The sequence below is a fragment of the Miscanthus floridulus genome, chromosome 14 (assembly GCF_019320115.1).
Source record: "Miscanthus floridulus cultivar M001 chromosome 14, ASM1932011v1, whole genome shotgun sequence".
NCBI classification, from domain to species: Eukaryota; Viridiplantae; Streptophyta; class Magnoliopsida; order Poales; family Poaceae; genus Miscanthus; species Miscanthus floridulus.
In genome coordinates, this window is record NC_089593.1 from 29,574,457 (window position 1) to 29,646,545 (window position 72,089).

Below are 72,089 nucleotides of genomic sequence, written 5' to 3' on the forward strand. Positions count from 1 at the left end.
TAGCTAGATCCATTGGATCGATTGCCTTCTGAGAAATTGCATTGAGGAATGCACATAGCTTCACGGTGGCTAGACGTACATTTAGAGGTAGAATTCCTCTTAATGCAACTGGAAGCAATTGCGTCATGAACATGTGGCGGTCATGGGACTTTAAGTTTAGGAATTTCTTCTTTGGCTCATTTATTATACCCTTTATATTTGAGGAGAATCCAGATGGTACCTTGATGCTTGCTAGGCATTCAAACATGCTTTCCTTCTCTTCTTTGCTAAGAGTGTAGCTGGTAGGATTTAAGTAATGGCATCCATCATCTATCTTCTCTGGATATAGGTTGTCTCGTTCTTTCAAACATCGTAGGTCCTGTCGTGCTTCAAGTGTGTCCTTAGGCTTCCCATACATACCCATGAAGCCTAGCAGGTTCACACAAAGATTCTTCGTTAGGTGCATCACGTCGATCGCGCTACGGACCTCTAGAACTTGCCAATAGGGTAGCTCCTAAAATATGGACTTCTTCTTCCACATGGGTGCGTGACTATCGGCGTCGTTTAGAACAGGTTCGCTGCCATATGCCTTTCCAAATACTACTTTCACATCCTTGACCATATTGAGTACATCCTCACCAGTTCGGTTGCTCGGCTTGGTCTGGTGGTCTGCCTTACCTTTAAAATGCTTGCCTTTCTTTCTTAGGGGGTGATTCGCAGGAAGAAATCGACGATGGCCAAGGTACACGACCTTTCAACATTTTTCAAGAATATACCTTTAATGTCATCGAAACAATGTGTGCATGCATTATATCCCTTGTTTGATTGTCCTAAAAGATTTTTAGAGCAGGCCAATCATTGATTGTTACGAACAACAATGCTCGTAGGTCAAAGTGCTCCTGTTTGTGCTCATCCCACACACGTACACCTGGTCTGTTCCACAAAAGTAGAAGTTCTTCAACTAGTGGCCTCAGGTACACATCGATGTCGTTGCCAGGTTGCCTTGGGCCTTGGATGAGCACTGACATCATAATAAACTTATGCTTCATGCATAACCAGGGAGGAAGGTTGTAGATACTTAGAGTAACAGGCCAAGTGCTATGACTACTGCTTTGCTCCCCGAAAGGATTCATACCATCCGTACTTAAAGCAAACCTTAAGTTTCTTGCGTCATTTGCAAACTTCGGGAATTCTCTATCAATTGCTCTCCACTGGGACCCATCAGCAGGGTGTCTCAACATATTGTCTACCTTACGGTCTTCTTTGTGCCATCGCAATAACTTTGCATGGTCTTTGTTTCTGAACAGACGTTTCAAGCGTGGTATTATAGGAGCATACCACATAATCTTGGCAGGGATTTTCTTCGTGGGACGTTCGCCCTCAACATCACCAGGGTCATCTCGCCTGATCTTACACCGCGATGCATGACATACCGAGCATGCATCTAACTTCTTGTACTCCTCGCCACGGTAGAGGATGCAGTCATTAGGACATGCATGTATCTTCTGGATTTCTAATCCCAAAGGGCAGACTACCTGTTTTGCTTTGTACGTAGTGACGGGCAATTTGTTATCCTTCGGAAGCATCTTCTTTTGGATTTTCAATAACTCCCCAAATCCCTTATCAGATACACCATTCTTTGCCTTCCATTGCAGCAATTCCAGTGTGGTACCCAACTTTTTCTGTCCCACATCACAAGTTGGGTATAGCAATTTCTTGTGATCCTCTAGCAGGCGCTCGAACTTGATCTTCTCCTTTTCACTTTCGCATTCTCTTTGTGTGTCACGAATGGCCTAACCAAGATCATCAGCGGACTCATCTTCTGCCACTACCTCTTCTTCAGCTTCCCCCATTGCAGTATCATTGAAGGCACCATATTCAGCAATAATGTCATCATCGTCCCATTGTTCTTCTTCACCTTCTTCCATTACAACCCCGGTTTCTCCGTGCTTCGTCCAACAAATATAGTTTGGCATGAAACCCGACTTCAACAAGTGTGAATGAAGACTCCTTGAGCTAGCATATTCCTTCAAATTCTTACATATGGCACATGGGCAGCACATGAAACCATCGCGTTTGTTTGCCTCGGCCACACGTAAGAAAGAATGCACGCCCTCAATGAACTCTTGGGAGCGGCGATCAGCATTGTACATCCAATGCCTGCTCATCTGCATTACATGACATACATACCATATTAAAACCTAGAACATAATTAGTTAATTATACGACATGCATGCCACCACACAAGGTATTAATTTATGAAAGTCTCGCTACAATGTAGACAATCCCAACTACCACTAAAAAACTAAAGCTAAAATGCACTTCAGCAGCATAAGGATTTCACGACCAATCCCAACTAAAACAGACAGATCATGCGTTTGTTCAACATCTATGGGCTTATTCCGCAGGATCACTGCCTCATCAACCGCCGTAGCCGCCTGTGCAAGAGAGTTTTGCACGTGTTCAACATACTCTTCCTCCCAGTACCAGCCTAAACATCCAGTGCCATCCCACTGAAATTAAAACAAAAAATTAGAACTTTAATCACAATCATCATGAAAATAAGTATATATTGACCATAATCATCAAATGCGACAAAATAACTCACACTTGCCGCATGCAATGAGAGGGAGGTCTGGCCTTAGTCGCTTTGCAACCTGATGAGAGGCTGAGGACCCGGAAGTAGTTGACATCTACTCTCTATACTCATTTTTAATATAATATAAATTTCTCATTTTATAAACAAATAAAATTAAAAAAACTCTAAAATTCTCTATATCTCTAAACCATGAAGTGTGCTATGCATGCTAGAAATGAAAGTTGAATACTAGTTTTGAATAACTACTTTAACCTTCCTTCATCCAAATATGCAAACTTTAAAGTGATTTTGAGCTTAAATGACTTACAAATAAAAAAATCCACCATAAAAAACCACATATATCTAGTCCACAAAATGAGATATGCTACTAATGAAACATGAGAGTATAAAGTTGGTAACCTTTAGAACCAGAGAATCGATGGAGGAATCGAAGAAATCTTGTGATTACCGGCGATGACGAAGAAGAGAGGCCGGCGATGAAGCAAGAACACTGAGCTCAAAGTGGCTCAGGCTCAGGGAGGAAGAAGGCCTATATAGGAGGGGACCTTTAGTCCTCATTGGAGACAGAAACCAGGACTAAAGGTCCCTTTCTAGTCCCGGACGGAGCCTCCAGCCGGGAGTAGACTTTTACTCCCGGTTTGAGGTACCAACCGGGAGTAAAAGTTAACCTTTAGTCCTGGTTGGTAGCTCCAACCGGAACTAAAGGTCCCCTGCAGCAAAAGCCTGCCGCAGTAGCCGTTGGGCAGGGACCTTTAGTCCCGGTTGGAGCTACAAACCGAGACTAAAGGTCTCTCTAGTCCCGGGCATGAAAAATACCGGGACTAAAGCCAAATTTTGAGCTGGATCAAAGGTCATTTCTCTACTAGTGCATCTCATATTTTTATAAAATACTACACTTCATAAGGAACACAACAAAATTTGGTTCACCAAATTTGGACATCTATAGCTCCACTTATGATTTTTCAAAGTTGGTACAAAAATCTGTGAAAGAAATAATAGAAACCCTAATTAGTTGTCGCTGACCGAGAGGTCCCACACGTCAATGGGGTCCACTCGTCAGCAAGCCGAAGCAGAGTGCGGTGGTCGTCCGGCGATATCTTGCTGACGGTCTTTGTCTCCGGCGAAACTAAGCACACCATCGTGATCTACAGACCAAACCACGTCGGGTGACCTACATGGTGGAGGTGCGGACGCACAGGAGACACCTCGTCACCGGCCATAGCGGCACGGTGGCGCGGCGCTGTGGTACGCCGGCCGTTATGGGCCATGACGAGGCCAGGCGAGAAGCGCACAAGCACCATGGTGTCCAAATGAGTCTACCGAGCTACTACGACTATGTGAGATGCTCCGACGAGCTATGCCCACGTGCGCGGTGGCGTGGCGGTGAGAGCGCGGCGGCGCTGTGCGTCATGTTCCGCGCGACGAGGCGACCAAACATAGTAACGTCATGCGACCAACTACACTACACCCTGTCCAAGATCTAACGCAAAGAATCGAAGGCAATGCACGCGTGAGCCAAGCAGCGGCGAGCTCACCGTGGAGGCGACCATGGAGCCGAGATCTCCGGTGAGGACGGAAACGACGAATTCGCCCTCACCGTAGCTCGTCAGCTGCTGCAATCAAGTCGAAGAGGTAGAGGGGAATGCGGTGAAGCTATGGGCAAGATGGAGGCGGCAATGGCGCGGTGGAGCAAGCGCTAAGCAATGGCGAAGCCGCTTGGTGCTCGGCGGCGCTGCGTTTTTCCGCAGCGAGAGCGAGAGAGAGAGCTGGAGAGTGAGTGAGTGAGCACGTGTGCGTGGAAATGGTAGGGCAGCGCCTCTGGTATTGAGCGCCAGCGCGCCACGGTGAGGGCCTGGCATCGGCCATGTGGTGGCCATGCGGCGCCAAGTCTCTGCCCGCGGTCGGCGCGACGCGGCGTTCGTTAGGGTTCAATCAGGTGACTGGCCGAGCAAATTGAAGGTGTTAATTCACTCGATCCACAGCGAGTTAGTGCACGGTGTTAAAACCAAACTTGTAGAGCTATGTACCAGCTACAAATTTGCTGTAGAAATCAAAGTCTAAATCTCAATGGTTAGGAAGATATAACAGCCGAAAGTTGAGCTCGTCACACTGTCAATACACAAGGACTTAGACAAATTTTCTGTGCTTAAATCAGTGAAATGTTGATCTTTGTGAGACAAATTCAAGTATGTTAGGAGCTTAACTAGCCTATGACCCAAAAATAAAAGTTTTTGCTCTCATCAAATACTACAACTTTGTTTTAGTGAACACATCCATGCAAAGTCTCTATGACATAGTTCAAAGTAGGTCAAACATACTACTTTCAAATGATGGCTTACACTAGAACTGTGACTTAGTGACCAAACTAACCTTAGTCAGGAATACCAAAGTTGTTCATAATGACATTCTAAACATGTTTAAGCTATCCCTAAGGTCACATAATCATTTCATACATTGGTTACATGTTTTACTTCCCAGGTTAACATGCATATCACCACTTAGCAGCTTAATTATGCGAAGTGATCTACATGAATATTGTTCCATTATTCATCCTAAGTGTAGCTAAGGTGTTTTAGTGACTAACATTACCCACTTGCACTCATTCATACATGATCATATGCATACATACAAGGAAACATGAAATAACAAGCATGTTTCATATGTTTCACATGTAAAAGCTTATATATGAATGCTTGATGAGTATGCTCATGCAATGCAAGTCAAATTATGCAAGCCTAACACCTAGGGTGTTACAAGCACAGTCTCCATTCTCAACATCTGAAGCGACCTGATTTCCGCGAAGGAAAATCCACAGAGTCAAAGTGTAATAAGACCGTTGTAGATCATATTACCCAAATTCCAGTCGAATATCACATCCATACAACGATAAAATCAGAGTACAAATAGTGCGGAATTACATAAATTATTACATCGTAGCATTGGCGGAATCAAAAGTAGCATTCATTCAGAACAGCTTGAAGATAAGATCGCCAAACTCGAGCGTATGCACGAATCCCTCAACCATCAAACTCCTCGGAGCTATACTCCTCAGCAGAACCTGTGTGCCAAAATTTATCAGTACGATTTGTACTGGCCACTCCCACCCTATGAGCATTGCTTTGTGGAAATTGGATGCAAGTTGGATATAATAAAAAGGAATCTATAAGGCTAGGGTTTCCTAAGCAATAGCATATCAAGTATATAATAATAGTTGGTCAAGTTTTAACACCATTCCCACACACATTCCACCCCATTCCCTTTCCAGAGCCAGGTTATGATCCTGGGATCGATTTACCACCATCCACACCATCACCATACCATCTCTCAGTCGACAGGCCAACTCCCTCTCGGCACTATCTCATGGCCCGTAGCCCCTGGCTACGTCCGACACTTTCTCACGGGGGAAGAAGAGAAGGACTCATCTCATTATCTAGTTTAAGCGAAACCCAGGAAAGGTCCATAGCCGACAAGTCGGCACATGTATCGATCGATCAACCATACACTCTGTAGAGGTTTTACATAACCACAAGATCCGCCTTCCTTGCTGACCGTCGTCAACTAGGCTGATTCCGGCCGCTTGCTAGCCTAGGATAATGCCACTCTACCATTCAGCCCTGGTACACCCCAAGTCTAGTCTGGGCTAGCTGAAACTGTGAGTCATTAGCCGGGTCCACAAGGTCTCCATGAAGCCTCGGAAGGGTGTGGGGGAAATCCTCCATGCCCCGTACCTCCTTACACTGTCCGCTATCAACCTAGCAGTAGTGGCAATATCCTACCAAGTAGTCCGGCCGTCCCGCACCATATAGGGCGAGTAATACGTAAAGCTTCCCGGTGAATCTGAGTACTAGTAAGTCCTTAGGGATGACCAAGCTAGAATGTCTTCATCAGGTTTTCCATTTACCGTGCCACCACAGCACCTCCACCCCAGGCCCCTCCCATCACAGGTTCACACCTAGGGCCACCTCATATACCATTTACCAACCACAGGTATCCATTTTTCTAGGGGTGCCTAGGTAGCACCACATGGCAAGACTTGCCCCAGGCTCGTCGTATACTCCAACTTGGTCGACACAACCCTCACCCTCCACACACCCAAGTCACACACGCAGCACTCTCCCCAAAGTCCAGATAACACCACACATTAATGTTGTATAAGCGTAGTAGAAGTACAAGCAATGAAATATAGCAGTAGGCGTGTGTCTAGCCTAATAGCAGGGTATGCAGGGGTAAGGTTGCGTCAAGGTAGAGGCCATCAAGTAAACATACTACCATGCAAGTCCTATCATAGTATGATTATAACAGTAAAGTAAAGCAATAGCAGTTCTATATTAGCCATGCGTAATAGGTGCTACGAGGTTGGGTGGGATGTGGCACCTTTAGTGTAGTCGTCTCCGTAATCCTCACGGTACTCACGATCCTCGTCCGTCTGGTTCTCCTCCGAGTCTACATCGATCGCATTATAGTCGCGTTAGCGACGTCTATAGGATAGCACAAAGAAGCAATGAAAATTCAAATGAGCCAAATGCACTCAAATATGAGTTCATTGCGTAGAGCTTGATTTTAGATGAATTTTGGTTCTGGTCTTGCATTTTTCTGAGTTCGTATGAATTAGTTATGAATTTCCGAAGTTTAAATCATTTCTGAAAATGGAAAAGACTGAATTAATCCTGGGCTGACATGTGTCACGCTGTGACTGGTCCGCGTGGCATGCTGACGTCAGCATGACACCATTGGCTCGGCTCTGAGCTGACAAGTGGGGTCCTGCTGACGTCAGCATGACGTCATCAACGTCATTAGTTCCGACAGGTGGGACCAGGGGCTCTTGGGTCACTGACATGTGGGTCCGGTCAAACTCAACATCAAGTCAACGGGTGAGTCAACAGTCAACGGATCAGGGTCACTAACGTGTGGGGTCAGTGCTGCTGATGTCAGCAGCTGACGTCATCGTGACGTCGCATGACGTCACCTTGGCTGTGTTGTTACTGACAGGTGGGACCCGCGTGACGTCGACATGACGTCAGCATGACGTCACTTACCGACATGTGGGTCCCAAGTCTTTGTGACACTGACATGTGGGGCCAGGTCAACTGTCAACATTGACCAGTCAACGGTCAACTCGGACTGGGTCTCAAAAGGGCTCTGGCGGGCTCGGGTTGGGCCGGTCTGGGCCGGGCCGACCCAAACACGTGGCATGCTATGGCGCTGCCACGTCGTTGCCATGGGCCTCCATTGGGCTTCGTCTACCGTGCGGCCCGCACTGTGTGGTTCATGGTAGATTGGCGTTCACGGTCCATGGACCGCAGACACAGTCTGTGGTGGACTGTGTCCACGCTACTGTCTCCTTCGCTTGGTTCACGGTGGACTGAGCGCAGGGCTACGCTGCCCATCTCACTCCCTTTCCTCTGCTTTTCCCACGGCGGCTTACACGCCGGCGGTGAGCGCCCGGTGAGCCTCGCCAGCGACGCTGGTGCGCGATTGATGCGGGTGAAAGCTCCGCCGAGCCTCGGCGTCCTCATTGGTGGGGTTAACGTGGCGTGTGGGGTCCCGTAGTGTGCCGGCCACGGCGGCGGTCTTACGGGCACGATGGCGGCGTCGGTAAGGTGGCTATGGCCTCGGAGAGGTGACTCGGTGGTGCGTGTGAGCTTCATGAGGCTATTGCGGGCACAGCAGTGCTCTAGTGCTGCCCTGGCGGCCTCCGGTGGTGGCTGGCCGCGTGCACAGAGGCATCGGCAGGGTCTCAAACGGCGGCGAGCTCGTGCCGGTTGGCTGGGGAGAGGTCTCAACAAGGTGCTCACCGCGCAGTGCTTGGCGAGGCTAGGCGATGCAGCGGAGGGTTGTGGCCGTGTCGAGACGAGGCCGTGCCGTGCCGAGCAGCAACGTCGACGTGGTTGATCGGGGCGACGTCCTCCGCTCCGGCGACACCGGCAAGGTCGGGCGCTCCTTCTTCTTCCTCTATCCCTCTTCTCTCTTGGCTCGGGTGCGCAGTGGACGGCCACAAAGTGGCTGCGGGGCGATGGGAGAGCTCTAGGGCACCCGGGGCCGGGGCTTTTATAGCCGAAGCTCGGCCATGGAGCTCGGTGAACGGCGGATGGTGATCGAGGGGCGATCGGAGGCGCGTGCATTGCATCCAACGGCCCGCGCGTGGTTGCGTGGGCGCGGCGCCAAGGGGACAAGGCCAGGAGATTCGCGTGACCCCCTGGCCCGCACCTGCCACGCCGGTCGGGGCTTGGTCGGAGGAGTGATCGGCATGGGGGAGGAAGACGACACTGTGGCTAGGGGGTGGCTGACGTGTGGGGCCCGTGTGGCAGCGGCTGCAGGCGAGGTGAAAGGGGTGTGCGGGCGTGAGCGGCGTGCGGGCTGGCTGCGTGGGCCGCGCGTGGGCCAACGGAGGGGGAGAAGTGGAGGGCTGGGCCGGTAGTTTGGTCGTGCGGATTGGGCCGACCTGCGCGTGAAGCTGGGCTGTGAGGCTTTTTCTTCTTTTCTTTTTCTTTCTGTTTTGTTTTTCTTTTCCATTGTTTGAATTCAAATTTGGTTTGAAATTTGAATTCCAAGTTGGTGCAACTAATTCATTGGAGTTTTAGATATGAGGCCCACAACATTCTTTTATATATATATTAGGAATTTATTTAGCTATTTTGTATAACAAAAATAGGTGTAGTTTTGTTATACACAAATAGAAATAGTTTTCTTTTTAAACATTTATTCTTTGGTTTGAGTAATAATTACTTTATGGTGTGTTTCTTTTAAAGGAGTTTTTAGGCATTACATAAAACAGATGAAAATCCAAATCATCATTTTAGTTAACAATGTATGCTATGTTTCTTTTGTCAACATTTAAATAAACATGATTTAACATATGGCATGCCATGCTTATGTGTTGACTTGGGTTGGGGTTAGACCTAATGCATCTCTTTGGTTGGGTTTCTATACATGACACTTATCAACACATGGGAGTTTTTTAAGAAAATTTTGTAGTTGGTATTTTTAGTGTATGGATTTTTGGGTTGTTACAACATCAGCCTCCATGAAACTCCCCACCTCATTTCCAATCGTAACCGCCACCGATTTGTTCATCAGTCCCATAGGGAGGCGGGACACACGGAGCCAAATTGGGATAAAGGAAAAATTGATCTCATCAATAGATTTTGTACCATCAAACTCCGACACCACCAGAAGCTCCTTAGAAATCATCCACGGACCCTCCTCGAGCTCCCTTGTTTTGCCCGATGCCTGACTGAAGATGAACAGGAAGGTGTTGTCTCCCAGATCCTTGCATTCGATCCCTTTTGCCGGACACCAGATCCAGCCCACTGCCTGTTCAACCACCTCCGGTCTTGCCCAACGATCCGACAGAAGCTTCCCCACAGCCTGTGGTGGCAGTTCCTCCTTCTGCTTGCCTGGATTAAGATCAATCCAGACGCTTCTCTTCTCTGCCGCCGAGAGTTGCAACTTCTCCATCAATCCCTCCACATTCTCCATCACGAACTCCTCGATGAGACCGGGATCCCCTAGATGAGGCCCTGACGATCGTGCACACTACGCGCTAGCAACTGGATGTGGGGTTTAGGGAATTTTGTGGACACTGGGTGCAACACAATCAGCAGGAAGGACCCAGGGAGGATCGAACAAGATCATGAGAAGGAAATTAGGAGGGAGATCGATGGAAAGAGAGCACGAAGAAATCCTACAGTGCACTATCGTCACGAGATGCTCTCGAGTCGCCTAGGAGGCCTAGGCGCTGAGACAACCGCCGACGACGTTGCGAACCCTCGCTCATCTGGACATCTACCGAAGAGAAAATCTAAAAATTTATTTACGGAAAATAGCTGCGAAAATAGATGGTAGGGCGGGCATCGTTCCTCTGTTCGGTGGGGCCACTCACTATCATTTAGTGCTCCTCTTCCGTTGAAGCTGCCTGTAGCTACCGTGGGATGGCGGATCGACGCTGCTTCGTTGTCGGAGCCGATTCCGCTGGCTCCAGGCACCAGGCTGCAGCTCAGCTCGCCTCGCCTCCTTCCCCGCGCTCCGCTGCCACCCGGCATCCGCTGACCCGCTAGCTGCTGCTGCTGCTGCTGCTGCTTCCATTTCCCCTTTCCCTTCCCCGTCTTTCCACTGTGAAAAAGAACGGTTGCAGCCAGGCCAGCCGCTGGTGATTCCACCGCAGGAGAAGAAGGGAAGACAGCCAGAGCCAGTTCAAGTTGGCACTACCACTGTCGACCAAAGTTTAGCTAGGCGCTAGGCGGAATTTAGGCGCTGACCCATTGCCTAGCGCCTAGTCGGGAGTACTCGGTCCTACGCGCTCTTAGGCGTTTTTCTAGACGTTTTGGCAATATAGCCATAAATTATATATATATTATGTATATAACTATATATATATATGTATATAACTACTATATATGAGTCACAGTAAGTATAAAAAGAGGGCCTGTAGACATATCTTATTCCTAGCTGGCTTACTCTTGCATGTTCCTACTTCCTAGCTCCTGCAACACATTTTGACAGCTAGTAGTTAGTAAATTAGTCAATAGACAGCTACATGTTCATAAAAAAAATAGAAAACACTAAGTTGTGACTTATCTGGATGATTTCAGCAGCCTCCCATCCATGAGCACACCATATCAGCAGCTGGTAATTACAATACAAGTAGATATGACAGTAATACAAGTGCACAACATAATTTATAAATAAAGGACAGCACAAGCACATAGTTCTTAGTTCACAAGTGCACAAATCACAAAAGAAGACCAGGGCATCACAAAAGGCTTCACTACTAGATAGAGATGGTCCAAATCATATTTCTTCTTCACTGTAGTACACATCCTCATCGTCATACTCTTCTTCTTCAGACTCAAATTCTTCTCCTTCATAGAGCTCCCTCACTCTTGCACTTCTACGCAGCTCAAGCTATTCATCTGCTCCCACTGCCTCTCCAATGACAGACCAAGGTATCCCTGTACCTTCCATCTCATCTTCCTCCCCATCTCTAAAGTCAGCTAATGCACAATCATCCCCACCCTCTTGGAGAAAACCTTGAGCTTCAGTTGTATCACTAGACAATAGAACATCAGTGATTTTGTTTGACTTGATCTTTTCTCTCTTACTAAGCAGCTTGGAGTTGAATTGGATATACACCAGCTTGTTGAGGCGGGTTGTAGTAAGCCTATTCCTCTTCTTAGTGTGTATCTACAATTTAAAAAGAGCATTCTCAGTTCTACAATTTAATTGTAATGCTGCTGAAACTGAAATGTTCATAATAGATAGGTACTAACCCCTTCAAACCCACTCCAATTTCTTTCACAACCAGAAGAGCTTGATGTCAAAGATATGATCCTTGTAGCCATCTTCTGTAAAGCTGGTGTTTCATATCCATACAGTCTCCACCATGATGCTGAAATAAAAAAAACACCTCTATTAGTTTAGAAAACAGCAAACAACAAACAGCCATGAGCCATGCAAGCTTATAGGAAGTACCTCTACCTGGGTTGTAATCAAAGTTTTCAAAATTCCTAGCAAGCTTCTTGCATGCTACTCAAAGTGAGAAAGTTTGAAGCAAACCTAGTCACTCCTGGCCTCACTACCTCTTTCCCCTCTGTGAAGTATCTCAAGCACTCCAATGTCCTTGTGTGGCCATAGACAAATATGGTAAATGCCTTTGCTTGGTCAACCACTTTCTTGAACCGAGTCATGTTGCCAATTCCTTGGAGCATAAGGTTGATTGTATGAGCTGCACAAGAGGTCCAAAATATGTGTGGTCTCTTCTCTTCCAATAGCCTCTTTGCTCCCATGTTGTTAGAGGCATTGTCAGTCACTACTTGCACCACATTGTCTGGACCAATCTCTTCAATTGCTTTGTCCACAAGATCAAAGATGACCTCACTGGTATGTGAGACATGTGACATCTCCTTAGAGCTGATGAAGGAGGTTCCATCAGCACAATTGGTGCATAGATTCATTATGCTTCTCCTCTTCCTATCTGACCAAGCATCAGTCATAATAGAACATCCATTTTTCATCTTCTCGGCTTCACGCTCCTGCAGCAAACTCTTGGTTCTTTCATATTCTTCTTCCAGCAACTTCCCTCGCAGTGCATCCTGAGTTGGAGGTACAAGTCCTGGACCAAACTGTCCAATTGCTTCGCACATTTGCTTGAACTCATCATTATCACATGCATTGAAAGCAATTCCTGCCAACACAACATTGAAAGAAGCATAATTAGTGTTCAGTACAGGAAAACAACATCTAATGAACTTTGAAATGTAAAAACAGCATAGTATATTAGCAATTTACCATGTGTATAGGCCCATCTTGCAATGTACTTATGCCCCTCATTGGTTCTTTCTTTCCAAAGTTCCTTGTTCAGCTGTTGTTGCTTCAAAGAATCAGACTTGGTAGCTTTAGGATCAATAGCACGTGTCCATTTGTCAATGGGTCCTAATTTGTGGGGCTCTGAACTTCCAACACAGGTGACTTCATCTGAATCTGTTCCAACCCTAGATACATGAACTTCCTCTCTAATTTCTAGCTCACGAACAGTCTTCTCCTCCCTCTTCCTTTTTGCATCAGCTAGTGCCTTCTTGCACTTCTCTTTAGCCTCCATAGCCTGTGGTGTTCTTGCTGTGTATTTCTTCACATTCTTTCCTTCATGAGCCAAATGCTCCTTCAACCTATGAATCCCTCCTCTCATCTCCTTGTCACAGAGCTTGCACTTCACCTTGTCCTTGTTGCTAGCATCAACAAGAACACCATATTCCCATCCAACATCATCTGAGTTCCTTTTCAGGAGATTAGTTGCCTCAGTTCCTGTTGCATCTGGTGCAGAAACACCTTGTTCTGTCGACAATGACATCCTACATTCAAATTCAAGAGTTGAATCAAGCTCAAAGAGACAGGTAAGCACTAGTATCGCTCAAATTTTAACGATTAATCATTGTAATAGAAGCTTTAATGTTAACATGTTTACAATCAACTGTGAAGAAAATGACAGAGCAGTCATCAGATGGAATACTAGGGGCAGAGCCAATTGCCTCACTTACAATTACAAAGAACATTGATCACAACAATCTGTCAAGTTTTGCTCTCCAGGTCTGTTTTCAGTGTTGTCTGATTCCCTCTTTCTAGTTCCATTTGATTATGTGGCCTAATGTAACTATAGCTGTTTAATGGTTACTATTACTTATGAAGCATGTGCCTCTTACCATGCCAACTTGAATCATACAGTCAGTGGAACAGCAACATCACTATAGCAGTAGAGTTATGAAGGAAATTTGTCATTCACCAACTCTCAATTGCAAATCAATTCTTAATTTCAACAGATCAGCATGTTTCATAGAATTACAAGTCCATGGGAGAAGATCTACCTCCCACCTGATACTAAAGCTATTAGGGATATCTGTGTACTGCCTGGGGGTCTGTAAAGAAAGAGAACATGCAGGGGAGATGAGCAGGGGAGGAGCTGCCGGCATGGGAGGGGAGAGGAGCATGGGAGGGAAGGGAGCTCACCTTGGGGACTTGGGGTGGCCGGCGGGGAGGGGTTCCAGTCGAGGACGAGCAGGACGGCGGCGGCGAGTAGACGACGAGCAGGACCGGCGGCGCGCGAGTCGGGGACGAGCTTGGACGAGCAGGGGAGGAGCAGAGGAGGAGCAGGACCGGCGGGAGGAGCAGGGGAGGAGCAGAGGAGGAGCAGGACCGGCGGGGAGGAGGTCGTCCGGCGGGATGGACCTCGCCCGGCGGGAGGAGCAGGACCGCGCGGGGAGCAGGGGAGGAGCAGAGGAGGAGCGAATGGCGCCGCGCTCCATTAGCCTCCCGCGCCTAGGTCTCGTGGCCGCACGCGGGCCTATCCGCGCGGGAATTCCTCCCGCGCTCCGATTTGGCGCCAAATCGGAGCCGCCCTCGAGCTCGCGCGCCTACGCGCCGCGTCCGCGCCCGCCTAGCGCGCCTCCGCGCCGCCTAGCGCCGCGACGCGCGACTATGCCCCTAGTCGCGGCGACGGGCTTCGCCCAGCGACTAGGCGCGCGTAGTCGCCGAGTAATCGCCGCCTAGCCGAACTTTGTTGTCGACCCGTCGATTGGATTCCTGATCCATCCCAGCCTACAGTCGATCCTTCCGCCGGTAAGAAACCTTAGCTAGGTGTATTTTTTTCCCTAAGACTTACTTGTGCTGGGGGCTGGGGCATAGATGGATCTATTTACCTAGTACCTCCTTGTATGGGCAATCAAATCTATTCTTCTTGGAAAGAAAAAAATGCCTATTTAACCGTACAACCATGCCCAACGCAATTCGTCCCTCCCTCATAGTCATAGAGGTAGATGACGATTGCACTCTCTCATTTTCCAAGATTTTTTTAGGAACAGGAACACTTCAGCATTCCTTGGTCCGGTGCAAAGCTCCACCACTGGTAGTGGAGATATAATGTTCCTCGTTAGGCACGATGGCATGTAAACAATGCCACAGAAGCTCATGGGATTCATTGCATGATAAATACGGAGGTAACAAAGTTAGCTACCTAAACGCACCTTTTGGCAAATTTTGTAGTGCTACCTATTGCAATATTTTTATTCTTTTTCAACATGCTGCTATTAAAATGGGAAGTTACTTCTTATCTTTGTTCCATGCTTATACAAAATGAGAACTTTAAATTGCAACGTGGGTCCTAGTCAAAAAAATTTCTAGTATATGATATTAATGTGGAGTTGTCTCAGCTCACAAACTGTGTTTTTATTGTAATGAATTAGGAAATAAATATAAATAACAGCACGGATGATGAAATTATACTAGTGCCAGTTTCTTGTGTAAAGCCAATACTCTCAAATTGATCAATTAGCTGAGCTAACATAGTTTGACAAGTCCATGTACATAAGAAACTTTTAATTTGATAACTGGATGGACTAGTTAATTAGTTACAAGGTGCCTGCAGCAACACTTTTACTCTTTTCTGCCCCTATTTGCTTCCCCAAATCCTAGACAAGTGCAACTCCTGGTTATTCTTGCTAGCGTATCTTGTGAAATTTGTATACCTCATTCGTTTATGTGATTTAAAATCTCTTGAATTGCATTGTTAACTCAATATATCATTTATTTGGTAAATTGCATCCTTAACTCGCTTGTGCTTATTATAACCTAGAATAGACAGCCAAGGTTCAGTATTTCCTGATTTTGATATTTTCTCTTGGATTTGGATAATAATATAAAAATGCTAAAAAAAACGATGCATCTCTTTCAGTTTCCTCTGAAGTATGATCTATAAACAACTGAGGAGGGTACGAAGGAAATAGTGACATAAAACTTGATTTGGCCAAAGATCAATTGTTGGCTCACAATGGCTCAGCAGACAGCTTGACCGTTGAATGATTCAGCAGTTCTTGATGCCAAGCCCTTGCGTATGTTGACCCCCATGTTCCCTGCACCACTAGGTCTTCACACATTCACCCCTCAAAACTCACCTTCAGTTGTCTGTGCGACCCCATTTGGACCGTATGCTGGAGGCACTGGATTAGGGATGGCTGCTGGTGTTCCATCAATGTTTGCAGCACCAGCTGCTCCTACAGATCCCAGGGGAGAGCCTGATAGAGTCAATACAAATGGAGCTGCTCATGCTAATGGTACTGCAACCAACAGTTTGGCCACTCCTTCCTTACAAACTCCTCTATCAGCCGGGACACCGGAATAAAGTATCAGATAATATGGTTCCTTCAGCTAATTCAACTCCTCTGGTTCCCACGGTTTCTCCAATTTATTCACTTCCTAAAGTTCCTTCACCTCCTCAAGAAAATAATAATGTTGTTTCCCTGACACCTTCTTCAGCCACCCCACAGGAATCTGGCAAGAGGAAGAGGGGACGGCCCAAGAGTGTGCAAGACATTCATGTCCTGGCAACTCCTTTAGCTCCTCAAGCTGATAATACACCTATTCTTGAGACGCCTCCTGCACCCACTGTACATGAATCCGGTACAAGGAAAATGGGACGTCCCAAACGTTTACAGGATAGTTTGGATACGTCAACACCTTCAATTCACTCAAAAGATAGTGAGCCCACTTCCCAGACACCTGCGACCACCTCACCTGAATGTGGTAAAAGGAAGAGGGGACGTCCAAGGCGTGTGCCCAATGGTTCGGCAGCCCCAAGTCATTCAGGTTTCTCGATAGATGATGACACTGTTGATGCAGCAAAACGTGGACAGCCTAGGAAAATTGATACCAATCTGTTGCAGCTTCCAACTTTGTCTTCAGATGATCCTAGGGAAGCTGCAGATAATGTACTCATGATGTTTGAGGCACTGCGGCGGAGGCTTATACAGCTGGATGAGGTGAATCAAGCTGCAAAGCAGCAGCATAACTTGAAGGCTGGGAGCATCATGACTAATGCTGAACTTCGTGTCAATAAGAACAAGCAGATTGGAGAGGTTCCTGGTGTTGAGGTTGCTGACATGTTCTACTTCAGAATTGAGATGTGCCTGGTGGGGTTGAATAGTCAGAACATGGCAGGTATTGATTACATGTCTGCCAAGTTTGGTAATGTGGAGGATCCTGTGGCTATTAGTGTTGTGTCAGCTGGTGTGTATGATAATACCGAAGATGATCCATATGTTCTAGTTTACACTGGACAGGGCATGTCCGGTAAAGATGATCAAAAACTTGAGAGGGGTAATCTTGCACTGGAGAGGAGTTTGCATAGAGGCAATCCAATTAGAGTCATTCGCAGCGTAAGGGATTTGACTTGTCCAACTGGTAAGATATACATATATGACAGCCTTTACAAGATCAAAGAAGCCTGGGTGGAGAAAGCGAAATCTGGTTTCAATGTTTTTAAACACAAGTTGCTCAGGGAACCTGACCAAGCTGATGGCATTGCAATGTGGAAGAAAACTGAAAAATGGAGGGAAGATCCATCATCTAGAGACCATGTTATCTTAGGCGACGTGTCATATGGTGTGGAAAATAAGCCTGTTTGCCTTGTAAATGAGGTTGACGATGATAAGGGTCTTAGCCAGTTCACCTATATGACCAAATTGAACTATGGGAACCTGCAGAGCTCGATGAGAAAGATGCAAGGATGCAAATGTGCAAGTGTATGCCTCCCTGGTGATAACAACTGCCCTTGTACACACCAAAATGCTGGTGCGCTTCCTTACAGTGCTTCAGGTATACTTGTTAGCCGCATGCCTATGTTATACGAGTGTAATGATTCCTGCATTTGTTCAAATAGTTGCCGGAACCGAGTTGTACAGAAACGTGCCCGGATCCATTTTGAAGTGTTTAAGACAGGAGATCGTGGTTGGGGTCTTCGTAGTTGGGATCCAATTCGAGCTGGAACATTTATCTGTGAATATGCAGGTGAAATCATTGACAAAAATAGTGTGAATGAAGAAGATGACTACATCTTTGAGACCCCTCCTTCTGAGCCGAGATTAAGGTGGAACTATGCACCAGAATTACTGGGCACCAGAATTACTGGGTGAACCTAATCTTTCTGACTCAAATGAGACACCCAAACAACTGCCGATCATCATTAGTGCAAAACGAACTGGCAATGTAGCTCGCTTTATGAACCACAGCGGCTCGCCTAATGTTTTTTGGCAACCAGTTTTGTATGATCATGGTGATGAGGGACATCCACACATTGCATTCTTTGCAATGAAGCATATTCCTCCAATGACAGAGCTCACATATGATTATGGTCAGAGCCAAGGTAATGTTCAACTGGGATCCAATTCTGGTTGTCGGAAGTCTAAAAATTGCTTATGTCGGTCCCACAAGTGCAGAGGCTCCTTTGGATAATCAATCCTGTAATGAATGGATTTGGTCATATTTTGCCATACAAGGTTAGTGATTTCTTATTCCTTCCTCAACAGTACTCCAAAAGATGTTATTGTTCCATTTCCTGCTATCCCTATGATTCTGTAGTTCATGTGCCTAAGAATTGTGATGCTTCTGCATTGAGGGGCTGTGTGATGCTTATGATATATTGGTTAGGTTATATACATTCCAACTGGGAGTTTGTATGTTAGTTCCTTCCATTAAAATGAAATTTCAAATTTGGTATTAGTTTGTTCTTTTTTACACTTTGTAGTCAAATCAAAACTCACAAGACATTGGAATTAATTTTTTTTCCACGACAGGATACTCAAATTCTGTTACCAAGGCAATGAAATTAAAAAGCAATAAGTGTATAGATTGTGGAAACAAAATATTAAACGCTAAAACTACCAATGCCCCTGATCAGAAAGGGAACATGACAATATGGCAAAGTCCAACTTAACCAAGACAGCGAGCAACTACAGCGAATAAATGCTGCTTATTTACTCAAGAAATTTGACTTGGCCCATTTATGGTTGTACTCCTGGGCTGATAAAGTGTCCACAACAACAACATAGCCTTTCAGTCCCAAACAAGTTTGGTAAAATCTAGGAGTTGGAGAATCCGAAATGTATATACTGTTGATTACTAGTTGTTTTTAACACTTAAACTTGAAACGAGTATTATTTATCTGTGTAAGTACTACTATTATCTGTTCTGGAAGTTACGTCTGCTTGTTACTTGAAAGCATCCTTTTGAAAGTTAAGTTCTGCTCATTGCGGATAGTCACAGAAGCTTTTACATATGATTTTTTTTACAAAAAAAAGGCAATCATGGCAGAAATCAATACCCCTCTCAGTCCCCAACTTTGTTGTCATACCTAACATCTACAGATCTGTTTTAACTTTTAGCAAGTCATCCAATACTGCTGAGTCACTTTGCAGTTTTCCTGGTCTATGCAATCACTTTTCTAAGTGATGTTTCCACGCAATATCTTTACAGAAGCCTTTGTTAGCTCGAAGCTCCCAGCATCATTCACAAAAGACTCATTCAGTTTGGTCAAGTCTAGTGTTCCTAGAAGCTCTTTTGCTTAGGTATGTGACAGTTCACATGATTTTTATTTCATAATACACCCAATCTGCTGAAAGAAGTCTCTTCTCATTTGTTCCATTTTTCTTAGCACAATTTTAGGAAGCTGGATTGACATGTGATAGATGGGCACGCTAGTTAAGCTCAGATCATTTCTAACCTTAGGAGTAGAGACCATCGCTGCAATCCGTTCAACTTTTTTATTTAAGTTAGCACTATCAAAGCCATGTACTCCCTCTTTTACAAAATGTAAGGTGTGGTTTGACTGGATACTGTCTCCAATATTATACTTTTGTCCATTAATCTCTCATGTTATATAGCCATGACCAAAGAAAAAAAAGCATCACACCATACTTTAAATTTGATCTAAGGTACTAATCTTGTATCGTATAATCTACAAAACTTTCGGCGTTAATCAAAGATTATGAAGGTCGGGGCATGATATGCATGTGCACCTTCCAAAAAGGAGTTGTCTTGATTTATTGATGAGTGTGACATTTTGGTTTTGTCCTAAGTCAAAAGATCTTATGTTTGACCAAGTTTATAGAAAAGATTGTCAACATTTCTAGCACCAAATAGATTTACTATGAAATGTCATGATAAACTTAGTAATATTTATTTGATATTATAAACATTTGTATTTTTTGTATAAACTTAATTAAATGTAGGATTGTTTGACTGAGGACAAAAACAAAAATGACACTCCATGAGGGAGGTAGTACCAAGTTTGCAATTATAGTTCCACAATTATCTCCCATTCCAATGATCCCCTTCTTTATGGTCCATATATGATGTATACTACCTCCGTCCCAACAACTTCTACAGTTGTTTTAAGTCAAACTATTTTAAGTTTGACCGAATCTATCAAAAAAAACATTAGTATTATGACACCAAATTAATATCACTATATACCTCATGAAATATTTGGTGCTTAAGATAGTTTGACTTTAGGTGATTTTAGGAATTAATTTATTTTAGGACGTCAAATTTAAGATAGTTTGACTTTAGGTGATTGTAGGAATTAATTTGTTTTGGGACGGAGGTAGTATCTTAATTGAACATACTCTGATAAAATCACTACACAAAGGGGAATTTGAAGTTTTGAATTTCAGTTTTTTGATACTGAGAATGAAATGAACTAATAATGCTGTTTCGTCGTTTTCTTCACAGATTAATTCTCAGGCCAGAGTTTCCCAGACGAAGTTGTGGAAAGACGTCATTATGCAGCTCCATTGTTTCTGTATGCCTTTACGTGGCATTATGACCTGTTGAATCTACTGTTGCACAAAACTAGTGAAAAATGCCAGTGTGTGGAATGTGGACAGGTACAAATGTTGATACAGAGTGTGGAATCTGTACTGGCCCCGTTCGCTGGTCTGAAACTTGGCTGAAACTGGCTGAAAAACACTCTTCCGGCTGAATTGTTGTGAGAGAAAAACACTGTTCCGGCTGAAAAAAGAAGTCAAACAAACCGAATATGGGGTAAGCCGAACAGGGCCAAATACAGATTCCACAAGTTTCACGAACTTCATCAATGTTGTGTAGATCTGTTTTTTTCCTTAAAAAATGAATTAATTGGAGACTGGTGTGTATGGGTCGATGGACGGCCCAAATGTCTTTTAATATGGAAACCATAGAGGTAATCGTAAGCAACTTTTAGTTCAACAATATTCCATGATAGAGGTCCAGCACACAACCAATACATCAAGTGAGTTTAGAAACATGTCACAGTCCACATGTACACAAGCTCAACAGTCAACACGTCCAGACTAGTATACAACAGCAGCTAGAACTAGAATATATACAAGGTCGAGCAGCAGTCTGATTCCACTGGTATTTACAACGAGCAAGGGCAACATCTGGCGAGAACAAGCCTAACAGGGGACCTCACTCATGCTTTGTTGTTGGGCTCAAGAGTCTGGAATACGTCCGAGCGAGTCACAATTCCTGTTACCATCATGAAAGGTAAACAAAGGTTATCATGTGGCCATGTGGGCATTATTTGCAGAATCAGAGCAAGAAACTTCTTATATGTAAAGCCAGGAGTGTCAGTAGCAGGGTGGGTAATTTCAACTAGGTACATTTTCAACAAAAAAAAAACAAAAAACAACTGGATAACAGGTTCCTGAAACAAGATCAACTATGTTTAGCTTCCACCTGAATGAAGTTAACTAAACCAATAGCATTGTATTGATTGCATCTTGATTGCTTTAGTGAAGCCTTATTATCAGTGACTCACAGTTTGCAGTTAATTTTGTCAAGGGCGTGTTTTAAAAAGTTAGCACTCCTGAAGGGACCGTGACGCCTAAGAGGGGGGGTTGAATTAGACAACTTAAAAATCCACTTCTAAATTATGGCCTCTTTTTCTAACCCTAGCAAAACCTATGCAAAAGATAAACTATCTAAATGTGCAACTACGGTTTTGCTAGTGTGTTGCTATCTCTACCGCAAAAGGAATAATACAAACAATGTAAATGCGGAAGCTAAAGAGGCAAGGTATAGATATGCAAACTCCCGTCGACAACTCCGGTATTTTTACCGAGGTATCGAGAAGCGCGCAAGCTTCCCCCTAGTCCTCGTTGGAGCCCATCGCAAGGGCCAAGCTCCCGGTCGGGTAACTCCGTAGATAGCCTCGGGCCTTCCCCACACGCAAGTGGGTCTCCGACGTGCCTTCCGGCAAGCCTCTTCCAGATGCTCCCTGCCGTCTTCACTATCAAGCTTCCGGCCGAAACGCCGCGGGCCTTGTTCCCTCCGGTACACGGTGGTGGCCACACCACAAACGCGTTTGGTGTGATCTCGCAAGACTACAAGCTCCTCCGATGTACAACAATGGTGCACACAAGCACCGAGTGGTAAGAGGTATTCAAACCTCACTAAACACTAGGCCTAAACCTAGAGCAAGCGCATAAGCGGTGGTCTAATTAACCTAAGCACTTCGCAAAGCACCTACGCTAATCACCTAATGAATCACTAAGAACTATGCAAGTGGAGATCACTAAAATGGTGTATCAACACCCTTGATATGTTTCCTCAGCTCCACACTCCTCAAATGGCCGGTTGGGGGTCTATTTATAAGCCCCACTGAGAAAGTAGCCATTGAGGACGAAATCCCGCTTTTCTGCTACTGACCGGACGCTGATGTCGTCCTGACCGGACGCGTCCGGTCGCCTCGACCGTTGAACCGCGAACAACTGATCGGACGCTGTCAGCGTCCGGTCGCAAGTTCGCCGCTCTAGAACCTCTCTGTACTCGATTGGACGCTGTTGTCCAGCGTCCGGTCGGTTTGCCGCCAGCGTCCGGTCTAGCGTCCGGTCGCTGCTGCTGTTGTCGAGCCTCTGATCGGAGCGTCCGGTCACTTTTTCTCAGCGTCCGGTCCAGCGTCCGGTCGCTGCTGTGAGCTCGTTTCTTCGCGATCTTGCGTGCGGCTTGGTTCCTATCTTCATGCTTGGACTTTGCTTGATATCTTGGGTCTTCTCTTGTGCACCTAAGGTCTTGCTTGAGGTGTTGATCATCGGATCATCACATCGCCTTTGTCCAAGTCACGTCTTACATCCTATTGAACTACAAAACAATCAGTTGCAAATTCATTAGTCCAATTTGGTTGTGTTGGTCATCAAGCACCAAAATCCAAAGTAAATGGACCTAGGGTCTATTTTCCTTACTATCTCCCCCTTTTTGGTGATTGATGACAACACGACCAAAGCAAGCAAATAATAAAATTTTGAAATTTAAAAACTACCTACTTGCTAGGATGCAATGCAAGGGGCAAGATTATATGATGTTAAAAGATATTACTTGTAAGACTATATAAAAACTTATCTTGCCCTTGCAAATGTCCCCATGTGGTATTATGAATTTAAGCTTTGCTTCCTACAAATTCTCCCCATTATATAATCCACTATCCTCCCTTTCTCGGATCATTACTACAAATTAATGCTTGCATTTGGTCCTCTAAATTCTCCTCCTTTGGAATCAAACACCAAAAAGGAAGACATTAGTAGCACAAGGGAGGGTCAAACCTTGTGATCTTTTGAGGGTAGAGTGAAATAGATTACAAAATTTGACTCTCACATTATACAGACTAAGCTCCCCCTAAATATTTGCATACATATGGTAGAAGACAAAGTATATGCATAATTGGCAAATTTTTGCTCAAGGGAATTTAATCTATATAATGCATGAAGAAAGCATATAAATATCAAAATGAAATCAATATGATGATATCGGTTTAGAAATACCATATGTGGAAACCAATTTGATTTCTACCACTTGCAATACGTGGTGGATTTTTAAAAAATGATGCTTAACTCCGGGGACTCCATTTTCCTTGCAATGAGACTACTACACATATGATAAGCTTAAAAAGGTGTTAGTCTCAAGACATCCAACTTGTAGAGTAACCTCCCCCTAAATTTGTGCACACAAGTATGGAAAACTTGTAGAAAACATGCACATTGATTTTAGAATCAATAATACCACTTGAAATATGACATCACATGAATGTGAGAATCATTTTCGAAGATAATATTCGGGAGAAATTATCTACAATTTGGACTTTGGCACATATTAGATGAATAATCAAAAGACAAGCTATGTACCGTGCTCCTAAACAAATTTAAGCCATGTAGGTTTGCTCCAAGGATTAAGAATGAAACCGAGCAAGCCTACCATAAGATATACCTAGTGTATGCATGAAAAAGGATATAAGCATGCAAATGCAAACCTAGGCATGAAGGGTAACTAGATGCTAAAAGATACCAATTGTAGAAAAATTTAAATCTAATACCAATTGAAGTAAATTGAATCTAGTTACCTAACATGGGAAGGGGAATTTGGGTCCATAGTATTCACTAACCCACTTGGTAATAACTTTGTCCATAATGATGCACCACATGAAATGCATCCATACTTTTCCAAGTCTCTAAATTCCCCGTCGTCCATCAGACTTCTCACTTCCCTTTCGGGATCCAAACCTTCTTGGTGCTCTTCATGTTGGAAATAATTTCCTTTGGCACCCAAAAGCGTTTGACCCCATTATTGGCTTGTTTGTTCACCTTGATGGCCATCACCTTGTCATTTTTCTTCTTCAAGAGATAAGGTGTGGAGGCCTTATTGTCCACCTTGTTGGTGTAGGTGTTGGAGAGCTTGCTTGTTTGCTTTTTGATTTTCTCTTTCTTCTTTGCTCCTCCCCCATTCTTCACCTTGCACTCATAGGACTTGTGACCTTCCTTGTGGCACACGTAGCAAACCACGGTTTGTCCTTCATCAAGCTTCTTCACTCCCTTGATGGTGTTATCTTGATGAAGTTGGGCTTGCTTCGCCTTGTCTTTCACTTGAGTCAAGTCCTTGGTGAGGCGAGCTACTTCTTGCTTGAGTTGCTCATTCTCCTTTGCAACCTCTTGTGTGCATGTATCTACAATAACTTTCTCAACACAAACTTGGTTGCACGAGAGTGAGTCTAAACATAAATCATTGCAAGAAGTGAAGGCATCCTTTTTAGACATGTTAAAGATAGAACTTTTCTTTTTAGATGCCTTGGTGGGGGTTGTACTAACGGCTTCAAGCTTAGCAACTTTGTTAGTTAGCTCATCACAATGTTTGCACATGGTTTCCATTTTAGCAAGCAAACTTTTTATAAGCATCTTGTGAGCTAGCTAACTTTTCTTTTAATTTTTCATTTTTCTTTACAAGTTGCTCATCATTGATTGTGCATGCATTTATTGTTGCACTAGCCTTAAGTTGCTCAATTTTAGTAGATAATTCAACATTGAGATTAGCAAAGTTCTTATATTGTTCAAGCAAAGTTTTGTATGCTTCTTGTGAACTATTTAGCTTTTCTTTTAATTTTTTGAGCTTCTTTTGTTGACTAGTGCAAACTTTAGCATAATTAAGATTTTGTTGCACAATTTCATCATAAGAAGGCATTTCATCATCACTATCACTCTCACTAGAGGATGAGCTTTCGTTACCTCGTGCCTTCTTCTTTGTCTTAGGTGTGGGCTTGTTTGGACAAACTTCCACAAAGTGCCCCAACTCGTCGCATCCATAGCATCCTCTCTTTCTTTGCTCATTTCTTTGATTGGTGAAAATGAGACCTTGGATTTGGATGGGCATACCCTTGACATTGAGCCTTTGGATCATCTTCTCCACCTTGTTGATTAGTTTGATTGATTCTTCATCAAGGTCGGAGATGGAGGAGGAAGATTGATCATCATCACTTGATTCATCATCATCATCATCATCATCATCCTCATCTTGCGTGACATTTCAAATGGCACTATCTTGCCAATGACTATGGTTGGGGTCATGGTACTCAAGTTCTCCATGTTGTGAAGGATGGTGATGATGCTTGCATATTTCTTTTGTGGTAGCACGGAGATGATCTTCCTCACGATGTCTGCATCACCTAGCTTTGTTAATCCTATAGAATTGAGCTCATTGATTATTAGATTTAAACGAGAATACATATCACGAACAAGCTCATCATCATTCATTTCAAAAGAATCATAACTTTGTTGAGCTAGGCGATGTTTTTGCTCACGGACATTACTTGTGCCGTCATGGAGCTCTTGGAGTTTTAACCAAATTTCATGTGCCGTATTTAAAGTGAACACTTGGTTAAAAATATCCATGCTAAAAGATTCGAACAAGCAATTTTTAGCTCTAGCATTGAAATGTATTTCCTTTTCGTCACTCTTTGTGGGTTTATCGGGATTCTTAATGGGTTTTATCCCATCACGAGTGACTCTCCAAACTCCCAAATCAACCGCATCAAGGTAGCAAGCCATTCTAGCTTTATAATAGGGGAAGTTAGTGCCATCAAAGTGCGGAGGCCTAGAGGTATTCATCCCAACCACTCTAAGTAGCGTCAGCTCAACAACGGTTAAGCCAAAGGTCCAAATTGAGCCAACCGGCTCTAATACCAATTGAAGGGACCGTGACGCCTAAGAGGGGGGGTTGAATTAGGCAACTTAAAAATCTACTTCTAAACTATGGTCTCTTTTTCTAACCCTAGCAAAACCTATGCAAAAGATAAACTATCTAAATGTGCAACTACGGTTTTGCTAGAGTGTTGCTATCTCTACCGCAAAAGGAATAATACAAACAATGTAAATGCGGAAGCTAAAGAGCAAGGTAGAGATATGCAAACTCCTGTCGACGACTCCGGTATTTTTACCGAGGTATCGAGAAGTGCGCAAGCTTCCCCCTAGTCCTCGATGGAGCCTCTCGCAAGGGCCAAGCACTCGGTCGGGTAACTCCGTGGATAGCCTCGGGCCTTCCCCACACGCAAGTGGGTCTCCGACGTGCCTTCCGACAAGCCTCTCCCGGATGCTCCCCACCGTCTTCACTATCAAGCTTCCGGCCGAAACGCCACGGGCCTTGTTCCCTCCGGTACACGGTGGTGGCCACACCACAAACGCGGTTGGTGTGATCTCGCAAGACTACAAGCCCCTCCGATGTACAACAATGGTGCGTGCAAGCACCGAGTGGTAAGAGGTATTTAAACCTCACTAAACACTAAGCCTAAACCTAGAGCAAGCGCATAAGCGGTGGTCTAATCAACCTAAGCACTTCGCAAAAGCACCTACGCTAATCACCTAATGAATCACTAAGCACTATGCAAGTGGAGATTACTAAAATGGTGTATCAACACCCTTGATATGTTTCCTCAGCTCCACACTTCTCAAATGGCCAGTTGGGGATCTATTTATAAGCCCCACTGACAAAGTAGCCGTTGGGGATGAAATCCCGCTTTTCTGCTACTGACCGGACGCTGATGTCGTCCTGACCGGACGCATCCGGTCGCCCAAACCGTTGAACCGCGAACAACTAAGCGGACGCTGCTAGCGTCCGGTCGCAAGTTCGCCGCTCTGGAACCTCTCTGTACTCGATTGGACGCTGTTGTCCTGCGTCCGGTCGGTTTGCCGCCAGCGTCCGGTCTAGCGTCCGGTCGCTGCTGCTGTTGCCGAGCCTCTGATCGGAGCGTCCGGTCACTTTTCGTCGGCGTCCGGTCCAGCGTCCGGTCGCTGTTGTGAGCTCGTTTCTTCGCGATCTTACGTGCGGCTTAGTTCCTATCTTCATGCTTGGACTTTGCTTGATATCTTGGGTCTTCTCTTGTGCTCCTAAGGTCTTGCTTGAGGTGTTGATCATCGGATCATCACGTCGCATTTGTCCAAGTCACGTCTTGCATCCTATTGAACTACAAAACAATCACTTGCAAATTCATTAGTCCAATTTAGTTGTGTTTGTCATCAAGCACCAAAATCCAAAGTAAATGGACCTAGGGTCCATTTTCCTTACAACTCCAAAGTCCAACGGACCCAAAACAGAGCTCTGAACAAAGTAAAACAGTATTCTCTGGGCCAGCTAAGTAAAAGTTTTGTTGCTCTATTGAGATATAGACTTTATTGAAAGGAAGCTATCTGGAAAACCTTACCGATCACGTAGTGCTGTTCATTCACAACCGGTATCCTGTGAACCTTCTCCTTAAGCATTAGCGCTGCAGCCTCTGCTCACATAACCAACAACATGTTAGCAAATTCTTTTTTTTTTTGAACTTCATGTTAGCAAATTCTTGTAACGACTTCAAGTGTCCATGTTGGTTATTATATAGGGTAGCTAGAGGGGAGTAAAGCTTATTACCCAAGACAGTCTTATACAGTGTTAGCGTTATCGCAGGAGATGACATGACTTCACCTACAGTTGACTCCATCTTCATCATGACAACAAGCATGAAAAATTAGTCGATACAAGCATGCAAACCAAAAGATATAAAAAATGGCTGCATCTTCATTAACATGCTCAGACTGTACAGGGCCCCTAAATTTCCTGGGCCTCAAAAAATCAGCCCAGCAGGAGAAGGCCCATGTATTCGTGTGAGACCGGAACTGTTTGTATAATTTTAATTTTGTTCTTTTCATCTTTTGATTGAAGCCATGTCTTCCGCAAATCGATTTAGAAAATATAAAACTGGTTCCCAAAAGCGTAAGAAGAAACAAAGGATCGAGGAGTCAACTCAATCTCAGAAAAGCGCAATGGATAGTTTATTTATTATAAAAGAATCGCAAATGTCTTCCCGTAATCAGACACTTGATCAAGCTCCTGCACTTGATAGTAATATTTATTTTTTTTAACATGCACTTGATAGTAATATTGAAAATGATCCTAGAGATCATGCTTAAAGAACACACTGTGAAAGGGTGATGTAAAACATTTCCATTTCCATTTACAACATCGATCCACAGTATGCCAAATGCAGGTCATGCAGTTTGCATTTAGGCCTCGTTTCCACCTCAATCCACATGTGTTGGAGTGAAATAGAACGGAATTTAGTTTAATTCCACTTCAATCCTCTTCAATATATATGGATTGAGAGGAATAGATGCGTATCCAAACAAGACCTTAGTGAATGTGGTATCGTTGTCCATCCCCATTTTTCATGATTTGATAACTCTATCAGTAATTAAGAACCTCCCAGCTAAGCAGCAATTAGCAGGCATAAAAAGGGCGACAGGCACCAAGGAGAGGAGCAGTGAGTGAACTGACCCCATTGGGCGCCTTGGCCTTGTCCTTGTAGGAGATGACCCCAATGCACCTGCCGTCGTCGTCGACCACGGGCAGGCCAGAGTACTGCCGCGCGGCGAAGAATGCATCGACCTCCGCGAGGCGCTGCCCCGGCGTGGCCACCGGCACGGGGCGCGACATCACGTCGGTGAGCTTCGCCGCCGGGCTCATCTGCATGCCAACCGAACGATCGAGCAACCAATCAAATCATACCGAATTAATCCGAGAGCGGCCGGGTCGAGGAATCGTCGGCGGGTGTGGAGAGGAGGGGACGTACCGTACCTGGCCAGAGGTGACGATCTGGGACTCGAGGTAGGCGCGCCGGTCGGCGTCGATGATGGCCGGGCGCAGGTCATCGAGCGCTGCGGACGCCACCAGCGCCGCGCCACGTCGCGCGTTGCCGCCCTGCAGGGCGCGCAGGCGGACCGCCGGCACCGGTGCGCGCCGGTGCGCGCCACTACTGACACCAGTGCCACGGCGGACGGCGGCGGGACGGGAAGGACCGCGGCGGCCTTGACGGCGGAGGCGGGGGCGGAGGGCGTGGACGCCATGGGCCGGGGCGAGCAAGGAGCGCGGAAGGTGATGGCCGGACCTGCTGCCGTTTGGCGCTGGAGCGTCGCGTCGACCGTCGTCGTCTGTTGCGTGCTCGCTTTCTGCGGCGGGCGCTGCTCTACGTCTGCGCGTGCTGCCTTCTATGTTTCCGCTACTACACAACCATGTGTTTTATGCAGTTTTAACACATGAATTTTTTTCACTATAGGATTAAAATCCAACAGTCTACACCCTTCTTCTACATCCAGCCTCCACAGATCACAGATTACATATCACAATTTTTTTTTCTATGGAAAGACAAATCACAGATCCACCGCCGACGCCGGGGCGAGCTCGCCGGTCGCCGTCGCCGACGCCGGTGGTCACCGGTGAGAAAGAGAGAGGGAGAGAGATAAAAAAAAATCAATGTGTTTTTTGTGCTAAAACACATGTGTGTTGTATGGCATTTCTGAATAATTAAAGAGGCTTCACTCACTAGTTTATTTCAACATGAGAGAGAAGAAAAGAGCACCGTGCTTGTCACGATCCGTAAATGCAACATAGAAAGTGAAGACTCAAATTAAATGGGATCAAGCTCGCATCACATCATTCTCCCCCATAAACGATTATACCAATTTGTCTTACCATCAGACGATCTTAGGTCGTAATTTCATCCACCAAGAAAAAGAAATTTCAAAGTCATTTTCCCAAGAAAGACAATAGGTGATTTCTGTAATTGAACAGATACAGGGTAAAGTTTAGTAAATTCCAAAGAAAAATGTATTAAGAAATAAAAATTCCACAGCCATGGACCTGTGATGCATAGAAAATAACACTGCCCCTCACGCTTTGGAATTCTTTGGGATTATTCTTTGTGATGTACTGGAAGCTCCCACACAAGGTAGAGTCTGGAAAGGGGAACAATTTTTAGAAAAATGATAACTAGGTTAACTCTGATTGTACAACTTTCACATAGTGTCATGTGTAACAATCTGTTTTGGCAAACTCAGATGCTATATGCCACCTGCCTTTTATTGTTACAGTCATATATAGTCTATGTTCACTATATATTTTTAGATAAGGGAACAAAGATGTTCACTATATATGAAAGAGAACCAAGTCAGGGTCTACTCCTCTTGGGATACTGACAGTCTGCTGACTAATATCTGGCACTGACAGTGCAATTTTCTCGGCATGCTCTAAGTAGCTCTCAAACTTGTCGTTACTAACCCCAGGTTTCGTCGTCAATTTATCTGAAAACTTTGGCTGGCCATTCTCAGCCAAGAGATGAAGACCAGTGGCAAGAGCCAGCTCCTCCTTCATGATATGGTACTTAATCGCCTGCTTCCGGAATGTCCAGTCGCCGGTAATCCAGTCAAATTTGTACAAAGGGAGGAACATGTGGCCGTACAACGCGATGAACTCGATGGCGGCCAGGATGAAGTTGAACTCCTCCTTGGACAGGTAGTAAGCAAAACTCAACCTTGTCCATCCTGGCTTCAGTCCACTATAACCCTGAGAAAATGTGACAAATAACAGTAACATTATTAGTACAAACTTTGTCAGACTAAAGAGGATATATATACTATAACCATCCCACAATTTGATCATACACATACCTCAAGAATCACAGACCGGATGCGAAGGGAAAGGTCGTTCTTAATGTTGAGCAATGTATGGCCATAGGGGCCTGCACAGGCACATCCACCCCTTGCTTGGATACCGAAAAGATCGTTAAGAAGCCTGGTGACAAAACGGCCATGGAGTGGGAGACGCTTGCAACCAGGCTCATCAGCAGCAGCAACAGCTTCAGACAAAGGATTATTGGTGACAGGAGGGTAGACGAGGAAGGAGAAGATGGGTAGGCGTTCTACGTCCGTGTTGCCAAGAACCCTTATGTTTGGGTTGCTGACGAGCCTTTTCATTGCCATCTCGGAGTAAACTTGCTCCCGGAGGCTCATCCTGTCATACCCAATGTACTCCTTCACCCAAAATGCAAGCGATGCACGGATCTTCTGGAGGATTGGTGGCGTGCCTGCGTCCTCCCGCTCCTCGATATCGTCGTAGTACAATGTATCCTGCAAGTGTCATACAACACAATTATATTTGTTGAAGTTTATAATTTTATATTTGCTGCTCGTCTCGTGGAAAGTCTGGAAGGAGCGCAACAGAAGGACGTTCGACGGCAACAACAAGACGCCGGCCCAGGTGCTTGCCCTAATCCGTGACGAGGGCGCGCGACTCCTAGATCGCGGCTGGCTTCTGGAGTCTGGCGCCGCTATTCGGGGTGTGGCTGCTTAGCGGTGTTGGGTTACTCTTAGTCGCACAATAGTTCCTCACTTAGTACAACCGCCTAAGTTCCACCGTTCAAGCCGGCGATTGCTGTTAGTGTTCCACCAGCTGTTGGCCTATGGCAACTCGCCGTCAAGCCCCCCAGGCCGTGTACCTCTATTCTAAACTTCCCTTAATGAAGCACGTGCAACGCACGCTTTTGAAAAAAATATATATTTTAGGAGATAAGTATCAATAGTTGTATGTAATGACACAGGTTAGTTGCAGTATTCCATTGCTGTTGCTGAGTGCAGTGGTAGCTCACCTCCTCGTTGAAGCCATTGACGTAGGCCACGGTGCCACCGCCGCATGTGGAAGGAGGCTGAGCGTTGAGCCGGTACAGTGCTTTGTTCATCACTAGGATGCCTGGTGTGCCCGGTCCACCAACGAATTTGTGTGGGCTCAAGAAGACTGCGTCGTAGCCGTCGATTTCACCAGATTTCATGTCAATCTTCACGTATGGTGCACTGCACAAATTAAAGGAAAAACTAGCTCGTTAGAACTGATGATGCATGGATTTCTTTTATGTGCTCATTTTGAACCACAAACTGAACCGATGTGCCAAATTTCCAATATATGCATGTATGCCATCCCTAATACTATTTTCTGATCAAAATTCATTCTGCTGATAGTAGTTTACAGGTTGGATGAATTTCTAACAATAATGTTGACAACAAGAAATTTCAAGATTGAAATCTAGAGCTCTTAATTACAATTTTGGTCGTCCAGTCAAAGTCGTTCTTTTTTTTCTCTGAGTCAAAATGAATTCACTAGAATTTTTGGTCGCCATTTAGTTTCTTCCCCTGACATCATTAGCTAGAAAAGAGTAAATGCTGCAAGCAATTAGTCCACTTCAAGAGGGAATCAAGATACACAGCAGGTCAACATATAAGTAGCTCCAGTTCATACTTAACGTGAAATATATACTAGGATCGAGATCGGCAGTTCGATCGTGTCCTCTCATGTGTAGTCATATGTATTCTATACAAACAGCAGATGAAACTAGCTAGATAAGCACTGATACATGTCTGATAATCGAGTCAAATATATATATTCAAAGCTAGCGTGTGATGACATAAATGTTTACTCGTCAGCTAGCGTGTGTGTACAAATAGAAGAATTTTCCCAAGCGATGACTATGCAGTTTTCATCATCCGTAAAACTCTGGCGCATATATATATATATATATAATTTTCCCATGTGACGTACACCAATTTTGAGCAAGTCAACAGCAAGAAAATTGAAGACTAAAATAAGTCTGCCGTATCCTAGAATGTCAAATCCATCGTTATCATGCATGTATAGTAGTATGTATATATCAAACGAAGATGAGAGCGACATTCCAATTCCATCGCTCTCATGATCAAAGTTAAGTACTCCTATGCATTTGTTTAATCTGACTGTCGATCGTCTCCGAGTTCAGATTTCTCACCTGGCGGCGAAGTCCGAGCACCTTTTAACTAATATATGTACTAATAGTTAGCTAGTTAATATTCGATAGGAGTTCTTAGAGCAAGTATAATAGTAGGCTGTAAGCAGCCTGAATGATGACGAGAAGGAGAGAGGAGATGAGAAAGATGAGAAGTGTATTATAAGCTTACAGCCGGCTTAGACATAAGAACCGAGAAACTCTATGAGAGAGACAGGTGGGCCCCTGAAGAACTAACTACTATATGGATAGGTTAAGAGATAGGCTGCAAGGATCCAGCAGCTGGTTGTATTTTTAGCCTTACTTTTATCCGGCTAACTATTAGCACATAATGAAACCAAACATGGCATAAATGTCAAATCCATCGTATTTGTCATGCACTCATGCATCAGCATGTTGTGGTTTATATTAAACGAAGATGATGAGAGCGACATTCCATCGCTCTCACGATGAAAGTTAAGTATGCATTGGTTTCATTAATCTGACGGCCAGTGGTGTCTGACTTCAGATTTCTCACCTGGCGGCGAAGTCGAAGCACGCGAAGGCGCCATGCTCGTGCAGGACGCGCGCGATCTGCCGCGTGTCCGTCACGACGCCCGTGACGTTGCTGCAGGCGGAGAAGGAGCCCAGCATGGGCCGGTTCACGAACTCCGGCGACGCGAGCGCACGGCGGAGCGCGGCCACGTCCACGAGCCCGTCGGCGTCGACGCCGATCTCGACTACCTCGGCGAGGCTCCGGCGCCATGACAGCTGGTTGGAGTGGTGCTCGTAGGGCCCCACGAAGACCACCCACTGCTCCTCGGCGCGCAGCTGCGCCGCGACGCGGGCGCGCAGCTCGACGGAGGGCACGGCGACGCCCATCACCTCCTGCAGCCGCTTGATGGCCGCCGTGGTTCCAGAGCCGCAGAAGAGCAGAGCGTCGCCGGGGCCGGCGCCCACGCAGCGCTTCACGTAGCGTGCCGCTTTGTGCACCAGCCGCGTCGTCTTGCTCCCGACGTGGCTGTCCTCCGTGTGCGTGTTACCGTAGAAGGGGAGGACCTCTTTGACGAGGTAGTCCTCGATGTACCGCAGGCTCCGGCCGGACGCCGTCTGGTCGGCGTACGTCAGCGCTCGGCGGCCGAACGGCGTGTCGAACTCGGCGTCCTTCCCGATGAGCTGCGACCGGAGCCACTCCACCTTCTCTTCCCCAGTGCCGCCGATGGCTGCCGCACCACCGGCGGCCTTTTCCTCCGACATGGTTGCACGGAGCAGGCTCATCAGGGCGGCCATGCTCTTGGTCTTGGCCTCCTCGGACTCTGTCGGTGCCACTGCTTCCGCCAGCTGCTTCTTCGTCGCCATGGTCGACGTGGCTGCTTGCAGTACAGATGGCATTGTCCTCCACTGAAAACGTACGTCGACGCTGGCAATGGCAGTGGTGGTGGATGAAGTGGCAACGGCAGTGGCAGTGGCTTGTTACTTGTACACGTGTGTGTCTGCTTAGCTTTGTTGTGTGGCCTGAAGCTTTGCACGGAGGCAGGTATATATAGCCATTTGCATTGCACTGTGCGAGAGTGTTGAACAACGTCGAAAACAGGAGGAGGAAGAAGAAGACGGGAAGGAACAGGGAAGATCGAAGTGGGAGAAAAAAAAATTTCTATGCAGCAGGTGGCAACAGACTAGTAGTTACGGGTCAAGGCGAATGCTTTGCTTCTGATGACCAAATGCTCGCCCGTTCTAGCTATCAGCCACACACTAGTAGTTAGGGGTGGCAACAGACCAGTAGTTATGGCTTATAAGCCATTACTTATCAATGAATAATATTTTTTTCTCACACCATACCAGCCAACAGTACTTTCAGCTATGACTTATAAGCCCAACAAACCCAGACAAACAGGGTTGCGCGTTTCAATTCTGCGTGCATTCATTGTGTTGGCGGCAAATGCATCTGATATATTCAGATTGGAGTTGGCAGATCGAAACATCTGCATTTTTTGCCCCGTATCTTTTAAATGCATCGCATGAGCTAATCGATTTAATTACGTACGTGGGCTAGTATGCGTACCTTCGGCCGAGGTACTGTCAGTGGGACTTGAGTTTCATTTGCATTAAATAAGTTGCCACATGCGTATTTTTTTATTACATAACAATGTATTTAAAAAGATAGAAGAAATAAGTTTCATCTAGATGAAACTCTCTTGACATGATTACCAACTCTCTATAAAGTTATGGAATTAAATGTTTATGAAACTCTAGAATAAAACTTTGCATTGAGGGAGGATGTTTCATCAAGTTTCATTTCATTTTATATGATATGGCAGTCTTGAAAACAACACCATGAATCTATCCACTGAAACTGACCTAAATAGCATTCCTTGTAACCGCTATACCATTCACACGCTATGATGTAGCATACTAGCAGATTTGGCGAGTTGGAACTTAGCGGCTGATATTTGAGTTAGCAAACCACTCGGTCCACAATTCTTCGTAGCACACGCAGTAGCGTGCTATGATATGCGCGGTAGATAACTCCAATCCATTTTAACTATCATGAGACTATTGAGGTTACTGTTTTTGATAGTGATAATAATGAATCATGAACACTTATGACTATTTTATTGCTCTCTCATGAGCTATTTCTTGTATAATTGAATGTCTATTTATATTCATCGTTCATGAAATATATATAAATAAATATTATAAACCGCTATATAAACCGTAATAGCACTCCGTATCCGGGGTCGGCTACGTCGACATTAAACAGCCAGTGTACGTACGTACGGCGCACAAACTCTCGGTAGGCTGCTTCACATTGGTCGCACCTAAAACATCAGGAAAGTCAGCGTACGGTCTCCACCGCGTTGGCTATATTTCTTTATCACATTTTCATTCTCGTGCCAAAGAAACTTGACGGATTTTTTTTCCCCTCGGCGGCCAGGAATTGAACGAGCAGTCTTGCGTGGAATTTATATATGTACTCAGACAGTCAGACACGTGTATCATACATTTATAGCACTAGCACCTGACAGAATGACTGATTTCTTTGGAAAAACGCATTTCATGTGTGATTTTATACTTCCCTTAACCTAATGATTCAATAAGTATCGTTTAAAAAAGATTTTATAATTATCTTGAACAAATTTGACAGGTCATCAACTTGTTATACCTTATTAAATTTCAATAACTAATACAATCATTGGATCAACTAGCAACTCCCCGCCATATGCAAAATATCGGTCGATAGAGTCTAACAATGTTTTTGTTATGAACAAAACCAAATGGTAAAGCATGCATGTCTTACGAATAACTAGTACTAGTTATACTTCTGTGTTGACACCATCAACATGTGAGCATCGACGTCCGTAGAGACTTTTTATAAAATACAGGTTGTTAATAAAGACTTTGAGGGCTATTTTATACTCCATACTAAAATTTATCCTAACTATGATTGTGTTGCAATTTTCTCTTCAGTACGAATAAAAAAATAAGAAAAAGTCTATTTTTGGCCACATGGAGTATATATGGGATGCTGTCTTTTGTATCAACGTTTGGTAATCTTATATTGAAGAATACTTTAGCCCTTCAATAATTCGAAATAAAAAAGTTTGAACTACAAAGAAAAAAGTTTCAACTAAAAAGTGTTTCAGATCTTATCAAGCTCCGCCATTTTCATATACGGTTTGTCTCCATGCGAGACAGTTTCAAATTTTAAAAAAATTTAAACTCGAAATCTAAGAATTTTGAAAAAAAAAATTATTTTCAAATCAAAGGAAAAAAAAAATTATTTTCAAATCAAAGGCTTGAGCAAAGATGTAAATTGTATTGACAACTAAAACTTTGGTATAGATCATGTCAATGTTCGATGTCATTTGAAATTTGAAATTTTAAAATGTTAGATCATAAAAGGAATATTTAGGAATCTAAATGATTTTAACTCAAAGGATTGTTTACTAAAAAGTTGTAGAACGTATTGAGAACTGCAACTTTTGTGTAGACCATGTCAACATTCGAGGTTCTTTGAAAATTCTAAATTCTAAATTTTAAAATCTAAGAGTTTAAAACAAAATTTGGGATCCTAAATATAGTTTCAATAAAAAATTATCAACTAAGTGTAAATCGCGTTGCGCTCTACAATTTTAGTATAAAGTTTGTCTTCATATAATTCTATTTCAAAATGTTATGAATTTTTTGAGCCAAGAATTTGTAGAGGCAAGCACTTACAATGGTTGTCTCTGTTAATTGATTTGTAGAGGTGAATCCTTAGTCTAGGGAAAATGGACCCTATGGGCCATTATGTTGGATTTTAGTGTTTGATGAACAACATGACCATTTGGACTAATGTTGCTTGCTAGTATACAAGGAGTAGTTAGAATGGATGCAAGATGGACTTGTACTTAGGCAAACTAGTGATTTAGATGATCAATACCTCAAGCAAAACATTAGAAGATATGTTGAAGACCCACAAGACATGCAAGAAGTCCAAGACATAATATGGAACAAAGCCTTGCACAAAAACATGAAGAAACGGAGTCTGATGCATGTTGTTTGCATGCACCGGATTCACCTGGCGGGGCCCCTAGGGGTACCAGGCTATAGGGTTGCAAACCCTAACTGGAGGAATCTAGAAGGCATCGGATTATTCTGGTGGTGGTGTCGATGAGAGGATCGGAGTATGCGCTGAACTGTTCACCAAAGGTGTGTTACACTGACTAGATTGATCCCATGTGGACAGAAACAAAGCACCGTGCTATAAGGTGACCAACCAAGATGTTCCATAGAGGAGAACAGGGAACCAGATTGATCCAGTGATGAGCACCGGACTATGCGCCAGGAAAGTGCCCAACGGCTAGTTAATGGCTAGCTCGGAAACGAGCTCTAACGGCAAGTTTCTTTAGGGAGGCTATATACCCGTGACCCTTTGGAGTGTATTAGAGTGTGCTGAAGATATTGCAGTGTTGAGACACTCTCCCCTTAGTACTCTAGCCACCATAAGTGCATGCTACCACTAGCCTTTTGGAGTGTGTTACAGTATGCTGAAGATATTAGAGTGTGTTATAAAAAAATGTTATTGCTCTAGATCAGTTTATACTATAAAAACATATAACATTTTAACTAGATTTTAAAATATAGTATTGTCATTTGTACCTCTAAATTGTTTTACTATAAAAATAGATAACATGATTAATCTAATGATACTTATTTGGTATCGTAAATGTTAGTATTTTTCTCTATATATTTAATTCGAACAAACTTGAGATTAACTTCTTAAAACAAAAGATGTGCAGTTATTTTTGAGGAGAAACCAAGTCAGTACTCCTGATTTGTGGATCACTAGGGCATCCAGGAGCTCCGCGTCCACTCCCAATCTAAAAGATGTCGCCACATGTATACTGGTGGTTTTGTAAACCATAGATGAAAATGGCGTAAATCGTCCGCTGGGGATTGAATTTACAGTATTAGGCTTACGCATTTTCTTCCTTACCACTACATCTCATATTAACTTGTGACTAAATGGTTGATACAAATACGAGCAAGTGCGCGTAACCAAAAAAAACTAAATGGTTGATACATTCCTTTTGTATTTATTTTATGTAATACTGTAATGTATATTTCAGACCTTAAATTAATTCAAACGAAAACAGTTTGAATCGGAAACTTTTAGACCTCTTTGAATACAACAACTTTGTTTTAGATCATTTTTCGTTCAATGTCATTTGAAAATTTTAAAAAATATTAATTCAAAATCATAATTTTTAAAACTAAATTTAGGGGCCTTCAATGGTTTTTTTTCTAAATGTAAAGGTACTTAACTACAGAACTGTAGATCTTCTAAAGTATTACCACTTTGGTTTAGGTTCTATGTCCATCCAAACTTATTTGAAAATTTCAAAAAAAAACTTTTGAAGGGGGAGGGGAAGCCGCCACCGCCTAGATCCGTGACATGGAGGACCCGTGCCATTGTGGGGAGGCCGGATCCGGCCTCCACGCCCCGGATTGGGGGAGAAGGGAGCAGGCGTTGGGTTGGGAGAGTGACAGCTGGATCCGAGAGGCCTCGACGCCACGAGCCCTCGCGGGAGGGGATGGGAGGGTGCGCCGCCGGCCATGCTCGGCTGACGCCGTGCCACTAGGAGAGGTGGGGAGGGTTGCCGAGGGAGCGAGAGAGAGAGAGTGGAGGGAGGGAGAGACAGTAAGAGAGTGGAGGGACAAAGAGGGAGAGGCGTCGGGGGCGCCGCTATCGAGGCGTAAGGGAGAGGGAGATATTGGGGGTGACTGAGGGAGAGGAAGTTAGGGTTTTGTGCTCGCGGTATATATATATTATGTACTTGTTATCAGGCCTGGATGGGCTGTTTGGGTCTTATATTTACCGAGGCGGGCCTTATAATGTGATCGCCTCGGTTAATGTATTAACCAAGACAGTTAGGTTAGGGCAACCGCCTCGGTTAATCGATATTAACTGAGGCGGTTTCGTTACCGTGCCCCCTCGGTTAAGTATTAACCGAGGTGATTGCTGGCATGGCTGTCCTACCTTGAATAACTGAGGCGGGCAACCAGGCCAACCGCCTCCGAGGGTAATTGGGAAACACTGCACAAAAGAATTTGTGTAATAGCATGAATCATTTATACTAGTGGCAGATTAAAATAACCGAGAGGGTAAAATACAATATAATCATTTTATATATAGTATACTCCACTAGCTAGGATCTACGCAACATATATATTACATGCGGGTGTCCGTCTGTCTGGACGTCGTGCGGCATGCTTCGTGTCGGTGCAGAAAGTGACCAACACGTAAATATTTGAAGTTTTGCCGTACGTTGTGATCGGAGGTGGCCTAGCACATAATGACACAGGGTTTATACTGGTTAAGGCAATGTGCCCCACGTCCAGTTTGAGTCGGTCGGTGACTTTATTCCTGAGCCCAGGTGCTCGAAGTTTGTTGTGGGGTTACAAATCGAAGGAGAAAGATGGGGGGTACAAGAGGTCCGACCGAACTCTAGTCCGATGGGCCAAGAGTGACGAGAGCTCTGCTATGTGCTAAGTGTTTGAGCATGTGCTTGAGGTTTAAACCTGGTTGTTCTCCTATTATGTGTGTTGTTCAAGTTGTTGTGGACCGATCCCCCTTGGGAGAGAGCGCATCCCCTTTTATAGATGAATGGGACGACCTTACAAGAGGGAGAGAGAGAGAGAGTACGTATGCTATTAAGTCTTGTTGCCCACGCCGACGGGTACCAGATAATGGTAGGCACCCACAATATTGTTTAATGTCAGATGCACGTGGGAGGTTGCGTCGTCTTCTTCTGGTATGGCAGACGTCGGTGCCTACCATACTATTGATGCCTAGAGGTATGTAGGGGGTTTTACCATGTTCGCCAAGTACGGTAAATGCCGACGCCCACAACACTGTTGATGCCTAGAGGCATGTGGGGGGAGCCTTACCGTGTTTGTCTATTATGGGAGTTGATGGTGCCCACAACACTGTAGGAAAAATGTCTGCGCCTACAACACTGCTTGGGTTCTGTCATGCCAGGAAGGTCACAGGGTACTGTTCTATAGGTGTACAGGGTACGGTCCTCGGTGTCGCTGTTTGACTTTGAGCGTCCTGCTTTACTTGCTCCGCCTGTTTCCTAGTCCTTACCGAGCGGGCGTCCCCGGTCGGTTGGTCCTAGTTGGCTCCGACTGTGCCAGTCAGAGAAGAGCTGTAAGCAGAGGTTCAGTGTATCCTTGGTCGGAGACGTGGGTCAGAGTCGGAAGCGGTGTTTGGCCAGGCCTTCTGGTCGGAGAGGCAGGCCAAAGCCAGAAACTAGCGTTGTTCCTCTTTGGCCAGGCCTTCCGGTCGGAGAGGCGGGCCGGAGTCGGAAGCGAGCGTTTGTCTTGCCTTAGCAAGGCCTTCTGGTCGAAGATTGGATCGCCCTTCTGGCCTATCGTTTAGGTATTTGGGCCAGCCCATGAGTTGCATGTCGTACGCAACGTTGTCTGCTAGGCCAAGCCTTTGTTGGGAAGCCGGTCCACGGGGGACCCCAAGTTTATGAACCTGACAGGAGCCCCCGAGCCCTCGGACGATTCAGGTAGAATCGTCTTGGGGATTTTTGTCTTGACGGCAGGTGCGCGTGAGCGCACCCACGGGTGTAGCCCCTAAGCCCCCGGGCGATTCAGGTAGAATCGTCTGAGGGGGTTTTCGTGTTGCCAGTAGGGGAAGTTTCGTTTCGTCAGTGGGTGTGCGTGAGCGCACCCGCGGGTGTAGCCCCCGAGCCCCCGGGCTATTCGGGTAGAATTGCCTAGGGGGTTTATCAGCAGGCGTAGTTTCTTCTTTTTTGATTTCTGACCTATCATTTATGGGAGCGTGGTCCCAGGCGTTTGGTCATAGTCGAGGGATCGGGCGAGACATCGGAGTCGTGGATCTAGGTGTTGGGCGTGCTGAGGGATCGGGCGAGACAAACTCGTGGATCTAGGCATTGGGCGCCCTAGGGGATCGGACGAGTCAGAGTCGCAGATCCAGGCATCGGGCGTGCCATGGGATTGGACGAGACAGGCTCATGGATATAGGTGTTGGGCGCGTCGAGGGATCGGGCGAGTCAAAGTCACGGATCTAGGCATTTGGTGTGCCGGGGGATCAGGTGAGTCAGAGTCGCGGACCTAGGTGTAGCCGAGGCATTTTGGGTGTCTTGAGCCCCATTGGGCTTGGTAGGGGTCGATTGAGTTCATGTTACCCTGTCCACGATTTCTCACAACCGGAGGGGCTGAGCTAACATCGCTTGCCTCGATGGCTCGAGTGACGTGCTCGGTGAGCTCACTAACGGGTATGTTCGAGTGAAGTTCGGGTCTATCGTTCATGATGGGGTCAGCATAGCCCTCATGTGGTACTCCGCTATTCCTTAACCTGCAACCAGGCAGATGCCTAGGTCATTCTGAAAACCGACCCAGGTGGCCCGCTGGCCACCCCTCGATGGAGATTCTGTGGGTTTGGCGAGGTTTGGATCGAACAAGAAGGTTGAGATGACCCTATCTGCTTTGGGGGAGACTAGGCGAGGGCCGCTTGTGGCTAATCTGTGTTTTCTCCTCTAGCTCTGTTTGACGCGAGGCGGCTTCGAGCCCTTCGTGGGCTGGCCTTTGAACCCCGGTCGGTCATTGCTAATGCTGAATGAGGCAACTGCCGCTTTGTGACGCAACATGGAGCGTTGTGATGCATTTAACTACATATGCAATGCATTGGATGTATGGAATGAATGAATGTGTGCATGGATGAATGAATGTTTATATAAAGAAATAGTGGGGGTTGGTTACGTTACCTTGATGACTCGAGTGACAGGATTTAAAAGAGCTCCTATCGGATATGTCCGACTGAGATCCATGCTCGTCGTTCGTGATAAAGTCAGCATGGCCCACATGGGGCATCCCTTTGCTCCTTACCTGTCTCTTGGTGTTCGCCTGAGCCATTCGATCGACTTAGGAAGCCCGTTGGTCTCTCCTAGCGGAGATCCCGTCATTTAGGCCTTTCCAAGTCCCGACTGGGAAGGCGGAGGGCTGCCTGCGTGCAGTGGAGCCTTGTTTCTTACGCCCGGCGTGCGGTAGTGGTGGGCCATACCTAGGCCACGTCCTGTCTGACCAGGCGTCGTTTTGTCAGGCAGGGTACGTCCCATCAGTCAAGGCACGTCCCATCGTATCCCATCTGCATTGAATGGGGGAAGGAAGAGGGTTTTTCGCCCCCGTAATTTCGCCTTTCCCCGATCGCTGCACCTTTCCCAATTGTTGCCCCTCTTTCTTTAAGTAGGAGAAGGGAGAGGGCTTTCGCCCTGTTCCTTCGCCTATTTCTCATCTGCCATCTCTTCTCTTTCTTCCTTCTCACCAAGAGCGTCTGAGCGCCGTGGCGGTTCCTAGGAGAGAAAAGGGGAGAGCGAGGGAGAGGAGAAAACTCATAGATCCATTCGCAAACCTGGAGCAAAATGTCGAGCTGGAGGTCGTCCGTCATGAGGGAGTCGGTGCTGGCTGCCTTCACCGAGAAGGGGTTTCTACCACCGAAGGAGGTGGCGTACTGGAGGGCTCCTAGGAGGGAGGATTTCCTATAACCTCGGGCCGGCGAGGTTCTTTCCTTCCTCGCCTTCCATGAGCATGGGTTAGGATACCCCACGCACTAGTTCCTATGCGGGCTTCTCAATGAGTGGGGCCTAGATCTATAGCATCTCAATCTGACTGGGGTGCTGCACATTGTCGGCTTCATCACCATGTGTGAGGCCTTCCTTGGGATGGAGCCGCACGCGGACCTCTTTTGGCGGATGTTTTCTAGGCGAGCTTTATCAGAGGGGAAGCCGCTCATGATTGCGCCGGTGGGTGGCTTCACGCTGTAGAAGAAACCGAGCGTGTCGGGCTCGTACCCCGTGTACACCCCCTATGACTCCAATCAGGGTGGCACGGGGAGTGGTTCTACATCAGGAACCCGATGGAGGCGCCATTTTTGCCTTCCACCGGAGGGAGGCTGGAGAAGCAGTAGAGCTGGTCATGGGGCCCCTAGCCGACCGAAGAAGAAGGTGGAGATCATCGAGGTGGAGCTTTGGAAGCTCATGCGGCGTGGCCTGGATGGGGTGCGGGTGTTCCACACCCTCTTCCACCATTGGGTCACTCCGCTTGCAGAGTGGTCATGACCAATGTGGAAGTACAATGGCCCGACGGACCCTGACTGTGCATTGCCGGAGGAGCTGCCAAACGACAAGGTCTGGAGTTGGGTTCACCGGGTGCTGCAGTTGAGGCCTAAAGAGACCCTTGATGGAAAGCCCGGACCACTCAACGCTGCGACGGTGTCCAAACTAGTATGCTCCCCTCTCTTTACTTCATGTTCTTTTCCCCTTTGCTCTCCTATTTTTTTTATTTTGAGTCGCCTGTTCCGTAGGGACTTGGAGTTTACAAGTCCCAGCCACACCTTCCGAAGGGGCTGGAGGGCACGGCGCGACAAGCTACCTAGAAGGAGGCGGTGATTGAGAGGAAGAGGAAGAAAGCCGAGGAGGCTCGGCGGAAGCATGAGAAGGAGATGGAAATAGCCTGGCGTGTGCAGGCTGGGGAAAATAGGAGAGACGTCGAGTTAAAGCTTGAGTTGGAGGACTCCACAGAGGTGGGGGATGACATGATCTTCTTCGAGGAGGAGCAAAGCCAGGAGGTCATTGCGACCTCGGCGGAGCATTGCGATCCTACAGCCATGTCCGCTGGCAGCGAGCAAGAGGCAGAGAGGCGCGGTTATGTTCCCATGCCGAGGAAGCGTGCTACGAGCGTGGACGCCATTGGCGAATGGGAGGCGAAGCGAACGCGGTCACCGCTTCTTTCTAAGGCGTCGCCGGCCTTGTCCCCACCTGCTCCGGGCACGGCGGAGCAAGCTAGGCGGTCAGAGGAGCAGGATCACACCCGCGCGTCATCGGGGCTGGCGCCAGTGCGCGACCCATGATGGGAGGATGCCCCACCAGCTGCCCAGGTCGATGTGCCCTAAGCCGAAGGTCATGGTGACTCACGGGCTGAGCAGGAGCCGATTAGGTCGACTCCCCCCGGTTGAAGTGAGGGGACGTGGGTCATGACCCGGGAGCGGTCCTTGCCCAGCAGGTCCATTGACATCAGGTCGGGCTTCAGAGTCATATCGGTTACATCCTGGTATGCCTTTCTTTGTTTCTTTTTGATCTTGTCGTTGAGTTTTCTGGAGTGCGACCGACTTGTACTTTTTCGATAGCGGTCGGATGCTGATGGGGCTGAGCATCGCCCCAACTCCCATGTGGGAGGATTGGAGGCCCACTTTGCAGCGCCATGGCGAGCGGCAGGGAGAGCAGGGTGGTGGCGGTAGGTCCTTCCCTTCTAGGGGCGACGCCCCTCGGGTTGGTTGCTAGTACCACGGCAGCGGCGGTGTCGGTGTTAGCGGCGATCCTGGTGGTGACGGCGGAGGCCACATCAGAGGTAACCCTTGCGGCCCCTCCTCCACCGGTTGCGGCAGAAGAGGAGAGGGAGACCGGGTTCCTTGCCTCGCCGGGTGAAGGGCTACATGGCTCACCCTCCTGGTCGGAGCCGAAGGTGCCAGGAGATGCGGCCGGGATGGAACCGGAACATCTGTGGGTGGCCTATGAAGTCGAGGTGGTGGAGATCCCATCTGACGGCGAAGCAGGTGACGAGGTGGAGCCGCCAGTGTCGTTGCGAGAGATGGTGGTGGTCGAATCATCTGTTGGGCCTTCCAGCGGGTTCGGGGTGAGCCATAATCTGGTGTGGCCCTGCCCCGGTGACCCAAGGAAGGCTCGGTTCGTCCTTTGTGATGACGAGGAGCTGGCGCTCTAGCACTTCCTAATGGAGAGTGGAGTGTCGATGGAGTCCAATCTCGCCCAAACTAGGGTGAGGCTTGAGGAGGTCCTGGAGCAGGTCAAGTCCTTCCATCGGTCGGTTACGGTTGACCTGCCCCGCATCGTAGAGGTAAGTCCTCTATGATTTGTCCTTTATTCCTTGGTTCCTTGCTAGTTGCTTTAGTGTGTTAGCTCCTTGCTTTGTAGGGCTTGCAGGGGATGTTGTGCCACAAGTCCCTTTTCCTCCGGGAGGAGCACGCCCGGATGGCTGAGCTCGAGTGAGAGATGGAGTTCGCTCACCGTGAGTCCCAAGACTGGGCGGCAGAGGTGAATGAGGCGTGGGCAATCGCACTGAGAGGGGGCTTGATGCGGCGAAGGCCCGCCAGGTGGAGATCGAGGTGGTGCTACAGAAGTCCCTGGTGGACACCGAGGCTGCTCTCCAAAGATCCCTAGAGACCCTGGAGACGGAGCGGAATGCCCTGGAGTTGGAGCGAAAGGCCCGGTTGGAGGCAGACTAGGAAGTGCTCACGCTTCGAGGCTGGGTGATGGGAACAGAGGAGGCGAATGCCCAGTTGTGTGAGCAGTTGACTCGGCAGAAGGAGGGACTCTCCATCCTCGAGAATGCCCGCCTCGGTACATACCTTTTCTACTTTTCAGCGTGTTGGTTTCTTCCTTTAGCTTGTTTCTAAGCTTGTCGTCCTTCTTCCAGAGTTGGGTGGAAAGGTGGAGTCGTTGGAGCGGGACCAAGAGATGACCAAGGCGACGATTGGCTAGAATGCGGAGGTACTAGCCAAGTCCCTTGAAGAGTGACGTGCTCTCGAGGGGGAACTTGACTAGATACGCAATGTTGCCTAGCTCATCGTCTCGGAGGTCTTCGGGTCAGCGCCAAGTACCAGCGCGCCCGCCATCTGGCTGGTGAAGGTTTCGGATGAGGTTCGAGCCCTCATCACCAATGGGCTATTCTATGGGACGTCGGGGGTGTTGACCTCGGTGGCGACGTACCACCCAGACCTGGACTTCACCACCATCTACAGCGGGTAGGCTGACGACTGGACCTCGAAGGACATCTAGTCTCTTGGGGAGAGCTTGCTGCCACATGCAAAGTTGGTGGCCGAGCAAGTCTCTGCATGGTGGGTGATGGATGCTCGCCATGCGGACATGGCCACCAGCATGCATCAGGAGGACGTTGCCCAGCCTGCGGATGGTGTGGAGCCTGGGTTAGAAGTGGGCATCGCCCCGCCTCCGACCGAGCCAAACGTTGCCCACTCGGAGGACGAGCAGCCCCTACCCTCGCTGGTCGAGACGATAGCCAATGCCACCAAGGGGCCATAGTAGAAGTTTTTAGAGTAGAAATACTTTAGCAAATGTAAAGATAATGTGATGGGGGAACCCCCTGTGTAAAGTGTTTTTTTGTGATGGAACTACTTCGTTTGGGGAAGCTTGTCCCATTCGTTCCTTATTTTTAACTTAGCATAACTTTGTTTTTATTCTTTCTTTTTCATACCTGCCTGTTCGCACCGTAGGCTGCAACCTTAAGAGCCTAGGCGTGGCCCACGAGGCTTAGCTGCTCATAACTGTAGGTAGAGGCGGGGTGCGATCGGTCAGAATATTTAGAGCAAAGTTTCGTAAGGTAATTAAAGGAATGGACTACCCTTTCATTCAGGGAAATAATGTATTTATCATATGTTAGTAAAAAGAGATGTGACATTGCACCCCATGGAGCCCCCGAGCGACCTAGGCCAAAAGTGTTCGGGTTGGGGCGCTTTGTAGGAGCAAACATTAAGTAAAAAATGGTAAGACTGAATTTTAGGGGAAGAAACGACGTAGCTGTTCGCTATTCCAAGTGTTGGTGAGAACATTGCCATTGTCGTCCTTCAGTCGGTAGGCACTCGGTCGGATCACCTCGATCGCCATATAGGGACCTTCAGTCATCCAGATCCTTGCTCGCTACGCCCCCTTTCTTGGCTGTTGCATCTTTGCCTTTTCCTTCCTTCGGCCCGTCGGCCTATCGTAGAAGGCGCTCGAGGAGCTCGCAGTCCTTGTAGAGGTATTTGACGGGATAGGCGTGTTTGGTGCATGGACTCTCCATGAGCTCGTTGAAGTGGTCCGGTAGGCCCTGCTGGGGCTGCTTGCCCGTGTGATCAGCCATAGCGACCAACGTGGAGTTGGCCTGTCGGCGACGATCTTTCTTGTTCTTTTTGCCCCTCTGCGTGGAGGGGCCCTCGTCCTGATCCTCGCGCTTGGCCTTGCCTTTGTCCCAGCCTCCGTTGAAGCGCTGAGGGACTCTCTAGATGCGTTGGTCGAAAGCCCATGGTCCTAGGCCATCCAGGCTGGGACTCTGGTCGTCCGACTAACGATCATGCCTAGGGTGCGTTTCACCACTCCTTGCGATGGTCCGACCAGGGTCTGTGTCGCCTGCCATCACTGCCGCTCGATGGATGTCATCATCATGCTAGGACCGATGCTGGTTGCTGATGACGCTACGAGCGTCTTGGTTCGGCCCGAGCCGCTCGCATATAGGCGGTCGGTGCGGAGCGAGCGCTAGGTCAGGCCGGGGTGCAGATGCGGCCTCCTGTGTCACGCCCGGTGGCTGTAGCGATGAGCGAGTGTAGTGATTCATTTGGTGCATCCCCACTCCCCTGGTGGGGAGAGAGGCCGCGAGTCGGTGTCGTGATGCGGAGCTCTCCGCCTGTTGAATGGCGACAGTTTCCACCAGTGCCCGGAGGTTCTGGTGGATCGCCTGTTCCTGGGGTCGTTCGGCTCGGGAAGGCCATGCAGAAGTATTGCTGCGGCGGTGATGTTCTGGCCAGCCCAAGCAAACTATGGGGGGTCGTTTCCCCCGTTCATGATGTTGTGCTGGACTTGATGGGCGCGAACCTGGGCACCGCCCGCCGGGTCACGCGCATGGGACAAAGCATGGTGCGCCGAGCGTGCCTACGTAGGTGGCAGCTGGTTCTACCGCCGTTGTCGTAGCTCCTCGTCGTGCTTTTGTGCGAGTGAGAGGGCCCCCGCACAAGGGTTTGGAGGGGTGTGAGTCTGCAAGGACTCCGCTACCATCGGCGGCTGTCCTGGAGCGTCTGCCATAGCGCACTCCTAGGATGGATGGTGGCTAGGTGCCATGTCGCCGATGTTGGAGCCATCGCTCTCGACATCGTCATCCATGAGGCCGAGGAAATAGGTGGGAGCATATCTCGCCATTCCCACGAATTCAGACATGAGAGGGGGCAGCGCCAGCATCCTTCGGAGCCCCCGAGTGCACGTGTCCACGGGGGACACGAGGCCATAGGGGAACCGGTCGTACGGTGGTCATGGTGCGAACAAAGCAGTCCCTTGGGACAATCGGCGGGAGATAGTAAATAGCGAGTAAATAACAGCATGTACATTACTCACAGCAGGGTTTGAGCAGAGCGTTTGCTCGGATTGAAGCGTAGGCACCTCATCGTTGAAGTCATCGTGTGTCTCGGAGCCGATGGAGGGTGCCCCTCCGACGCGTGCCGAAACAAGTGCCTCCTCGCGGAGGTGTAGTACGCCGAGCTAGTTGGCGACGAAGTCCAGACTTCCAAAGAGGAAGGCCTGGGATGGCTCGAAGACGGGTGGAACCCGCATCCCGATAGGTGGGAGTGTGGGAAACTCCAGCAAGCCGAAGTGAGTCGTATCGCTTGAGCCCGCCGTGGCGAAGGTGGCGGGAAAGTGGGCCATCCGATGACCAAAAGTGTGAACGTACAACGTCTTCCCCACGAATGGCGCCAACTGTTGGTGCAGAAAGTGACCAACATGTAAATATTTGTAGTTTTGTTGTACGTTGTGATCGGAGGTGGCCTAGCACTCAATGACACAGGGTTTATACTGGTTCAAGCAACATGCCCTACGTCCAGTTTGAGTCAGTCGATGACTTTATTCCTGAGCCCAGGTGCTCGAAGTTTGCTGTGGGGTTACAAACGGAAGGGAGAAAGATGGGGGTACAAGAGGTCCGATTAGACTCCAGTCTGAAGGGCCGAGAGTGATGGGAGCTCCGCTATGTGCTACGTGTTTGAGCGTGTGCTTGAGGTTTGAACCTAGTGGTTCTCTTGTTGTGTGTGTTGTTTGAGTTGTTGTGGACCAATCCCCCTTGGGACAAAGTGCATCCCCTTTTATAGATGAAGGGGACGACCTTACAAGAGGGAGAGAGAGAGTACGTATACTACTAAGTCTTGTTGCCCACGCCGACGGGTACCAGATAATGGTAGGCGCCCACAATACTATTTAATGTCAGATGCATGTGGGAGATTGTGTCGTCTTCTTCTGGTATGGCAGACGTCGATACCTGCCGTACTATTGATGCCTAGAGGCATGTAGGGGGTTTTACCGTGTTCACCTGGTACGATAAATGACGGCACCCACAACACTGTTGATGCCCTGAGGCATGTGGGGGAGCCTTACCGTGTTTGTCTTGTATGGGAGTTAATGGCGCCCACAACACTGTAGGAAAAATGTCGGCACCTACAACACTGCTTGGGTTCTGTCATGCCAAGAAGGTCGCAGGGTACTATCCTGTAGGTGTACAAGGTATGGTCCCTGATGTCGCTATTTGACTTTGAGCGTCCTGCTTTACTTGCTCTGCCCGTTTCCTGGTCCTTACCGAGCGGGCATCCCTAGTCGGTTGGTCCCAGCCGGCTCTGACTGTGCCAGTCGAAGATGAGCTGTAAGCAGAGGTTCGGTGTATCCCTGGTCGGAGACATGGGTTGGAGTCGAAAGCAGTGTTTGGCCAGGCCTTCTGGTCGGAGAGGTGGGCCAGAGCTAGAAACGAGTGTTGTTCCTCTTTGGCTAGGCCTTCCGGTCGGAGAGGCAGGCCGAAGTCGGAAGCAAGCGTTTGTCCTGCCTTAGCGAGGCCTTCCGGTCGGAGATTGGATCGCCCTTCTGGCCTGTCGTTTAGTTATTTGGGCCGGCCCATAAGTTGCACGTCGTTCGCAATGTCGTCTACTGGGCTGAGCCTTTGTTGGGAAGCAGGTCCATGAGGGACCCCGGGTTTATGAACCCGGCAGGAGCCTCTCCATTTCTGCCCGTGCTGCTCGCTCCCACTCCCAGCGACGCACGCCTCGCTAGCGACAGTTGCTGCCTCCCGTTGCTCGCCCCGCCCGTCGCGCACCCGGTCCGGGCGGATTCGACCCCGTCGCAGCCTGCACATCGCGCGACCCGCCCACCGTGGCCATCCCTCGCTACGCCTCCACCCCGCACGCTGCCTCTTATCTCCTCATCTCTCGCTCTCTCGCGTCCACTGATAGCATAGCGCCTCCCCAGCCTCTTCCCTAACTCCCAACGCCGTCGGGATGCTTCGTCGCCGCCGCCCTGCTGATGGCCACTGGGTGCATGTGCCGGGGCGCCTCGGGGTCATCCCTGGTCGAGCCTAGGTCACCCACGAGTGTGGCCAGATGCTGGTGGTGGTCGTGTGCCCCCCATCGGCTCCCACCCTGATGGCCGGAATCGACCGGCCCAGGCTCCCCTCCCGTATGTTGCAAATGCATGTTTCAAGTCTTTCAAACGTTTTAGAGGTGTGTTGCAATTGTTTCATAGGGGTGTTGTTAAAGTAGACCGGGGATGTTTTCACATGTTGCAATTGTTTCAGATGCATGTTGCAAGCGTACTGAATGTTGCATATGTTTCACACATGCTGCAACATTATGTTCCAAATGTTTCAGCTGTTTCAATCTTATGTTGCAGTAAGTGTTTGTTGCAAGTGTTTAATCTCGATGTTGCATATGTTTCACATATATGTTGTATGCGTATGTTCCGAATGTTTCATTTCCTTCATGCATACGTTGATTCAAGTGTTTTTATGTTGCAAATGTTTCATATTTCAGAGATACGTTCAGAGAGTTATGGGGACACTGTTCAGGCGCTAGGGGATGGTCCGCGGCAAGGGAAGCACTGGAGCCGGGAGATGGGGATGCGCGGCGCCCTGTGGGTCGCGGACGGGGCGTGTAGCGCGCTAGGGGCTGCGGGCGGACTGGGCGGGTTGGGGGTCAGCATGCGCCGCGCTTGTGGACAGACGCGATGTGAGGGAGGATGTTTCAACAAGTTTCATTTTATTTTATATGACATGACAGTTTTGGAAACAACACCATGAAACTATCCACTGAAACTGACCTAAATAGCATTCCTTGCGACCGCTATACCATTCACACGCTATGATATAGCGTACTAGCAGATTTATCGAGTTGGAACTTAGCGGCTGATATTTGAGGTAGCAGACCACTCGGTCCACAATTCTTCATAGCGCATGCAGTAGCGTGCTATGATGTGCGCAGCAGATAACTCCAATCCATTTTAACTATCATGAGACTATATATTGAGGTTACTGTTTTTGATAGTGATAATGAATCATGAACTTATGACTATTTTATTGCTCTCTCATGAGCTATTCCTTGTATAATTGAATGTCTATTTATATTCATCGTTCATGAAATATAAATACATAAATATTATAAACCGCTATATAAACCGTAATAGCACTCCGTATCCGGGGTCGGCTACGTCGACATTAAACAGCCAGCGGCGCACAAACTCTCGGTGGGCTGCTTCACATTGGTCGCACCTAAAACATCAGGAAAGTCAGCGTACGGTCTCCACCGCGTTGGCTATATTTCTTAATCACATTTTCATTCTCGTGCCAAAGAAACTTGACGGATTTTTTCCCCTCGGCGGCCAGGAATTGAACGAGCAGTCTTGCGTGTAATTTATATATGTACTCAGACAGTCAGACACGTGTATCATACATTTATAGCACTAGCACCTGACTGAATGACTGATTTCTTTGGAAAAACGCATTTCATGTGTGATTTTATACTTCCCTTAACCTAATGATTCTATAAGTATCATTTAAAAAAGATTTTATAATTATCTTGAACAAATTTGACAGGTCATCAACTTGTTATACCTTATTAAATTTCAATAACTAATACAATCATTGGATCAACTAGCAACTCCACGCCATACGCAAAATATCGGTCGATAGGGTCTAACACTGCTTTTTTTTTAATGAACAAAACCAAATGGTAAAGCATGCATGTCTTACGAATAACTAGTACTAGTTATACTTCTGTGTTGACACCATCAACATGTGAGCATCGACGTCCGTAGAGACTTTTTATAAAATATGAGTTGTTAATAAAAGACTTTGAGGGCTATTTTATACTCCATACTAAAATTTATCCTAACTATGATTGTGTTGCAATTTTCTCTTCAGTACGAATAAAAAAATAAGAAAAAGTCTATTTTTGGCCACTTGGAGTATATATGGGATGCTGTCTTTTGTATCAACGTTTGGTAATCTTATATTGAAGAATACTTTAGCCCTTCAATAATTCGAAATAAAAAAGTTTGAACTACAAAGAAAAAAGTTTCAACTAAAAAGTGTTTCAGATCTTATCAAGCTCCGCCATTTTCATATACGGTTTGTCTCCATGCGAGACAGTTTCAAATTTTCAAAAATTTTAATCTCAAAATATAAGAATTTTGAAAAAAACTTATTTTCAAATCAAAGGCTTGTGCAAAGATGTAAATTGTATTGACAACTAAAACTTTGGTATAGATCATGTCAATGTTCGATGTCATTTGAAATTTGAAATTTTAAAATGTTAGATCATAAAAGGAATATTTAGGAATCTAAATGATTTTAACTCAAAGGATTGTTTACTAAAAAGTTGTAGAACGTATTGAGAACTGCAACTTTTGTGTAGACCATGTCAACATTCGAGGTTCTTTGAAAATTCTAAATTTTAAAATTTAAAATCTAAGAGTTTAAAACAAAATTTGGGGTCCTAAATATAGTTTCAATAAAAAATTATCAACTAAGTGTAAATCGCGTTGCGCTCTACAATTTTAGTATAAAGTTTGTCTTCATATAATTCTATTTCAAAATGTTATGAATTTTTTGAGCCAAGAATTTGTAGAGGCAAGCACTTAAAATGGTTGTCTCTGTTAATTGATTTGTAGAGGTGAATCCTTAGTCTAGGGAAAATGGACCCTATGGGCCATTATGTTGGATTTTAGTGTTTGATGAACAACATGACCATTTGGACTAATGTTGCTTGCTAGTATACAGGGAGTAGTTAGAATGGATGCAAGATGGACTTGTACTTAGGCAAACTAGTGATTTAGATGATCAATACCTCAAGCAAAACATTAGAAGATATGTTGAAGACCCACAAGACATGCAAGAAGTCCAAGACATAATATGGAACAAAGCCTTGCACAAAAACATGAAGAAACGGAGTCTGATGCATGTTGTTTGCATGCACCGGATTCACCTGGCGGGGCCCCTAGGGGTACCAGGCTATAGGGTTGCAAACCCTAACTGGAGGAATCTAGAAGGCATCGGATTATTCTGGTGGTGGCGTCGATGAGAGGATCGGAGTATGCGCTGAACTGTTCACCAAAGGTGTGTTACACTGACTAGATTGATCCCATGTGGACAGAAACAAAGCACCGTGCTATAAGGTGACCAACCGAGATGTTCCATAGAGGAGAACAGGGAACCAGATTGATCCGGTGATGAGCACCGGACTATGCGCCAGGAAAGTGCCCAACGGCTAGTTAATGGCTAGCTCGGAAACGAGCTCTAACGACAAGTTTCTTTAGGGAGACTATATACCACTGACCCTTTGGAGTGTATTAGAGTGTGCTGAAGATATTGGAGTGTTGAGACACTCTCCCCTTTGTACTCTAGCCACCATAAGTGCATGCTACCACCAGCCTTTTGGAGTGTGTTACAGTATGCTGAAGATATTGGAGTGTGTTATAAAAAAATGTTATTGCTCTAGATCAGTTTATACTATAAAAACATATAACATTTTAACTAGATTTTAAAATATAGTATTGTCATTTGTACCTCTAAATTGTTTTACTATAAAAATAGATAACATGATTAATCTAATGATACTTATTTGGTATCGTAAATGTTAGTATTTTTCTCTATATATATAATTCGAACAAACTTGAGATTAACTCCTTAAAACACAAGATGTGCAGTTATTTTTGAGGAGAAACCAAGTCAGTACTCCTGATTTGTGGATCACTAGGGCATCCAAGAGCTCCGCGTCCACGCCCAATCTAAAAGACGTCGCCACATGTATACTGGTGGTTTTGTAAACCATAGATGAAAATGGCGTAAATCGTCCGTTGGGGATTGAATTTACAGTATTAGGCCTACGCATTTTCTTCCTTACCACTACATCTCATATTAACTTGTGACTAAATGGTTGATACAAATACGAGCAAATGTGCGTTCCCAAAAAAAAAAACTAAATGGTTGATACATTCCTTTTGTATTTATTTTATGGAATACTGTAATGTATATTTCAGACCTTAAATTAATTCAAACGAAAACAGTTTGAATTGGAAACTTTTAGAGCTCTTTGAATACAACAACTTTGTTTTAGATCATTTTTCGTTCAATGTCATTTGAAAATTTATAAAAATATTAATTCAAAATCATGATTTTTAAAACTCAATTTAGGGGCTTTCAATGGTTTTTTTCTAAATGAAAAGGTACTGAACTACAGAACTGTAGATCTTCTAAAGTATTACAGCTTTGGTTTAGGTTCTATGTCCATCCAAACTTATTTGAAAATTTCAAAAAAAAAAACTTTTGAAGGGGGAGGGGAACCCGCCTAGATCCGCGACATGGAGGACCTGCGCCATTATGGGGAGGCCGGATCCGGCCTCCATGCCCCGGATTGGGGGAGAAGGCAGGAGGCGTCGGGCTGGGAGAGTGACGGAGGCCTCGTCGCCACGAGCCCTCGCTGGAGGGGATGGGAGGGTGCGCCGCCGGCCATGCTCGGCAGACGCCGTGCCACTGGGAGATGAGGGGAGGGCCGCCGAGGGAGAGAGAGAGAGTGGAGGGAGGGAGACAGAGTGGAGGGACGGAGAGGGAGAGGCGTCGGGGGTGCCGCTATCGGGGCGTAAGGGAGAGGGAGGCGTCGGGGGCGACTGAGGGAGAGGAAGTTAGGGTTTTGTGTTCGCGGTATATATATTATGAACCTGTTATCGGGCCTAGATGGGCTGTTTGGGTCTTATATTTACCGAGGCGGGCCTTATAATGTGACCGCCTTGGTTAATAGGTTAGGGCAACCGCCTCGGTTAATCGATATTAACCGAGGCAGTTTCGTTGCAGTGCCCCCTCGGTTAAGTATTAACCGAGGCGGTTGCTGGTCTGGCTGCCCTACCTCGAATAACTGAGGTGGGCAACTAGGCCGACCGCCTCCGAGGGCAACTGGGAAACACTGTGCAAAAGAATTTGTGTAGTAGCATGAATCATTTATACTAGTGGCAGATTAAAATAATCGCGAGGGTAAAATACAATATAATCATTTTATATATAGTATACTGCACTAGCTAGGATCTACGCAACATATATATTACAGGCGGGTGCACGCTTCGCCTTGCCACTTCTGCCCGTGCTGCTCGCTCCCACTCCTTGCGACGCATGCCTCACTAGTGATAGTTCCTGCCTCTCGTTGCTCGCCCCGCCTGCCGTGCGCCCGGTCCGGGCGGATTCGACCCCGTCGTAGCCCGCACATCGCGCGGCCCAGCCACCGCGGCCATCCCTCGCTGCGCCTCCATCCCGCACGCTGCCTCTGCTCTCCCCATCTCTCGCTCTCTCGCGTCCACTGACAGCATAGCGCCTCCCCGGCCCCTTCCCCAACCACCAACGCCGTCAGGATGCCTCGTCGCCGCCGCCCAGCTGATGGCTGCTGGGTGCATGTGCCGGGCGCCTCGGGTCATCCCTGGTCGAGCCTAGGGCACCCACGTGTGCGGCTAGATGCTGGTGGTGGTCGTGTGCCGCCCCATCGGCTCACACCCCGATGGCCGGAATCGACCGGCCCAGGCTCCCCTACCGTATGCTGCAAATGCATGTTTCAAGTGTTTCAAACATTTTAGAGGTGTGTTGCAATTGTTTCATAGGGGTGTTGCAAAAGTAGACCGGGGATGTTTGCACATGTTGCATACGTTGCAAGTGTTTCAGATGCATGTTGCAAGCGTTTGTTTAAAATGTTTCATTTCTTCCAAACGTATGTTGCAAGCGTACGGAATGTTGCATATGTTTCACACATGCTACAACATTATGTTCCAAATGTTTCAGCTGTTTCAGTCTTATGTTGCAGTAAGTGTTTGTTGCAAGTGTTTACTCTCGATGTTGCATATGTTTCACATATATGTTGCATGCGTATGTTCCGAATGTTTTATTTCCTTCATGCATACGTTGATTCAAGTGTTTTCATGTGTGCAAGTGTTTCATATTTCAGAGATATGTTCAGAGAGTTACGGGGACACTGTTCGGGCGCTAGGGGATGGGGCGCGGCAAGGAGCGCACTGGAGCCGGGAGATGGGGACGCGTGGCGCCCTGTGGGTTGCGGACGGGGCGGGCTGGGGGCCGGCATGCGCCGCGCTTGTGGACAGGCGCGCTGTGGGAAGGTTGGGTGAGTCGCTCGTATCAGACAAGCTCCTATGGATCATATGGTATGGGTGGTTAGCTGCGTGCCGACGCGTTGCTGGGCTGGACGTTATATTAATTACGATATATGAGTAGATAACCATTTTGGTTTTGGTGCGTCGTTCCTACTTGTCAGACATGACATCTTCCTCTCCATTATAGTCCACTAGCCAAGTCATTTTGTCTCACACGCGCCCAATATAAAAAGTATTCTCCACCGCCGGCCAATTGGCGCCGTTTTATTCTACTCTGCTCCACTTGCAGTTGAATTGAACTTGTCCCAAATCTGCATTATTCCACTTTCAGTCCGTACTTCTCTTCATTTGATCTGTTCAGCGGCAACGTTCAAAGTCCTGAGAAATTCGTGTGCATCCCTTTTGACGTTTAATCAATTGGTTCTTCCCGGGTCGGTGCGTGCACCTACTCCAACCTGACTTTTCGTTGAAGCGGTGAAGCCTTGAACGAAGCTCCTGGCTATGCTTATATATGGCGCAATTTTCATATTCGAAATAGATTGATGTGCATTTAATTTTCAAAATAAGGATAATTCAATTTTGTTAAATCTGTGTTTTTCGGTGTGTAATACAGATTCTTTTGTAAAAACTTATATATAGCCAATGATTATAAATGTGGCTACAATGTTTTAATTAAAAACAGTTAGCTAGGGAAGTGGTATATTAAGACCCTGTTTAGTTCCATTTGCCATGGCAAAAGGTTAGCCCTTAAATTTTTGCTGCTAAACTTTAGTCTTGCTTGAGGTGCTTAGATCCATGGAAAAATTTTGGGCTAAAAGTGCAAAATGAGGTGTCCTTCACACCTCCCAATGCTTTTAGCCCAGTTTTGCACTTCTTGAGGTGCAAATGGCAAAACTTTAGCCCCCCATTTTGCTCCACCTGTTTAGATCCATTTGCCCAAAACGTGGACTAAAAGTGATGGGCAAAAGTTTTGCCAAAGAAAATAATCAGAGCCTAACAAACGAGAATGGAGAAAATAGAAGAACATTCTAAACATGTGTTGCACTGTGCCTAGTAACAACTTAGGCCCTGTGGAACACAAGATTGAAAAAAAAACACAAATAGGAAAACCACAAGAATGAGATAGGAATGCATATGCAAAATAGAGGAATGAAAAACAAATGAATTCTCTAGGATAGGTGTTTAAATCAATTGTTGGAAAAACACAGGAAGCAAGAAACAAGAGGTTTAAGTGGATGTTTTCCCCCAGGATTTTCCTACGAAATTAAACACAAAAGAAAGTTTTCTACATTTTTTCTGCAAGTGATTCCTCTGAACCCTACAGTAGCTCAATCCATAGGAATAGGAAAATGCTACATTTTTTTCTTCGCATTTTCCTACAATCCAGAAGGTGCCTTATGGACACTCTGGTCAAACACAACTGGCAATGTGGTTTAGAGAAATATAAAAATTTTGTGTGCCATAATTCTTATTACCCCTCCTCCAACAAACACTAAAAACTAAAAAACACCAATAACTTCGGGATTATTTAGGTTGAGAACATATAATATGTTTAGATTTGATTGGAAGAATACTTGTAATTTTCATAAATTAGGAGGATTTTATATTCTAAAAGATATTAGAGGTGAAAGATATGCAAGGAAAACCAAGCGATGTCAAATGTCCCAAGTATTTGTGATGAACGGAAAAGGGGTAATAGTCCAGGGGTTCACTACTAGAAAACAAAACTTTGGAGATGGCCAAAAATCTAATTTCAGAGCTGGCAGTAGTGTCCACCTATGTCTTGTCATCAGTGTAAAGCACATATCACAAGCAGGCTATAGTGCCTACCCCTTGCTCATCAGCGGTGTAAAAATCATAGATTTCACAAGCGGGTTATAGTGCCTGCCTTTTTTAATAGTTATTAGGCAAAAACAAAAACAAAAACAAAAAAGCACCCACTGACTATCGTGGGGCCGTGCCCTTCGCCAAGGCTGCTCCCAGGCCCACTATTAAGCTCGCTTCTAAGCCCATCGTGCTAGCATCCACTAGCACAAAGTCTATTTTAGGAACAGGCCATTTTATTTGCAGAGAGGATCACAAATTGGCACTGCCTCTCGAAATAGCGAGCAGGTGGTTGGTTTATTTACAGATTTGATATGTAATTATCTTCTAAAATTGATTAATAGAGGCGGGCCTCCTAACAGGTGTACCTCTGAAAACGGGATTCTTTTTCCGAGGCAAACCTACTAGGGCATCTTCAAGAGTCTTTCTAAAATTCACTCTCTATCTACATATAAATCAATTCTATATGTTTTCGCTCTCCTAAAGTTTTTCTATATCTTGTATCCACTCTAGAGAGTCATTTTCGTTATCTATCTTTGGCTAGCGAGAAATCAAGAATAGATGATGACTATATTTGGATAGCCACTTAAAGAAGTTGTTCGAGGATATATATTTTTCCATCAAGATCTCTATTCCTAGCAATTATTGGAAGGATATAGAGAATCTCTTAGAGTTGCTCTTAAGAGGCACGTCTCTGTTAAAAGGCTGAGATCCATTCCAAAGCACTTCTCGAGACCTAGAATATAATGTGCCCTCTTACTCACTTAGCCAGTCAGCCCCCTCTCTCTCCAACTCCTTCCATCTCTTCCTCAAGTGACTCAGTTGCCACCACTCTCTTATCTCGTAGGTGCTTCTTGATCTCTCCTCCTCTACCTTCGACAATGCTTCTAGCGGCTGAGGGCGGTGAAAGGATCTAAATGGCTAGGGAGTGAATAACCTATTAAAAATTCTCTTAAAAAGCACAATGACTAGAGCAAAGTGGTTTGTATAAAATGAGAACCTAATAGCTAGCCACTACTTTTCCTAGCGTAATTCACCTAGTGCAAGCCTTCTACACAAGTCTAGTAGCAAGACTAGCACTACTACTAATTCACACAAACACACAAGAGGCTAGCACTACTACTAATTCACACAAACACACAAGAGGCTAGCGCTACTCTAGTTGAACTAAACTAGTCAAGCAACTAAACTAACTACTTAAACCAACCAAACTACACCTACAAGAGATCTACACAACTAAGCAACCAACTACACGCAAGTAACTAAATGAATGCAAAGCACAAGTGTGAGATTGCAGATCACCAAGGCAAGTGAGACATTTTATCCATGAGGTTCGATTGCTTGACTACAACATATGTCCTCGTTGGGGCGAGTCTCTAGGTCAATGCGCACTAACATGCTTCTCAACCTTGATCCACGTACAACTTGGTGCTGCAAGAATGAACTCAAACAAAGAGCACTCTAACTAGCCTCGGGCATTCTACTAGAGTTCCTTTCCGATCCCCGCAGGGTAAGCACTAAACCTCACACAAATTAATCGATTCAAGCCATATCGAACAATCACCAACACGGTACTCAAATTCCTCGCTGCTTCAAACTATCTAGGTGGTGGGATCCACCAAGAGTGACAAGAAAGCCATAGCAAATCGATGATCTAGTGCCAAGAGAGTGCCCAAGAGCTAACAACATCCCTATTTATAAGCCCCCCTATCACACAAACTAGCTGTTTAAAGCTTCCTGGTGGGCTATTTTTGGGGTCACTAGGAATCTCTGATGACCACCGGGGATAGCCACTAGAGCTTAGGTTATGAAGATCCGATGGCCGGAAAACTATCTCAAATTTGCAGACTTAGTGTTTGATAACAGTAATTTCATCATAAATTTGTATTGTAAAAAACGTCAGCAAAATATCCTTTTTTGGGAGAAACCAAGCAAATTATAAGTAATTTTTGTACAAATAACATGGTTTCACTTGTATATGTCATTATTTGCTTGTAGGTGCATAAATGAAGGACATTGGGTGGCTGTGGGCCAACATAGGGGGTCGGCCGATCACCCTATGGGCATACTTTGCCCCCTAGTTCATGATTTGTCCATGCTCACTAGTTCATGCATCAAATCAAGCCGGTTAAATTAGTAAATCATGGCTGTTATTGAACTGAATAGAAAATATGATAATGATATATTAATTGTTGTTGACAGCTAAATTTGGTAAATTAGAGGTATGAATTATGTGATACCTTAGCCGAATGATGGACTATTTGTTTGGGTTTATTTTATTTGACTGCTGAGGATCGAGGTAGATAAAAAATCATAACTGGTTGTAGCTGGCCGGCATATGTGTGCTATGGTTAGCATCAAATTTTGTTGTAACATGCAGGTCCAGGATTCAAGTGCTGGTTGCACACTTGCAGTAATAAGAATTGCAATTGGAAGGCAGAACTCATGTTGGAAAGGAGCGTTTATTCAGGGAAGAAAGATATTTCGTACGGCATTTTTCTGACTTGGAAAAGGAAGCAGATCAGGACGACGGTTTTTCCGAGTTTTTTTTATTATAATTATTAGTTCTTGGAGTACAAAATCGGGAACAATTGTACGTAGAGCTATAAGTGCTGGATTATACAGGAAAACGAGTTAGTAAACACATCTGTCTCTTGATCGACCACAAGATCAAAGTCCAAATCATCCTATATATAATTGTAGAGTTGAGGCTAGTAGAGGGTAAATCCAACAACGTCAAAAACAAATATACTATTCCTGTTTTTTTACGGGCTTGCTAGCGCCTGGATGGATGGGGCGTCCACACGCCCGCGCATGTAATCATTTTTTCACGCGCTTTTCACGCACCAACGTGGGGCCTATGCCGTTCCAACGTCACCAGCATCGAGAGGAGAGGGAGGAGGCGGCAGATGCCCAGCCGGCGCCGACAGGCGGAGGAGACACTGAGGTGAGGCATTAGAAAGCGAGGAGAGAGATGCAACACCCGATCTACTTTTGAAATATTCAGATACAAACACTTGCAACATACGTCTGATGGCAGATGAAACACTTGAAACATGCATCTGAAGCATTTGCAAAAACACCTGAAAAATACTTGAAACTATTGCAACAACATACGCAATATCCAGAAAAACACTTGCAAACATATATGTGAAACAGATACAGCATCCAGATAAACACACTTGTAACATATGTCTAAAAAAACAGATGAAACATTGGGAATAAAAGCTTGAAACATACGTGTACAACTATTGCAACATCTTGTTGACGGTTCTTAACTTCTATTTTTAGCTGCCAACTTTCAAAGAATATCCACTAAAACAACCACAAAACTTAGTATTAAGATTTATAACTAACAAATTCCATGATTTTGGTGATTGTTCATTTACATAAGGACATATCGGGAAAACATGGAAAAAAGTGATGAAAATGCGCAAACACACAAAGCGTATTCCATCTGGCGCAAACACAAGGGGGAAAAGAGCCCATAAAGCAAATCCTACCAGACCAAAATTGGGCCAAACCCCCGAAGACGCAACCCAGGTCTAGTGGAGAACTGCCATGCGAAAGGCGGTTGCATGCAGGCTCCACCTAGGTGTAGCCACACCCCTGTCGCACTGACCGCCTCCAGCCGCCACGTGTCGCCTCCTGGTGCCTCCTCCACATCGGTTGCATGCGGGATCCTGTGGAATATTCTCTAGAACCGACCATAGGACTATTATAAATAGAGGGAGAGTCCCCCCTCATTCACACACACTGCAAGGGCTCTTCTCACTCTCTTTGCCAAGATGTAAAAATAGTATAGGATTAGTTGGGAGTTAGGGAGAGATGTTTGAGTTCAAGAGAAGTCCTCAGAGTTCCGGTATAATCTTGTATCAGTCCTTTGTAAGACTCATGTACTTTATATTTATCTTCTCTTGTTACTAAAATGTCCTTTATGGTTATGTTTATGCCTTAGTGGTTTAGCTAAGTATGGTTAGTATAGTGGTGTACACCTTGCCATGGGATCTCCGCTCGACCGAGTGCTCTAGTTGTCATATGTGGCTAGAGTAGTAATCGATAGTGTAGACGTGGTGTGTAGACTATAGATTACCTGAGTTTGTGCCCAACCCCACGGATAGTTGTGGTAGCCCCAAAGGTAACAACGCGCTCCGACCAGGCCTTTGTAATTCACCATGTTCGGGTTGGTGTTTTCGTAGAGCTTTTGGCAGCCTTCCCCCCAATCACCCCTTCCTAGTCTTTTCGAGGATCGGAAAGGTACTGCTGCTCCAAAGTGTTAAGGTGTGATCGCTATGTTTGACCTTTGCTTAGTTAATCCCTTTGGTCTGCTCTAGAATAGAACCACAGTAATAGAGAAGTGTATAGGAAACTTGAGCTCTCCTGTTGTCCTCCTGGCTATTGGTATTTATTAACATGCCACTTGTTTTAAGTAGCCACCTATTATAAACCTATATCTCCTAACATTACTTTACTAGGTTGTCATCCCTAGTGATGATGCCAGAGATGCTTGTTGGTACTACTCAGCATTACTACTAGAATAATACTAAGTAGTTTTTTATCATTTTATGTGACTAGAAAGAATATATAAATATATGAATAAAAAGGATCTGCAAGCGCATTGATAATATACCATTGTAGCAATATACCCGAGAGTATTATAGGTATCGTTATTTATATTTTTACCACAGGGAAGGTCTAGCAAGGACATGTATTGATAACTTATAGTATTGAAGGAGAAATAAACCATATCCAATGCTCCACTCATAACAGGGGTAAGTCATAGGATAAGATATATATGTAATAAGTATTGATCAATAATAATGATAAATCACTCAGAATACTCCTTTCTATGGTATTAGCATGGCCAGGTAGAATATTAGAGGAATAATTCCTAAGTTATTCTGAATTACAAGTCCAAGCATACATTGATTAGTGCAATTATATCTAGTAGTCATTGCTAAGATCATCGTCATATCTACACATAAGGGATATTATTAAGGAAGATTAAGAACAAAGCTTGCTCTTCTTTTGTAACCGGACCCTACGTGCGCCTATATTCGAGGAGTGGACTATAAAGGACTCAACGGGAGTGTCACATCTATGATCTACCACATGACCTAGAATATAGGGTGTATCCGCAGGTAAATAATGTATAAGCACCACGCTTACACAATGTCGACCACTCACCCCCGTGCGCAGCGGAGTGAGTGCTATACGAACTTATGCATGGATATAATGATAAACTAGCTATACTAAGCATATAACCAAAGTAGACGATGAATATTATAACAAAAGAACATGAATAAGATGAATACTAATATTGTCATAACAATTGTAACTAGCATATAAAAGTAATAGAGAAACAAAAGAGAGGGGGTACAAAGATTGTACCGAACCACGCTATTGACAAGATCAGGAATCCAACCAAAGCCTGCTTGCCTCCCTCTAGACCTAGCCTAACTAGATATGTCCTAGAATATGGTGGAGCTCTGAGGATGATTAGGGTTTCTGTCTTCTCAAATGACTTATGCCTTCAGGGGGCATGGGCTGATATATATAGGCCGGAGCGTCCAACGTGAGCCCTTAGATCAAACTAACTTAAAGAATGGCATAGATGCAACCTAGGAGGCAGTGAAGAACCAACATTACGATGTGAAGGCTGATAGATGGACCCAGGGTCCGGGCGGCCTGCAGGTGGGGCCGGGCGGCCCCACTTGGTAGCCTCTCGCCCTCCGCTTCGGCATGGAGTCCTCTCGAGTCTTCTGAAACCTTCTGGTGTTCGTTTCACTATGGATATGCGTAATTAAATCTGACATGTAGGTCCACCTTGACGGTTTTCTGAATAAACCCTGCAGAAAATATAGATTAACTAAAACTCGTAGAATTTGTTAGTTTAAACCCCTAAACCTTTGTTGATGATTATATTTATGCCCTTATGCATGTTATATTGATGGTTTATATTGGTTGTTAACTACCATCAACACCAGCTTAGCCTGTCTGCTCTTTTATCTTATCATGGAGTTCTCCTGTGTGTGTCACTTATACAAAACTCATATGTTATCATTTACCCCTACATTAGTGTAGTAAGTATACTAGTTAGTGGATACATGATGGTCAACTATCAAGTGCTTTAACCATTGCTTCCTTGAGGATAAATACGATACCCTGGAATACTCCTAGGTGAAAGTTACAACGGTATCTATGCGCTTGTGGATTTCTCTGTTTGCATTAACAAATACCAACAAGCTTTCTGGCGTCGTTGCCGGGGAAGCAATTAGCGTAAAGATTTCGATATTGACCTTGATATCTGCTAACCTAGTTTATCTCTAGCTTTTGCGGGATTATCCTTGTCCTGTTGAATGTGGAATAAATAGGGCAACACCAGCCATTCGACCTTCTGGGACAATTGCACAAGAAAAAAAAGAGAAGGAATCATCACGAGCCTAGGGTGCCCAATCATTCATGAACAATCGACACCTTCATCCTGCTAGAAAGGTATATACATACTAATTATATGCAGATGAAGAGACGGTCACCATCAAGAGAAAACAAGACCACCATATGTGATGGTACAACTACATTGCATCACTCACAATTCAATCACAAATTGTGGGTGATGAATCGGTCAAGGTATGAAAGAACCAACCCAAAAAAATATAACTTTCCCATCTTTTTATTTCCTTTTTACCACTCCATGTCCCCCATCTAATTTGCTTTCCCAAAACCATGGCATGTTTGTTTATTTGCATTGCTTGCACATAAAAAACAATGGTTCTCTGATTCACCATTCAAAGTTCTCACCTCCGTTTGAGTAAATCTCATGTTTATCCTTTCATGCTTCCTTTCTCTACACTAGCATGCTTTGGTTTGGGTATTGGTCATACATCTTTTTAAAGTAAGCATGGTGCTTAGTTTGAAGTTTAGATGCAATGACCATACTTCCATAGGATATTTAAAATTAAGCATGGTGTTTAGATTAATTAGCCTACCTTAATCAAATTGGACATGGAGTCTAGTTTAATTTTTGAATTGAAACTGCTAAGTGTAGACTTTGGGTGCATGCATGGACTAACCCCTATAGGATATTACGAAATTCATGTGGGTAAGTCCTCGAGACGAATTCATAACGGAGATAAATAAATCAAAACTCATTTGGTGAACTTTGAATAAACAAAGGTTTTGAATCTAAAAAAAGGGGCTCTCTTTGCTAACTAAACATGAATACCAACTTTTCATTAGCATAGAGGAAAACCTTTAGCTCATAACATCAACCACTATTGTTTCAAAACCTTTGTAAAATCCCCCATGTATGTATTGTCCACTAACCTTATACAGGGATAAACCTTGATCAAAAGAAAGATGGATCACACACTAGCCAAGCCAAACCATATGAAGATCAAGATGGCATGGTGAAAACAAAAAAAAGTGCACTATCCATATCCTCATCTCCAGGATTGGATATCACAAATGCAAGCTGAATTCAATGGAGAAGTCCTACTCAATGGACTTAAAACGGTGAGCCCTTGCCGAAGGTAAATCGGTAGTTATCACACATTTGATGCATTCTTAATTTCAAATCTCACTATTTGCAAATGCATCAATATTAAAAAAATCCCTTTACTTTAAAAAAAGAAATAATAATAATAATAACAATAACAATAACATGACTTTTGAAAATGAGCGTAAGGACATATTTGTGAAATTGCTCCTTCGGGTATTTTTCTCACTAACCTTTCAAGTTTGAGCAAAAGAACGAAGGGTTGAAACGCAAGGTAAATCCAACCAAATATCATTTCAACAATGAAGCACATTGAACGGAGAGTGCTACCATCCAAATTTGATTTTTGCATATTGCAAAATTCAAATGTGCGGGTGCACTTCTCTAAAAACATTTCATGGCATGCTTCATTCATTTCTTCTTGGTTGTCTCTACCTTGTTTTACCTTTATGCCTTGCTCATCATGATAAAGTCATCAAAAAACTATATATATAGTATATAATGATAACAAAATAAAAAAAAATCACTTGTAAGTTACTAGAATTTTTTTCAATAAAATAATAATAATATTTGCTTTACATAATAAACTTGTTGTAACTTAGACTTATATTATTAGAATAAAGCTATGACCTCACTATCTCCCACAATAAACAAAAGAAAAACTTAGTGCAAGACAAGTTCCCTTCGGGTATTCTTGGTCACTAACAATTACATGAACGAAGGATGAACGATGTCTGAAGAACATGGGTACTGCAATACACACTAAGGAGATGCTCCAACATTCACACTTGTCTTTTAGTATCGAATGACATAAACGTTCAAGTGTGGGGACCCGACCCTTCCATGCTATCTCTCGGGCACGCTGGTTTGCACTCCATTTTCTCACCCATAATCCTATAAGTTTGATTATGTTCAAAAATTCCAAATATGCTAATTAGACTTAAAAATGAGAAATAAAATCTTGCCAAATTATGAACTTGACTTTGTAAAGATTGGCCGGCATAAACTTTATTCCTAGTTCATATACTTGTTACTTGTGGACAAATCTTTATTAGGAAAACAAGTCAACTAAGTTGTTGTGGTGTGAGAAATGACACAGACTAAAGAAATCCTATCTTTTTCTATGTAAGCTCTTGGAGAATTTCTGTTTTGCTAAAACTTCAAAATTTATAGCAATACTTCTCCTCAGTGGTGAATATCCTACCCAAGACATGATATTATACTTTGTAAAACCTTAAATATATGCGCTTGTTATCATGTTAAGCTTTGTCAAATTATTGTGACCCTTGAGAGATTCTCGTCATGCACCCATGATGAAGATTCACGTACACCCAGATATAATATGCCAACTTTTACACTAAGAGCTGTGCAAAATCATTCTTATGTCATGACCCTCTCTCTCAAAAATCCTACTTTGCCAAAGAAAATATGGGCTATGCAAAAAGAAAAAATATATTCATGCTAAAAAAGCATGAAGAGAAATCCATGCCAAAAAAGCATGCAAAAAAAGAGAGAAATAATATCCATGCCAAAAGGCATGAGAGAAAAAAGAAAAAGAAGAAGAAGAAAAGATAGCCCATATTTTCTAAAATAGAAAAAAGAGCAAAGAGGGAGACAGTCATGAAAAAAGGGATTCTACAGCAAAAAGAGTTTAAATTCCACACACTTGCACTTCTTGATCAAAGTGTATGGCTTGCATCTTCTTGGATCCAATTTTTGACTTAGCAATATTATGTGATGCAAGTATGCCACTCTATTCATCCCTACCCAAAGCTCCACACAAGCCTTTTTTAGAAGTAGGATGAAAAAGAAGGCAATTTCAAAAGCCTTTGGTAAGGATATATACACCATTAAGCTACTTGAGAGTACCATTTGAGGAGAAGTATGTGCTATGCTTTCAATTTCTAAAATTACAAAAACTCCAAGTATGCTTCATAGTGGGATAGTGATGACTTGGTGTCAAAGTCGTTCCACTTCTCAACCGCTCAAGGCGACATGGTATCCACACCAAAATCCACAGTTATGAGGAATGACATGGAATAACTTTTATGCTAGCATCATATCTTTCAAAGTCATGCTCCATAGTTAATCTACCTTTGCTCGAGGGCAAGCAAAGAATAAGTGTGAGGGAGCTTGTTGACGGCTCTTAACTCCTATTTTTAGCCGTCAACTTTCAAACAATATCCAGTAAATCAACCACCAAACTTAGTATTAGGATTTATAACTAACAAATTCCATGAGTTTTGGTGATTGTTCATTTATAGGAGGACATATCGGGAAAACATGGAAAAAAGTGATGAAAATGCGCAAACACACAAAACGTATTCCATCTGGCACAAACACAAGGGGAAAAGATCCCATAAAGCAAATCCTACCTGACCAAAATTAGGCCAAACACCCGAAGACGCAACCTAGGTCCAGTGGAGAACCGCCATGCGGAAGGCGGTTGCATGCATGCTCCACCTGAGTGCGACCGCACCGACTGCCTCTAGACGCCACGTGTCGCCTGTTGGTGCCTCCCCCACATCGGTTGCATGTGGGATCCTGTGGAATATTCTCTAGAACCGGCCATAGGACTACTATAAATAGAGGGAGTCCCCCCCTCATTCACACACACCACAAGGCAGGGGCCGCGGCAGGCGGATGGAGCGCGGCCGCAACAAGAGGCGCGAGTCCGGACAGGGACGCGCAGCGCGGGCGCATGGCGTGAGTGGGGACGGCGCGGTCAAGGATCCGTTCCGCGGGCGGGCGGGATCCGGACGGACGAATGCCCTATCACGAGCATTACTATTTTTATTATTTTCTATGTTTTTATCATATCTAGATTAGAAGCTCTATGTTTTACTAGCTTGTCTATAAACCAGTGGAGCGCTCCAGCGAATTAGAGTACTTTTTGCATCTAGGTTCGTTAGTAGATATGATTTACTGAAACTAGAAAAAATGTAGCGCGATCTACACTAGAAGGAGGAGGTAGCTAGAACTGATGATCAGGTGCAATTTGTGTTGACAACGTGTGGTACACGCATGCATGCATCAATGCATGGATGAGACTACGAGAGGGGTCCAAAGCTGACCAACTGGGAGATAGGTCAGTCATTATCTTGTTCGACTTCCAGTAGTCTGCTATAGCCTAGCCAAACCCTTTCTCACCGCCGCTGGTTCCCTACCCAACGTCAGTGTCTCGGTGAGACGACGTACGCAGTGCGGTGCTCAGATTTGAAGTAAACCAACGTGTTCCTGTCTACTCCCTGGATCCGTTCCAAATTATAGGACGTTTGACTTTTTTTGACCCCAAGTTTGATCATTTATTTTATTTAAAAAATTTGTGCAAACATAGTCAAATTTAAATCATTCTTGAAGAATTTTTATTAATAAACCAAGCCACAACAAAAGAAGTGATATTTTGCACAAATTTTTAAATAAGACGAGTAGTCGTGTCAAAAAAGTCAAACGTCTTATAATTTGGGATGGATTGAGTACTAACTAACCATTAACCAACAACATAGACTGGACTTAACCATGCATCCAGCTGGGTCGTCGGTCGTCCAGCAAATTTCTCACTAGCTTGGCGAGATCATATTTGAGTTTCGTCGGTCAATATCAGTAGCACCCATCTTATATCAGCTGCACGTACGATCCGGGATTACTGAAGACTACTCTTCTGCTTGTCGATTGACGATTGCATGCATTTCTCCCTTCAGTCACGTGTTGTAGACAGCAGAAATAAATTTTGCTTATGACTGGACGACGTGTACTTCAATAGAGACTGCTGTCAAACTTGTTGCTTCCACGCATGATGAAGAACCACTACGGTACGCGGTGCTGTGCTGCTAGAACCACGTACACGTCCACAGGATTTTGGAAACTACTAATAACGACCCGTTGGAATCATGAATGCATACCGGCCGGTCACTGCTATAAAAAAACATTTCTAGGGGCGGCCAGTAACCCTTTGTAGAGACGGTTTGCCCAGCCGCCCCTACGCAAGGGTCTCTACAAATCGATTTGTAGGGGCGGCTCGTATTACCAGCCGCCCCTACAAATCGATTTATAGGGGCGGCTGTAGTACCAGCCGCCCCTACAAACATGTATTTGTAGGGGCGGTTCAATCTAGAACCCTCCCCTACAGTACGTTTTTCCGCAAAAAAAAAAAATCAAATTTACAATTCAAAATCACGTTGCCGAACGTCCCACGACCAACGTTCCGAACCGCGTTCGCGTTGCCGAACACCCTGCGACCAACATTCCGAACCGCGTTCGCGTTGCCGACGCCCCGCGACCAACGTTCCGAACCGCGTTCGCGTTGCCGAACGCCCCGCGACCGCGACTACAAGCACAAGAGTATTCTTAAACTACAATTACAAGTCCAATTCACAAGAATATATACAATCCATCATTAAATATATAAATTCCATACACATTGTTATCAACGTCCTAGAGCTAGCCTTTCAGTCTCACAAAGGTGTTGGTACTAAGGATTTGTACCTAACTCAGACTTTCGGTCATGGTAGGCGCCTCTAACGTGTACAATCTGGTCCAATATGAAGTTGCAAAGGTCGCCGACGAGCTCTAAGAGTTGGTCATCCTTGTATGGGTCTCTTTTCATTCCTTTTTCTTCTCTCCACTACAAAGAGCAAGTTTCGGTTTAGTATTTCATACCATTTACGAAGTTTTTAATACTACGGGTGAAGGAGGTTCAAAACTTACCCATAAGGGGTGTCTCCTGTAGGCACCGGTGTTACTCATTATAGAACATATATAGTATCCACAATGTACACTCCCAGACTTCTGCTTGGAGCACTGTGTGTTTTGCATATGAAAATGTTAAGTAATGCTTTTGATAGCCATGTAATGGAGTACTGAAGAAGTTAGCACTTACCACACATAGTGTTTTTATTGCCAGCTTTTCCTTCCTTGCTGGATCATGCCTTCCATGATGATTAGTGACATAGAACCTAAATGTCCCTGTTCGAATTATTTTAGCAAATACAACTTGTTAGTATCCAAAAGTGAACGTTACAAGTATGTATACAAACATATAAGCTAATGAGGGATTGTCGATATGTATACGTCTTGAGAATCGATATGAAGTCTTTGTATGTCACCGTGTCCTTATCTAATGAATCAAAGACCCATGCCATGCTCCTCCCGATATCGACGCTATACAAATCCAATGGTTGCTGCATGGATTTAATCATAGAACTAGATAATCTCTTTTGCATCGAATAAAATATATCGAACAAAGCTTTAAGTATAGAGTTGAGCTTACTCGAAGTTGTATGGTAGCCATATAGTAGAGTGTTGTTGGAGATTTTGAAAGCCAGGGCAATGTATGCCGCAACCTTAAGGGACTCTTCCCTTAGTTCGCCGTACGGATGTGGCTCTTTCTCCCGAAGAGTCTTTGGCAGCAGCTAGCTCTTTGGCATCCAGTGTCCACCGTTTAGGGTAATTGAAATTTGTTTGGGCTATAGCTTGAGGGTCCACATACCCGGCTTCACACTTGGCATTTGTTTGACAATGTGCACTTGCATTCTACAAATCACGGCGTGGGTTAGTTACAATAAAATTCAAAGATTATATTCATATCATATCAGGAGGAAAAGGACTTATAGGCACCACGTGCGAATTAGATTCATCTCCATTTCTCCCAGGTGAAAGCATGTTTGCATGTCATTGAAGTCAAAGACAAATTTTCCGGCTGGGCTTCCAAATGTGCTGGTGGGGAAGCATGCT

General features: G+C 45.4%; 2 protein-coding genes and 3 pseudogenes across 2 annotated transcripts; 1 reads left to right on the top strand and 4 right to left on the bottom strand.

The window, feature by feature from the left end:
• Positions 1-11,011: 11,011 nt before the first annotated feature.
• On the bottom strand, positions 11,012-12,094 carry LOC136505674 (uncharacterized). The gene is made up of 3 exons (XM_066500829.1): positions 12,056-12,094; positions 11,848-11,966; positions 11,012-11,761 (listed from the first exon to the last, which is right to left on the bottom strand). Exons 2-3 carry the CDS (start codon positions 11,917-11,919, stop codon positions 11,483-11,485), a joined length of 351 nt encoding a protein of 116 aa, XP_066356926.1. The 5' UTR covers positions 11,920-11,966; positions 12,056-12,094; the 3' UTR covers positions 11,012-11,482.
• Positions 12,095-12,101: 7 nt separating this feature from the next.
• On the bottom strand, positions 12,102-13,408 carry LOC136505673 (uncharacterized; annotated as a pseudogene).
• A 2,485-nt stretch (positions 13,409-15,893) lies between these two features.
• Positions 15,894-20,766, top strand: LOC136504978 (histone-lysine N-methyltransferase, H3 lysine-9 specific SUVH3-like; annotated as a pseudogene).
• A 435-nt stretch (positions 20,767-21,201) lies between these two features.
• On the bottom strand, positions 21,202-29,696 carry LOC136506044 (uncharacterized; annotated as a pseudogene).
• A 956-nt stretch (positions 29,697-30,652) lies between these two features.
• On the bottom strand, positions 30,653-34,685 carry LOC136506196 (uncharacterized). The gene is made up of 4 exons (XM_066501313.1): positions 33,832-34,685; positions 32,151-32,352; positions 31,174-31,632; positions 30,653-31,069 (listed from the first exon to the last, which is right to left on the bottom strand). The coding sequence occupies exons 1-4, from the start codon at positions 34,683-34,685 to the stop codon at positions 30,653-30,655; spliced, it is 1,932 nt and encodes a 643-aa protein (XP_066357410.1).
• Positions 34,686-72,089: the final 37,404 nt, after the last annotated feature.

Coding starts and splice junctions, on each gene's coding strand:
- LOC136505674 (XM_066500829.1), bottom strand. CDS start 11,919: ATGGCTACAAGGATCATATCTTTGACATCAAGCTCTTCTGGTTGTGAA. Junction 11,762..11,847: donor ATTGGAGTGGGTTTGAAGGG/GTTAGTACCTAT, acceptor TTTAAATTGTAG/ATACACACTAAGAAGAGGAA.
- LOC136506196 (XM_066501313.1), bottom strand. CDS start 34,685: ATGCCATCTGTACTGCAAGCAGCCACGTCGACCATGGCGACGAAGAAG. Junction 32,353..33,831: donor TGCTTCGACTTCGCCGCCAG/GTGAGAAATCTG, acceptor TAATTTGTGCAG/TGCACCATACGTGAAGATTG. Junction 31,633..32,150: donor TCAATGGCTTCAACGAGGAG/GTGAGCTACCAC, acceptor TGACACTTGCAG/GATACATTGTACTACGACGA.